The sequence below is a fragment of the Leguminivora glycinivorella genome, chromosome 19 (assembly GCF_023078275.1).
Source record: "Leguminivora glycinivorella isolate SPB_JAAS2020 chromosome 19, LegGlyc_1.1, whole genome shotgun sequence".
Lineage (NCBI taxonomy): Eukaryota > Metazoa > Arthropoda > Insecta > Lepidoptera > Tortricidae > Leguminivora > Leguminivora glycinivorella.
Genome location: NC_062989.1, coordinates 14,243,013 through 14,303,960, shown reverse-complemented (window position 1 = coordinate 14,303,960; position 60,948 = coordinate 14,243,013). Strand labels below are relative to the sequence as shown.

Genomic DNA, 60,948 nt, shown 5'->3' with positions numbered 1-60,948 from the left:
GCGAAGTGGGGGGTTAGAAAGAGATAAAAAGTAGCCTATGTCGCTTTCCATCTCTTCAACTATTGTTTCGCCGTGAAAGACGGACAAACAAACAGACACACACTTTCCATTTATAATATTAGTATGGATTTGTACAGATGTAGTGCGAAAAGGGTTTCCTTCGTATTTTTCCGGAAACGTTCGTATTTTTCATGCCTCACTCAATGTCAGTACATCTTGTACTGAGACTGACTGAAATATCATGACACGTTCGTACGTTTCCGAAACAATACGAAGGCAACTCTTTTCGCATTACATCTGTAATTTAAGATTTATTTACCAAAATCACACTTATTTCATCCTTCACTTTGGTACATACCTACTTATATAACCCGGCAACCTTCAAATCATGAGTGAACAGGCATCTTCTGGGCGAGCTCACTCCATCGTAGGCCACGTCTTTGCCTTTGGCTAGTCTGTGGCCAAGAGTAAGCCCATTTCATTTATATTTAAAAAAAAAATGTAAGTAGGTATTTTGTATGTATCAGGTGTATGTGCGTTTTTTGCATTACCTGATCCGATATCGGATGTCGGACCGATATCCCATACATTACAGGCGCCATCTTGGATTTTTGCCATTGAAATCCTTCCGACATCCGATATCGGATCGGATAATGTGAAAACGACTAATATCTGTAAGCATACATATATCTACTGTAAACCCACAATTAAAAAAAAACATCTTCTAATGTTGAATAATTAACCAAAACTTGTTTTCATATCACCGGAAACGGATGCATTCAATAAATAAAAAAAAGATATCAACTGCAACTCATTATTCTTTATTACACCAGGCAGGCAAGCACGGTTGCGTGATAAACATGTAACGTCAGGTCGTCCTTTTCGCACTATTTGTATGTGCGATAGGGACGGGCCGATGTGATAAAGTTTATCCAAATAGTGTACTGCGCCCGAAGGAATAAATTTCATACCGGTTTTTATCCGATTTTAACCAATTGTATTTTCAACGAGTATTGTATATAAACCGATAGAATAACAAAGGCTGATTAGAACTCAAAAAGATACTGAAATAAACTTTTTCCCTCAGAAGGTTTTGTATTTAAACTTAAGCGTGACATGTTAACATTTTAAAGTAAATTTAGTAAAAAAATTCACCTACAGAAAAAAAAAATGTTTCGGTTTTTAAGTTTGTTATTATTCTGTGGTGTTTATGTCATAGTGCTAGGGGATGATGCAGACGACAGGGCAAACGCAAAAGGTGTAAGTACTTTTATTTAACGTCTTCTTCTTCTTGTACATAATTATATTATTAAATTGTTTAGTTAAAGTTATATAAAAGTCATTGTTGTGTGTTTTTTTTGTTCATAATAATAATGTATCACCTCTGATATCCATGTTTATAGTACACTCTTTTTTTCTGTATATACACAGCAAAAGGGATCGTACAAGTTTCTAATGGGTTGGCGTTAATCGAATTAAAATGTACGTTATTATTATTGAAACACGTTACAACTCACAAAAAACCGTTATTGTCGAATTATTTGTTCATCTGAAAAAAAAACATATTTGAAAAAAAAACAATGGTGCTTGGTTTGTTTTAATGTTTTTAGGGTTCCGTAGTCAAATAGGAACCCTTATAGTTTCGCCATGTCTGTCTGTCTGTCTGTCCGTCCGTCCGTCCGTCCGTCCGTCCGTCCGTCCGTCCGTCCGCGGATAATCTCAGTAACCGTAAGCACTAGAAAGCTGAAATTTGGTACCAATATGTATATTAATCACGTCTACAAAGTGCAAAAAGAAAAAATGGAAAAAAATGTTTTATTAGAGTACCCCCCCTACATGTAAAGTGGGGGATGATATGTTTTTTCATTCCAACCCCAACGTGTGATATATTGTTGGATAGGTATTTAAAAATGAATAAGGGTTTACTAAGATGGTTTTTTGATAATATTAATATCTTTTAACTTCTGATTAGCAGAAACGTCTGCAATCGATGCCACTAGGCTTAGAATAAATTGGGTGAGACTTGAACTCACGGCCTCTGGCCTAAAGTCTCACCCAAGGCAGACATTTTCCACTTTTAAATTTATTCTAAGCCTAGTGGCATCGATTGCAGACGTTGCTGCTAATCAGAAGTTAAAATTTAGCATGGTTAGCGCATCGTAACTGGTGAATTTCCAATATGACTTGGAACTCCGGTTGCCGTTTAAGAAGTTTAACACTCTTACGGTAGATGTCGCTACGGGTCCCATTGACCTTGGTAGTGGAAAATGTCGCTGGCTTGGTTGAAGTCTTGGTGGCTCAGTTGGCAGAGCGCTGGAGTATCGATCCAGAGGCCGTGAGTTCAAGTCTCACCCAAGGCAGACAATATTAATATCTTCGGAAATAATCGCTCCTAAAGGAAAAAAAGTGCGTCCCCCCCCTCTAATTTTTGAACATTATGTTTAAAAAATATGAAAAAAATCACAAAAGTAGATCTTTATAAGGACTTTCTAGGAAAATTGTTTTGAACTTGATAGGTGTAGTAGTTTTTGAGAAAAATACGGAAAACTACGGAACCCTACACTGAGCGTGGCCCGACACGCTCTTGGCCGGTTTTTTTTCATAATTCTGAAAAAAAAAACATTTGTTTTTTTTTTATTTGCAACCCTAATCACACTGTTTATATTTCAAGGGTCCCTTCTCCACAATCATAACAAAAATGCAGAAATGCAAGAAGACGGATCTTCCTTACCAGGCCAAAGGTGAAAGGTCTGCCGAAATAACGTACGAGCTTGGTGACCCTGGCGACAGAGCCTCCGGACCTTCGATTATAGGGAACTACACGTCACTCAAAGAGGATCCTGATCTAAAGGTGAGATGGGTCCCCACAAATCTATCGACGCCCCCGGCCATCTCTGAGGTAGAACCGAAACTAGTTCGACCTCCTAACTGAATCAACACATGTGATTACGACCTAGCGAAGAGAGATGGCGCTGCCGTGCAGAGTCTTAGATCAAATCAAATTATTTTCATTTGAAAATATTTTAATTTGCGTTATCCCGGCATTTGCCACGGCTCATAGGAGCCTGGGGTCCGCTTTGACAGCTAATCCCAAGATTTGGCGTAGGCACTAGTTTTAAAGAAAGCTATTGCCATCTGACCTTCCAACCCGGAGGGTAAACTAGACCTTATTGGTATTAGTCCGGTTTCCTCACGATGTTTTCCTTCACCGAAAAGCGACTGGCAAATGTCAAATGACATTTCGCACATAAATTCCGAAAACCTCATTGGTGCGAGCCGAGGTTCGAACCCGCGACCTCCGGAGTAGTAAGTAGTAACACTACTATTAAACCTTAAATAAACCTCATTTAAGCCTTTATAGGGCACTGGTCTCAAAAAAGACCACCCTGTATGACTATCTTTTTGTATTTTTTTCCTGTACAGAATTTTTAGGACTATAGGATGGCGATGAGGTTTGAACTCACGATTTTTTTGAGTCTTGCCCGTTAAAGGGTTAAAAGTAGGTACATGCTTAAAATCTACACAAGCTGTGTGGTCTTCAAATTTTTTATGTGATATTAAGTATCTCCTCTCGTGAATCTCTGGTCCTATAGTAAAAGTTTTGTACCTGTAAGGGCCACTTGCACAAATGAAAATGGAGGGTTACTTAACCCAAGGGTTAACCCACCATTTTATATGGAATTTGACAGTTGACAGCCCACTAGCCCTGTAAGTGGTTGGTGCAAGTGAGCCTAAAGGTATTACGAATGAATGTCGAAGGAAGCAACGGGAGAGAAAAACCTGTGACTGTTAAAGATGGTATGAAACGGAAAGAATTGAATGATGAGATGACGGGCGATAGAGAGGTATGGAAGGTAAGAAAATGCTGTACCGACCCCAAATGACTAACGCCCAGTCACGACATTGGTCTAAGCGCGACAGCGGTAAGCGGCGGCCATACATTGGAGAGAGACACAGTGATGGGACCTTTCATTCGCACGTATGGCTGCCGCTCACCGCTGTCGCGCTTAGACGAATGTCGTGGCCGGGCCGTAAGGACAGGCGAATGATGGCAGTCTATGCACTGTGATTACACATTTTACTTTGAGTCTATAATACCAGGGGCGGCTCACTCCGTGATTCTATCGCCGCGCTACAAGTACATCCTGGCGGCCGCGAGTTCGCGGCCTACTCAGGGGTGGCGCGCGTTATCACGGAATGCACGTTCGCACTTTCTATTGTTATTTTACGTCGTCAGGTTTTTAAGCGATGTCCGCGTGTGGAATGGCTAATAATACTTACTTAAATAGACATATTAAATAAAATAGACCATACCAAACCATAAGACATTCTTACACAGATCTACTTCCCACGGAAAAGTTCAATAAGGCTTGTGATGTTGGAACTTGAACAAAAATATATAAATACAGTATAATTATATAACTAGAAAATACCCAAGACTTGAATATAATAGTATAACATTTTATGTGAGTATTAATTCGTTGGGATCCATTGGTAACCCTATCACCGGACGCCGCGCACGTGCGGCTCGTTTCTTTGTAAGAATTTTGTAGGTATTTAAAAAGGCGGCATTTCGTGAACATCAAAGCAGTGAGCCTTCTGTACTTGTACTATTATAGATTCTGTGATAATACGCGATCTTCTTTGCTTCTTAGCACACCTCGGACACCGGCGATCAAATATATGAAAGAGGCGCGTTCCTAGCACACAGTCTAAGCTCGTGTAGGTGAACGCGTACTATGCTTGTATGCGTGAAATATGGCAGGTCGGCTGTGCCTACTATGGGGGTGGGCGGCACTTTCAGCGGGGAGCGGGAGTGGCCATACTGTACGATAGTACTCTTTATTAGAATGTGATGATAGTAAATTTTTACAAGATTTTATTTAACTTTCCTTGTTAGTATGTTAGTGTGCGTCAAAACGTAGAAGCTAAGCTTGACCCACTTCTCGGTTTTTGATTGAGTTGAAATTTTTCACACATACGTAAATCATGTGACAATGCAATATTATGGTATCATGGAGCTGATCTGATGATGGAGCAGAAAGGTGGTCATAGGAGCTCTCTCATGAAACGTCGTATCCCATCGAGTAAGGGGTTTTTAGAAACGTCTCGAAGAGCAGTAGATGACTGTTGAAAGAAAGGTACAGTCGGCGATAAAAGCTTGTGCCAAAAATGAAATTTTTGCAAAAAAACTTATTGTACCTATAATATTGTCTTCGGTTACCGCGATAGTTACTCATGAAATAAAACTATGGAAACGGATTAAATCGCGTAAAATGAATTTAAAATTCATCCCGACGTTCGTTCGTTTTGCACATTGTAATTTTTCCTCAGTCACCCGTTGACCACAAACGCTGTAAAGAGTTCAAAACGTCGGGATGAATTTTAAATTCATTATACGCGATTTAATCCGTTTCCATAGTTTTATTTTATTGTACCTATACTTATGGGTTCTGAGGTTTTAAGTGGCTGATATGGTTGCTGTTTCCTCTCTCCACTTATCTCTAGTACCTAAGTTAGTTATTTAAGATTATTTTTAAGTTAACCATAGTTTTATGTTAAGTTATACTAACAAAATATGGACCTTGTTTGTCTGAAATGAATGCATTTTTTTTATTGATTATTATATTCAAATTTCAGATGAACATCACGGACTTCCAGCAGGTGAAGGGGAAATGGGAGCCGATATACGGCGTGTTCGGCATTAACTGCTACAATCGGCTCGTAGCCAGATTTGCCCGTATCTTCCACGTCCGATATAACAAGCAGACTTGCGTGGTTCCGAAGGTAATTATTTTGGAATTTCAGACACTCGAATAATACTGTATTACCACATCGATTCATCATCCTCCTTGCGTTATCCCGGCATTTGCAACGGCTCATGGAAGCCTGGGGTCCGCTTTGACAACTAATCCTAAGATTTGGCGTAGGCGCTAGTTTTACGAAAGCGACTGCGATCTGACCTTCCAACCCGAAGGGTAACTAGGCCTTATTGGGATTACTCGTAGTCCGGTTTCCTCACGATGTTTTCCTTCACCGAAAAGAGACTCGCAAATATCAAATGCCATTTCGCACATAAGTTCCGAAAACTCATTGATACGAGCCGGGGTTCGAACCCGCTACCTCCGTATTGAACGTCGCACGCTCATTACCGCTAGACCACCAGCCCTTTTCCCGCCCTACTATCCTTCCTCAATTAACTTCAGTAAGGGCCACTTGCTCCAACGAAAACGAAGGGGTTAACCCAAGGGTTGACCCACCATTTTATATGGAATATGACAGTTGACAGCCCACTAACCCTGAGTTAAGTGGTTCGTGCAAGCCTAAGAAATCGTAAATAAATAAATAAAATAAATATCATAGGACATTCTTACACAGATTGACTGAGTCCCACGGTGAAATCCTATCTATAGTACATTACGATACAAGTGCGTAAAAAAGAAAGTTCGAAACGAGTGGCGATAAATTAAAACACGACCGAAGGGAGTGTTTTAAATCGACACGAGTTACGAATTTCCTTTTCGCACGTGTATCGTACGACGTTTTTCAGTACAGATGAGCCTCCGAAGTTTCGACCTGGCATATAATGAACCACTTCTCGAACTAGTGCGTAAAAAAACGACCATCTGCACTGAAAAATAAATAAATAAGTAAAATAAATATTGTAGGACATTCTTACATAGATTGACTGAGTCCCACGGTAAGCTCAAGAAGGCTTGTGTTGCAGGTACTCAGACAACGACATATATAATATACAAATACTTATATACATAGAAAACATCCATGACTCAGGAACAAATATCTAAGCTCATCAAACAAATAAAATGCACTTACTGGGATTCGAACCCGGGAGACGTAGCAGGCCCATACACATTCTATCTATCACTATCTTGTTGCAGGGCACCCATAGATTCAACGTGGATTACGACGCGGTAGACCACGAGTTCCAAACGCGCAGGGTGTACGGAAAAGTGTTGAGGCGAGTGGTGGTCACTAGCAAGAAGAAGACAGTGATATGTCTGGAGATCGAGGCCGAAGTTGCTCCTGGCGAAGAAATGTAGTATTGGTTAAAATTGCAAAATGTTTCAATAAACGTACTCGTGTATTTTGTTTTTCTTTTTGGCTAATCTTTTTGGCAGCGCACGTAACCCTGTGTGATGTCTGCAAAAGAGACTTCTCTTCACGTAAATGATCAAGCAGTTAATTTGACTTTATTCAAGGTCAAATTACTTTACCCACTAGTGGATAAAATGCGTTTTTACCTGCTGGTATTAAATGACATAACTCGTGTTTCCGAGCTAGTGAGGGGAAAAAGCTTTTTCACCACACCAACTGTTAAAGGCTTACTTACTTTGCTATTCGAAAACAGATAGCAAAATTGCATTTTATCTACAAGAGTGCAAAGTAATTTCATACTTTTAACTTGATGTCTTAAGCTGGCTGGTAGAATTTACATAGGTAAATTATAGAAATGATGATTTAGAATCATAAATATTGAATAAATTGATGGATTTGATTTCATTTCATGTTTTATAGTTAGTACCTACTTTGTTCGTGTTGGTGTGGTGAAAAATGTTGTGTTTCACTTGGTGGCAAAGTTTGTTTAACCTTCGTGCCTTGAAACCCTTGCAACGCTCAAGATTCCACTTTTTGAACCACTCGCTACGCTCGCGGTTCAATATTGGAATCTTTCGCTTGCTCGGATATCAATATTGGCACGTGCGGTTAAACAACTACTTTGCCCCCTTGTAAAACAAATAACTATTTCCCCTCACTAGCTCGGAAACACGTGTTTTGTCCTTTAATACCCGCGGGTAAAAACGCATTTTATTCACTAGTGGGTAAAGTAATTCGACCTTGAATAAAGCCAAATTAACTGCTTTAAAATTGATAAAAGTAGGTGAATCTAGTAATAAAGATGATTTACCACCTGTGGAACTACTGGAAGCAGTGATAAACGCATTTTTTGCGTTGTAGTTTTCTCGCTGTAGTGAGGGGAAAAGTTTTGTGTTACACTCGGGGGCAAATGTATTTTACTTCTCGTGTGTTAAAAAACTCGCAAGTTCAGGATTCTATTCTCGAACCACTCGCTTCGCTCGTGGTTCAACTATAGAATCCTTTCACTTGCTCGTTTTTCAATTCCACACTCGGCGTTAAAATACAACTTTGCCCCCTTGTATAACAAATAACTATTCCTTCGTATTCTGACGGAAACGTACTAACGTGTCATGCTATTTCAGTCAGTCTCAGTACAAAACGTACTGACACTGTCTGAAATAGCATGCCAAATACGAACGTTTTCGTAAAAATACGAAGTAAAGGTTTTCGCACTATCTGTTCTAATGAAGTATGTAACAAATAAAATTATTTTACTAAATATTTAATGATTTGTTTTTTTAAGTAGCAGGACTACTATATATAAATTGCACGTGCACGTCAGCCGCGATAGCTGGAGACCCGGATTCCATTCCCGCCTTCGCCACCAGTGGGCTATGATCGCTTTTTATTTAGTGTATGGTATCTATTTCAGTTTATATCAGTACTGTGCGCCTACAATTCGACCTGTTTTTAATCGACTTCAAAGCTTCCTTGATATTGTCAGGTTCCTTTTGTCATTTTTTTTGAAGTTTACTAAGCTTTGAGTCCTTTGTCGGTTGGAAGGCATTTGATGAGGTCCCAGAACTTTTCAAATATTACAACATTATGATTCGGATGTTTGTGGCGCGATTTGGACTTCAAGATATTATTAAAGTACCTACTACCTTTATTTTGAAACTAGCTTTGCCTGCGGTTTCGCTCGCGTTAAATTCGAAAATTGCGGAATGCTCCATACAAACTTTCACCCCCTATTTTAAGGAAGTGGGGGGATAGAAGGAGACAAAAAGTAGCCTATATCACTCTCCATCCCTTCAACTATATCTACTTCCAAAATCACGACAATTCGTCGCTCCGTTTTGCCGTGAAAGACGGACAAACAAACAGACACAAGCTTAGCTTTTTCCCACGGCTTCGCTCTCGTTAGAAAGAGACAAATAGTAGCCTATGTCACTCTCCATCCCTTCAACTATCTCCACTTAAAAAATCACGTCAATTCGTCACTCCGTTTTGCCGTGAAAGACGGACAAACAAACAGACCCACACTTTCCCATTTATAATATTATCGTAGTATGGTTGTTTTTCATAAATGTTTTAATTTATACTCTTTTTTTCCAGACTGTAGTCTGAGGTTATGGACACTCATTTATTCCCATTTTTATTTGTAACTACTATCTGTGAGTCACTGATTAAAATCACAAACGAGGTGTATTAAAATGCCATTTCATCACGCTTAGTGATTGGAATGATAATATTATTATTAAGGCAGGTTGCAGACTGTCGCCGATGATGCTGACACACTTATACTTAATGGCAGCAAAGAGAATCGAGTACAGGGTGTTTCGATGAACGTAATACAACATAAGTGATTCCGGCTCTATTAACTACGAAGAATATAATGCACGTATCCAAGTCTTAAAATACTACGTAATTAAATTTTGCTAATTTTATAACAAAATAAATAAAGAGATGGGCCGAATATTCGGTAAATATTCGGTATTCGGCATATTTAGCAAGTTTTTCAATCTTCGTATTCGGCCGAATAATTCGGTTGCATTGCCGAATATTCACCGAATGAACAAAGTAACTAACTAATGAAGATTTTACGTATTCCGTTGGATAATAAGCTCCAATTTTAGTAGCTTTCTAAGGAACTACTAAAAAGAGATAATTAAAATGTAAATACAATTGTTTTGTAAAAAAGTTAAAAAACCGTAGTTTAAGAGTTGAGACGAGTTCAGAGTTGTTTTATTTATCCACTAAATCATAAGAACATAGTTGTAGTAACATATGTAACCATTATCAATTTTTTTTTTAAACTTTATTCACTATAAACCTAACAGTATAGGATTACAATATTAATATTATTCTAGGTACAGGCCCCGTAGCCGAATGGCATTTCTCCGACGCCAAACGAAAGAGATACGCCGCTGGCTCTGTCGCGCCAATACGCAAGCGCGATAGAGATAGATATCTACTAGCGCTTCGTTTCGTGAGCGATTGTGCCATTCGGCTAGCCACCCAGAAAAGCTTATTGTTAGGTTTGTATCAGTTCACCAGGGTCATGCCTCTGTCTCCCGAACTAGGTCGAAACCTGTGACTCGGGAGTCAGCGATTCCTCCGCTGATGGTTACATTATAGATTAATTATTTTTCCCGTCACTAGCTCGGAAACACGTGTTTTGTCCTCTAATACCAGCGGGTAAAAACGCATTTTATCCACTAGTGGGTAAAGTAATTTGACCTTGAATAAAGTCAAATCAACTGCTTTAAAATTTATAAAATTAGGTGAATCTAGTAATAAAGATGATTTACCACCTGCGGAACTACTGGAAGCAGTGATAAACGCATTTTTTGCGTTGTAGTTTCCTCGCTATAGTGAGGGGAAAAGTTTTGTGTTACACTCGGGTGCAAATGTATTTTACTTCTCGTGTGTTAAAAAACTCGCAAGTTCAGGATTCTATTCTCAAACCACTCGCTTCGCTCGTGGTTCAACTATAGAATCCTTTCACTTGCTCGTTTTTCAATTCCACACTCGGCGTTAAAATACAACTTTGCCCCCTTGTATAACAAATAACTATTGTTTATACCTCGAATATATGAACGAGTAGTATAATGATTACTAAAAACCGGCCAAGAGCGTGTCGGGCCACGCTCAGTGTAGGGTTCCGTAGTTTTCCGTATTTTTCTCAAAAACTACTGAACCTATCAAGTTCAAAATAATTTTCCTGGAATGTCTTTGTAAAGTTCTACTTTTGTGATTTTTTTCATAATTTTTAAACATATGGTTCAAAAGTTAGAGGGGGGGGACGCACTTTTTTTTCCTTTAGGAGCGATTATTTCCGAAAATATTAATATTATCAAAAAACAATTTTAGTAAACCCTTATTCATTTTTAAATACCTATCCAACAATATATCACACGTTGGGGTTGGAATGAAAAAAAATATCAGCCCCCACTTTACATGTAAGGGGGGTACCCTAATAAAACATTTTTTTCCATTTTTTATTTTTGCACTTTGTTGGCGTGATTGATATACATATTGGTACCAAATTTCAGCTTTCTAGTGCTAACGGTTACTGAGATTATCCGCGGACGGACGGACGGACGGACGGACAGACAGACATGGCGAAACTATAAGGGTTCCTAGTTGACTACGGAACCCTAAAAAGTTGTAGCCTTCACTATTGCTGTACGAATCAACTGCTATTTGCCCATTTTCGCTTTAATTTGACGAGGTTAATAACTTTTTAATATATTTACCTAGTGGTCATCAAATTGTGTTTAAGCCGGTGGACTCGTTAGATTACACATATTGCGCGATTTATTTCATGTTTCGAAATGATTCTTTGCGGTTCGTGTATTTTATTTTTATTTTGTGCCATTAATTTCATCGGAGCAAGAAGCATTATCGTTTCGAAATCGGTAAGTAGCTTTTTCACCCCCGACGCAAAAACGACGGGGTGTTATAAGTTTGACGTGTCTGTCATTAAATCATTTGACAGAAAAGTGAAAGAATATTTTATAAATAGACCATATTACTCAATTGACGAATATTTTGCTAATTTATTGAATTAATTTGACTTTTTTTTTTCATTTCAATCTTTGAAATTGTATCTGTGATGTCTCTTGAAATCTGAATTTTGTTATATTAGTATTAAGGATTTTAAACTGTATTTGCATGCATGTACCTGTGCTTTCATTTTAGCAAATAAATCAAATCAAGTGTCTGTGTGTGTGTGTGTGTGTCTGTCTGTCTGTTTGTTTGTCTGTCTGTCTGTCTGTCTGTTTGTCTGTCTGTCTGTTTGTGTGTGTGTGTGTGTGTGTCTGTCTGTGGCATCGTAGCTTCCGAACGGATGAACCGATTTCGATTTAGTTTTTTTTGTTCAAAAGCTGAGTTAGTCGGGAGTGTTCTTAGCCATGTTTCATAAAAATAGGTCCACTATGTCGCGGTCGGGGGTTTTTCAAAATTTTAATTTTGTGGTTAGGTTATTTAATGATAGACCCTGCTACTTTGATTTTATTTTTATTTCACCTTTATTGCATAAAGAAATTAAATAAATAATTAATATTGGGGACACCTTACACAGATCAACCTAGCCTCCAAACTAAGCAAAGCTTGTACTATGGATGCTAGGCGACGAGATACTTATATAGATAAATCCATATTTATATACATAGAAAACATCCATGACTCAGAAACAAATATCTTCATCACACAAATAAATGCCCTTACCGGGATTCGAACCAATTTTATTGTACAAAAGGCGAGGTTAATGCTACTTAAGGCATTCTCTAGCAGTCAACCTTCTTACACACTGTTTTTACATTTTTTTATGGTTCCGTGCCTCAAAATAGAAAAACGGAACCGCTGTGGGATCACTCTTGCGTCTGTCTGTTCGTCTGTCACAGCTAAATTTTTCCGAAACTTTCTCACGTTCTGTATCAGCTTTAATAGCTATAAGTATAATCACATCTTAATCATCATGCCTGCGTTATCCCGGAATTTGCCACGGCTCATGGGAGCCTGGGGTTCGCCTTTGACAACTAATCCCAAGATTTGGCGTAGGCACTAGTTTTTACGAAAGCGACTGCCATCTGACCTTCCAACCCGAAGGGTGAAAGTAAACTAGACCTTTTTGGAATTAGCTCGGTTTCCTCACGATGGTTTCCTTCACCGAAAAGCGACTTGGCAAATATCAAATGACATTTCGCACATAAATTACAAAAAACTCATTGGTGCGAGCTGGGGTTCGAACCCGCGACATCTACCTAGGATACCAGCGCTTTTATAATCACCTCTTAATATTGTCTGTTATATAATTACGTTATAAACCAATTCGGGTTTATGCCGGGAAGAGGTACAGCAGACGCCATTTTTGCACTTCGCCAATTGTGCGAAAAATACAGGCGCGCAAAAAGGAACCTGCATATGGTGTTTGTTGACCTCGAAAAGGCATACGACCGCGTACCCCGAGAGGTTTTGTGGTGGGCTCTGAAAGAGAAATGCGTGCCTGGGAAGTATGTAGAGCTAATACGGTCAATGTACAGTCGATGTTATACACGCGTCCGGTCAGCTGCCGGCACCACCGACAGGTTCAGTGTCGCGGTGGGCTTGCACCAGGGATCGGCTCTAAGTCCTTACCTCTTCCTGCTTATTATGGACGCTTTGTCGTCGGACATACAGGAGGAGGTACCCTGGTGTATGCTTTTTGCTGATGACATTGTGCTTGTTGGTGAAAACGGGCTCGAGGTACAGAGCAGACTCGAGAAGTGGCGGCAAAAACTAGAGAATGTTGGCCTGAAGATCAGTAGATCAAAAACAGAACATATGTTTTGTGATTTCGGCGATCTCTCTGGTTTTGCTGCCATAGAACTCGATGGTATTTTATTGCCGGTCTGCTCCGACTTTAAGTACCTTGGTTCGCTCGTACAGTGTGATGGCGATATCGACCGCGACGTGAAAAACCGTATTAGCACGGGGTGGATGAAATGGCGACAGGTCACGGGAACCATTTGTGACGCCCGGATGCCTCTTCGACTGAAGGGCAAAATTTCCATCGTAGGCCACGTCTTTGCCTTTGGCTAGTCTGTGGTCAAGAGTAAGCCCATTTATAATAAAAAAAAAAAAAAAAAAAAATTATAAATCAGTCATCAGACCTGTCGTCATGTATGGATCAGAGTGTTGGGCCCTAAAGGTGACGGATGAAAAGAGATTGCACGTAGCAGAGATGAGAATGTTAAGATGGATGTGTGGCGTGACAAGAATGGATAAGATAAAGAATGAGTATATCAGAGGAAGCCTGAAAGTAGCACCGATTGTTGAAAAAGTAAGAGCGAATCGACTAGCATGGTATGGACATGTAATGCGGAGGGATGAAAGGCATGTGACGAGAAAGGTATTACGAATGAATGTGGAAGGTGGTGGAAGTAACGGGAGGGGAAAACCGAAGAAGAGGTGGATGGACTGTGTGAGACATGATATGGAACTAAAACAAGTTAATGATGAGATGACGAGTGACAGAGATGTATGGAAGAGAAAGACATGCTGCGCCGACCCCAAGTGACTGGGATAAGGGCAAGAGAATGATGATGATGATGATATAATTACGTGTAGTTCAGACCGCCCCACGAGGATGGGGTGCGCCCCGAGGGGCCACCCACACCCCAGCAGGGGTGTCGAACGAAAACTCACCAATTACATGTATGATTTCAGGGTCCTTTCGTCTCCACAATAGTGCGAGCGGAGAAATGCAAGAGCCCATCGCCGCCGTACCAAAAAGAGTTGTCCGGCGACGTCGTCGTTCAGTTATATAACACGAGTATGAAGCCGTTTCTACGGGGAAACTATACGGCGTACAAGTCAGATCCGGGTCTGAAGGTAAACCCTTGAATTACTTACTTACGCCGTGGCTTGCGTGGGCGACGGTCGCGCGACGGCGATGCGACGCATACGAAATCAAACCTTATCGATATGGAAGTATGAGACGCGACGGCGACGGTTGCGCGACCGTCGCCCACGCAAGACACGGCGTTACTGCACTTACTGCGATGGCTCAGCGACCCGAAGTGGATCTTGATCCACTTGGTGCTCCAACACTAGACTCCATTCGCTCCTACCCTGGTGCTATCTGGGTGCGTAGCCGAATGGCACAAACGCTCACGAAACGCTCACGAAACGAAACGCTCGGAAATCTGTTTTGCTCGTGCGTATTGGCGCGACTACCTTTCGCGGCGTTTTGTTTTCGTTTCGCGTCGCAGAAATGCCAGAAATGCTGATGGTGATGACAGGATAATAATACCTACTTACCTCTCTCACAATGTACCGGTACATGTGTTCTACATGTCTATCAGAGTACTTTAAGCTACAGAATTGCCCCTAAATTAAATAAGTACTGCAACATGGATCCATTAATGTTCTAATTCTGTCTACGTCGTAGTTATTGTGCGTTCAGCGTTCATCAGCATAATTAGTTACTAGTAGAAGAGTTGTACGAGCATTTGTATGGGAGGGGTCATAATAATTCCCACAGAACCGAAGTTTGGTTTTTTTAGTTCTTTGTGTGTGTCTTTTTGACATACTAAAAATGTAGTAATATATATTTGTGAAAAATGCGTTTTTTCGACCGCCAAAAGTTGTATGAGAAAATACTATGAAAAAAAAAATCCTAAAATTTAAAAGTCGTCTTTGGTATCAACTTATGGGGAATTAGGCGGCAAAATTTTTTATATCGTTGGTGTTTACCAAAAATATAACAATTTTCCACTATTTTCATAAAATAAAAACTGATAAAAATCATAAAGTTGATGAAGGGAAGTGATTGAAACATAAATTTCAGCAATGTAATTTTTTCATAGGTATCACACCATGGTAAATACGGGCTCGATCCGCCTGGTGATAAGCAGTCACGGTAGCCTATGACGCCTGCCACTCTAGAGCCTCCACATGCGCGTTGCTGGCCCTTTAGGGTACCTTTCTACCAGAGATGCGATACGTGGATGTGTTTGATATCTACTAATCATGTTCATTGCTTTCTTTCGACCCCTTGATTTCCAAGAGTGACTCTGAAACTTGAGTAGTTGAGCAGGCCCCGTAGCCGAATGGCATTTCTCCGACGCCAAACGAAAGCGATACGCCGCTGGCTCTGTCGCGCCAATACGCAAGCGCGATAGAGATAGATATCTACTAGCGCTTCGTTTCGTGAGCGATTGTGCCATTCGGCTAGCCACCCAGTTCCCACAAACTTTGTACATAGCCACGTCAGAAAATTTTAATAGATCCTACTTTGGTACCAACATTTAGTAATTATAAGTCGACTTTCATAAGATATATACAGGATAATTGCTATAATTAAGAAAATATAGATACTAGAGAAGCTTTATGACGAAATAAAACTTACAAAAAAATTCAATTCATCAAATAAATCTTGGTAACAAAATAGGAATAAAACAAAGTTTTCCCTTAATCTTTGTAGAAACTTTTCGAGAACTGCTGAGGTACATGTGCTCCACCTACGCCTTTATGGGATACAGGTGTGATTGTATGTATGAATGTACATATTCTAATGAACACAAGTTAAATTATAATCTATTGAAAATATTTCAACTTGTGCTGTCTTAAAGTAGTCACACTACTATGTATATAAATTAAAACCGAAATAAATTACACATATGAAAGAAAAACTGAAACTGAAAAGAGGGCGCTACGAGTCCTTGTATAGATAACTCATATGAGAGATAATTTCGACCTCGACAGCTGTGACCTGGGTGGCCGAGCGGATAAAGAGGCATTTCCCGCGATTGGAAAGTACGCTGGTTCGATTCCAGCCTCAGGCACCAGAGGACTTGGTCACTTTTTCTTTCATATGTGTAATTTATTTCGGTTTTAATGTACATATTTCTTTTTTTTTCGTTTCATTTAGCTTTCCCTCCAAGATTATTTGCTGGTGAACGGTGAATGGCAGCAAACCTTCCGTATCAATGGCATGAGCTGCAGAGGCCGTTTCGTGGCGATGATGGGGCGGATATTCGACATCAAGTTTGATAAGAAGACCTGCTCAGTCCCGAAAGTAAGATTGTCAATAATAATTAGATGTTATTACTTACACTTTGCCTTACCCTCAGCTTTCAAGATTCTACTCTGTGGCCAAACAGGCAAAGGCATAGAATCCTATCCCACCCAACTTAATTTCAGCAAAAACATATATAATTCCGTATATAAAGATAAAGTCTAAGAAAAAAACTTACCTCAGTACCGTACAGAAAAAGGTACGGTGGCCTAGATGGCATTACACCTTTGGGGTACGCTCAGCTAGATGGCGCTAATATTAATATTTGACATTTTAACACATATCGAGCTAAGAATATGGGCCAAATTGTCAAAACTGAGGTTCAATAGTTCTAAGCCTGTGTCAAGAGATGGCAGTCTATACACTGTGAGTACACATATTACTTCGATAGTAACTCTCTTTAATACTCTATCCTCTTTGATGAATGTGCGTTCTGGTCTTATCCAGTGGTTCTTAAATGGAGCACCTGGTTTTGTACCCTTGTGTACCCTTTAACGGCCAAGTCACACAACCTTAAGTATAATAATAAAGAAATCGCAGTAAGGAATATTTTGGCGGGTTACTCACGTATTAGGTCGGTATAACGCCCGATATGTTAATAGTTCTGTGGTATATGTATTATCTTTAAATATGTCTGAGTCACACGGGAGTTTTATAGTTAAAAATCGCAGTAAGGAACCTTGGACTTGGCACAACTTGGTCTAGATTTCATTACTTTTTAGAGATGAACAAGCAGCTCCATCGAGACTTGGCTAGTTTTTTACAGAATGTTTTTGGTGGGATCGAATTTAACGGAAAACAATAAAAACACGGTGTATTATCTTTTTCAGGGTGTGTACGTTTTCAACAACGTGGACTACGATTTCGTGGACCACGTGTTCATGCTGACCAGAGACTACGGCAGGGTGCTGAGGAAAGTGACAGTTTTCAGCAACACAGGAACGTCCGTCTGTCTAGAATTTGAGGCAGTGGTCACCGCTAAGACTTAGTGCGTTTTCACATTATCCGATCCGATATCGGATGTCGGACCGATATCCCACACATTACAGGCGCCATCTTGGATTTTTTCTATTGAAATTCTCCCGACTTCCGATATCGGATCGGATAATGTGAAAACGGACAGGGTCGGTTGAACCAAACTGTCTGTCACCGTTAAAGCGTTCGTTAAATTTTATTTTATGGGAGTTACACAGACGTCTGCTGCGTGACGATGACGTGTCTGTTAAATGTGGTTGGTGCAACTGGCCCTTAATCTTCGTCTTCTTCAACCGGTCTAGCGTTTTCCCGACCTAGCGCCAGCGCTTTCCTGCAGCTGTCTTCTCCACGGCTAAGTGCGTTTTCACATTATCCGATCCGATATCGGATGCCGGACAGATATCCCATACATTACAGGCGCCATCTTGGATTTTTTCTATGGAAATCCTTCCGACATCCGATATCGGATCGGATAATGTGAAAACGGCGTAAGACTTAATAACCCGATTTTTTTTCTGTTTGATACCTGGAAAGTTAATGTAATAAACTGTTTTCCCGTTCCAGCTCCTTGGAAGAGAAAAGCGGGATATTTACCATAGATTTTATATACACCGTGTTTTATTGAATTCCGTTAACTTTAAGGGAAGGTTCTTTAGATCAAATACAATATTTGTTTGTGTGCGTATATAATGTATGTATACGTGTGTAGTAGTGTGCGTGACAAAAATGGCGTCTATTAAACAGCTTCTAATGATCGAAATTCAAATTAGTTGACAATTTCCATTGAAAAAAAAAGGTTTTAATGCATCGGTCCGAATTGCGGATACTAGTTTTTTCAGCTTTTAGTAGATATAGTTGAATGTAAAATTATTTATTTTGCCTGACACTCTTGAGTATTTTTTATGCTCATTATTTTAATTTTACAATATAATATTTAGGATATAGTGTTTATAATTATTAAATATAAAACATTTTTTAAATATTTTTGATACAAAATCATACTTCATTGATTTGGAACAATGCGTTTTATCGGACCGACATCCGACACTATCGGAAGCGTTTATCGGATGTAGGATGTCGGTCCGACATCCGATATCGGATCGGATCATGTGAAAACGGCCTTAGTCGGGAGTAGAGATGGGTAGGGGTGAGTAAATACTGAGTATTTACCCGTAATTTACTCAAAGCACCGAGTAAATACTCGTATTTACTCATTTGGGTGAGTAGAAACTGTTACCTAAAAATAATTTAAAAAATGAGTTTTAAGTACTTAGTCGTATTTATTTTAACTGTGTGGACATGTTTAAATGAGATTTATATTATTAGAAGCTTATGGGAGTCTTAGTTTGTCGAAAAAGAGGTAATCATTGTGAGAAAAAAATAGTGATAATGTTTAGTTAGCAGTTTTGTTTTAAAAAAGCAGGTATTTTCAGTAAAAGTATGAGACCTAAATTAAATTGATGTTCTAGATAACGGCATGACGTTCGGAAGTGATTGTTAATGTGGCACTTACGACCTTTTATTAAGGGTTTTCTAAAGAAAACTCAAAAATGGCTCAGCTGATGACGTTTAAAGTACTAGTTTTGTGTTTTGTATTATATGGGCAATAATTTGACGGTTTCTGGATATTTTTCCAACAACGAATTTGAAAGTTATAAAGGTATAAACATTATTTCGGCCTTAATTATCGTTTTATTCCAAAACTGTTCATATTATTAAAAAACTTTTTTAGAAACATTCAATTATTTTTTAAAGACCTATCAGATGATGTATAACACACTGGTAATTTCTGAATTTTATTTTTGTGAAAAATTGTTACATGTATGGAGAGCACATCTTTAAATAAAATTCATATAAATTTGATTACTTAACTTAGTAGCCGATAACAAAATACACCAATATTTCTAATTTGTATTTCCATTTCAGCACGCTAAATAGTTTATACCCACCAATTTGAGTAAAAACGAGTAAATACGGGTATTTTGAGTAAATACTGAGTATTTACTCGATATTTACTCTTTAGTATTTACTCACTACCCATCTCTAGTCGGGAGTGTTCTTAGCCAGGTGAATCCACGTAAAAGTAACGTGAGTCACAACTTCATTGATCGCTTATTTGAACTACAGCTACAAATGAAAGGATCTATGCATGTAATGGGAAAGTAACGCTTATTTAGAGATAGATTATCACTTGAAATTGCTTCGTGAATAAATGGAACATGCCATAAAATCGTGACTCATGTTACTCTTGCCACGGATTATGAAAATCGGTGCACTATGTCGGGTCTACACTAGGCTATTGGAGTTTATGGTGACCAGTGTGGTAACGGGTTAAAACGCCACTCCTTAGCTGTCGTGGGTGCTGTAGAAGTCTACTGTAAGAGTGTGGGATATGGGTTCAATAGGCAACTTGACCCTTTTTTAAAGTCCGTCTTATATGATAAAGTACTGTCCAATTAACCGGAATAAAATATTACCATATTTTATTATGACTTAAAACCAGCAAAAAATATTTTTTCCCCCACTAGCTCGGAAACACGCGTTTTGTCCTTTAATACCAGCGGGTAAAAACGCATTTTATCCACTAGTGGATAAAGTAATTTGACCTTGAATATAGCCAAATGTTCTGCCTTAAAATTGATAAAAGTGGATTACTCAAGTGATAAAGATGTTTTACCACCTATAGAACTACTGGCAGTGATAAACGCGTTTTTTCAACTATAGAATCCTTTCACTTGATCGTTTTTCAATTCCACACTCGGTGTTAAAATACAACTTTGCACCCTTGTATAACATATATGATATAACTATTAAAGTTTACTTTTACGTAATCAGGCGAAAACAATACAGTCATGTTAATTATCTGGGCATCAGGTCATTCTATTCGAAAACAACATTTTCTGACTTTTTATGTTTGAAGGAATCATATGTCAGTCAGTTATTGTTTTGACATGCAGTAAGGTTCGAATTCGATGACGTCACTACATCGCTGACAGCGTTTTCGGTGGCCAAAATGAATAAAAAATTACACACATTTTGTAATCGAAAATACGTAGTCATCATACACTTTTAATACCCAAAATCTATAAATATTGTGTTTTTATGTCAAATACTACAGAAGACAATCATTTATTGTGACAAATTCGATATGAGTCTAGTAGCCTATTGTGACGTAGGCGATTTCTACTAAGAGTGGCACTGAAAATTGAGCAGTTTCATGTGCACTGTCACCTCTTTTAGGAATACAGGAGTTTGTACTGTTGGCACCTATCATAATTCCGTGATATCTGAGATAGATTTATCACAAGAAGTAACAAGAGTACACGAGACATGTCTAAACACGTTTGAATTGTATTTTGACTGGGTACGTTTCAATAAATATTCACGTTTCAATATTGTACAGCAACATATGGAATTGTGTTGAATTATTAATTTACTTTATCAACAATTTATTAATACACACGTTCATTGAACTGCTTGTTTCAATGTAAAAACATGTTTAAGGTCAGTGTTGGGAAGACCGTCTACCCGTCATGAATAGTCGTCGCGATCCATGCAAAATCGACAAAAAACATACTTTTATTCTCATTCCCCTGGTTCTCATTCCTTTGGATTTTATATAGGGTAATGATAATTTTGACAGATGGGCCAAAATAGCGACCGAATGGGCACCACAAATTACCCGAGGCCGAGGTAGGCCAAAAATGAGATGGCGGAAAGACCTGGACTCATTTTGTGGCGATTGGCGGAAGCATGCAAAGAGCCGTGACGAGTGGCGGAAAACAGGGAGGCCTTTGCCCAGCAGTGGGAAACAATATAGGCTATATAAAAAAAAAAGATAATTTTCCTAAGCTTTTTGAAGTAAATTAATTGAAATTGTTGCCTGTTCGATAAATATGCTTATGATTAAATATAATTTCATATTTTATTACAACTATTTTTTTTTTAAATAGGCCAAAGTGGTGAAGCATTGACTATAATTTACAAGTTGTCAGTAATAGTAGTCGAGATCCATTCCAGATAGCTATTGACCCTAACGTAGACGGCACCGTGGAGAAGGCAACACTCTAGGTTCAGGACACTGGGTCTTAAACACTGGTCCCCACAAAATGGGATAAGCTATTGAGCTCTCACTGACAGAAACGAACAAAAGATAGTCAGTCGAGTACCTATAAATAAAAGAGACACGATGATAGCGCGAGCGATGAACTATAAAACGCTCGATCTCTTTTTAGGGTTCCGTAGTCAACTAGGAACCCTTATAGTTTCGCCATGTCTGTCTGTCCGTCCGTCCGTCCGCGGATAATCTCAGTGACCGTTAGCACTAGAAAGCTGAAATTTGGTACCAATATGTATATTAATCACGCCGACAAAGTGGTAAAATAAAAAGTAAAAAAAAATGTTTTGTTAGGGTACCCCCCCCCCTACATGTAAAGTGGGGACTGATTTTTTTTTCATTCTAACCCCAACGTGTGATATATTGTTGGATAGGTATTTAAAATGAATAAGGGTTTACTAAAATCGTTTTTTAATAATATTAATATTTTCGGAAATAATCGCTCCGCTAAGGAAAAAAAGTGTGTCCCCCCTCTAACTTTTGAAACATATTTTTAAAAAATATGAACAAAATCACAAAAGTAGAACTTTATAAAGACTTTCTAGGAAAATTGTTTTCAACTTGATAGGTTTAGTAGTTTTTGAGAAAAATACGGAAAACTACGGAACCCTACACTGAGCGTGGCCCGACACGCTCTTGGCCGGTTTTTTTTATTTACAAGGGAGCGACTATCTTTTGTTTTCTATCACCGATAGCTCATCGCTTAGCGAGTACCTTTTGGGTGGGACCAGTGCCTTACGATGTGACAATTTCAAAAAATAAAACACCAGAAAGCTGTCAAAGTGGTGAAGCATTGACTATAATTTACAAGTTGTCATGAATAGTAGTCGCGATCCATTCCAGGTAGCTATTGACCCTGACGTAGACGGCACCGTTGGGCTGGCCGCACCCTCGTCCGTAGGATACGATTCCAACTTGAATGTTGTACCATGTCAGGGGTCCTCCGCTGTCACCCTGTGTTAGAAACAAAGAAATTGAAGCAAGTACAGTGCGCTGTTTCTTTATAATGGTACTGTCACATTTTTTTACATATATCGCTTAAACAGAATAACGCGCGGTTACGTATATTATTAAATTAAAACGTCCGTGGTCACGGATAGACTGGCTGGGAGTTGTATCAACATCTTCTAGCTGTACGAGTTTTTTTTCGAACTACCCGCACTTGATTGTCATTAGTCACTTTTAAGCTAGGGATGCCACTCTGCCTACATACAAAAATAATGTCATGTAATGTCATGTTCGAAACGTCGGGTTAAATATAAACATTAAGTTTTGCGCGATTAAGTCCCATTTTAATTTAATAATATGAGTGAAGATCGTGTTAGTTTAAATAAATATAACGGTTACGTATCAAACATTTTTATTTCTATCTAATTTAATATCAACAACTTTATGTTTCGCAAATAATAAGGTTTTAACCAAAGACTGCATAACCGAAAAAAAAAAACTTTATTTTTTTTGTTAACGTTTCTCGCGATGGTGCCGTTAGCTTTCTGATAGCTTTCTCACAACAGTCGTCATGGGAGTCGTTATTTAGGTTTTCTCCAGTGCAGATTTCAAAATTGATGACCATTTTGGAATACAAGGTAATGCTATTTTGAATTTGTAAATGGCAGATACCAGGCAATAAATCTGACAAACTTACCACACAGGAATCGTGTCCCTTATTTCCAGCACATATCTGCTTCTCAGTAGTAGACGGGTAGTTTTTACGACAGGTCGTATCCGACCTTATGGGCACCAGAACTTGACGCATGTCCTCTACTGCACCTTTCTTTAAAACATAATCAATAATTACGTAAATGAATCTACCGGGAGTCCCTAAAACCAAAACGAAAAGGGGTTATAACCCCTGTCTTATAGAACATCTCATTAGCTATATAGTTACATTCAACGAATTTGACCTTAATGATAATGTCATGGATTTCGAGATATTTGTACTTTTTTACTTTCTTTAATTTTTATAAATCAACGGCCAATATCTCAAAAACCATGATGACATTTTCATTTAGGTCAAATTCGCTTAAGGGTCAATGACCTTCGATTTGAATCCATTAATATTATGATAGTTTCTAACGCCGTGGCTTGCGTGGGCGACGATCGCGCGATGGTCGCGCGACGGCGATGCGACGCATACGAAATCAAACCTTATTGATATGGAAGTATGAGACGGCGTAAAGCCCATGATATTAACAGCATCGTCTTTGGGTGCATTTTGTCGTTAACAAAAATTAAGTCGCTGTCAGTTTTGTGACGACAATTAAGCATAAAATCTGTATAAAAATTTACTTTTTTCACATTCTGAATAAAGACTATTGCTTAAAGTTTATGTAATAAACACAAAACCAACCAACCAACAATATTATTATAGAAATTTCATGCTTAAATATCGTTCCAAAACTGATAGTGAGTTAAGTTTTGTTAACAACTTACGCTAATTGGGGGGTCCCAAATTCTGAAAATGCTCTTAAACAAAATAGTATCTCGTAATTATTTCACAGCTCATTGTTTCTGTGATATAAAGCATCAAAGTTGAACAATTTTAGGGTCAAAACTGGTTTTTTGGTCATAACTTTTGTTTTAATTAGTTAATGAAATGTTCTATCACCCCTTTTCGTTTTGGTGTTGGTTTTTGGGACACCCGGTATACCGGACGGAAGTCAAACTTTTCTGAAACATAGGTATTTTAAATAATGAAAATCCATGTGCATAGAATATGTCCGCCGCGGGCACTAATCGGCTGTCCAAAATCAAAGCCTAGCAAGTGCATTTACCGAAATTTTACAGGAGAGGCAAACAAAGATTTTGTTAAAAAAAATTAGTACCAAAGACCTTTTTCTCACAAGACTTGGTTTTATATAAAGAAGTATAACTTGCTTTACAAGACAAACTGTTGAAACTAAATGTATGTGTCTATTTAGAACTTTTATGTGCCTTACTAACAATTAATTACAAAAAAATAAGAGTATTGTTTCGTCAATTACAAAACAAAAAGCTAGCAAGTGGTCTTACTAAGTATTTTAAATGGTTAATTTTCGCATCATCCCGGCATTTTACCACGGCTCATGAGAGCTTGGGGTTCACATTGACAACTAATCGCAAGATTTGGCGTAGGAACTAGTTTTTACAAATTCGGCTGCCATCTTACCTTCCAACCCGAAGGGTAAGTAGGCCTTATTGGACTTAGTCCGGTTTCCTCACGTTTTTTCCTTCACCGAAAAGGGACTAGCAAATATCAAAATGTCGTTTCGTATCTGATCACATTATAATATTTGTTTGATGGGATCATAATAACAAAAGGCAACATTATTAGACAATTAATTAAATTTTATGTATAAAACAAAAATCAGTCATCGGGTAAACAATAGGCTACTTGACCCTTTTTATAGTTTGTCTTATAGCATTACTTACTATCCAATTAACGGAAAAAAATATCACTATATTTTATTATGGCTTATATACCGCAAAAAAATATTTTTAAAATATACGTTTACGTAATATTTCAGGCAAAAACAACATCAGCCATGTCATCTATGAATTTTCTGTGAATGAAGTCATTCAGTGCGAAAACAACACTTTCTGACAATTTAAGTACGAGGCATAAAGGTATTATCAGGTATTATGTAATGTCAGCGATTGATTTGACATGAATTCTATGAGGTCACTACACGGCCGACAGAGTTTTCGGTGGCCAAAAAAAATTTATTCACATTTTTAAATTAAAAATACGTAGACATCGTACACATTTAATAGGTACCCAAAATATTACATAAGACACTTATTTATTGCGCCAAATTAGATATGAGTCTAGTAGCCTATTCGCCTCCAGTTTAAAGACCATCCGAAAGGTCATTAATTGGCAATCGACTCCAAAAATCACGCCTTGTTTCTGGCAAAAGGCACTAATTTTGCAACTAGAGTGTCCTTTTTTTAACACGATAGTTTCATGTAACACACGCCATATACTGCACATCAACAACCTGTTACAAGAACTAGGTACTACTGGCAGTTATTCCTTTAGGTAGATTGGAAAGGCATAATTGTTAGAACTATTTTAAGTTGCTCCCATCGTCAAATATATATAAGTAGGTTAAGTAGGTACCTACGTAAAATAGATCGCAAAAATAATGTTAAAAAGCGTTCCGAATGTTAATACCTCGATCCAAGCCCCATTAAAACATCACAAATAAAAAACCACAATTCAGCACCACAAACACTTTTGCGATCGCCACACACAATATTAAATAAGTATAATATCACGGGCTAAAACAACGAACATAATGAGAATGACTATCTAAAAGCAGCTGCTAAAATTCGTCTCCATCGATCACTTTTATTCATCATGCGTCCGCGCAGCAGCACAAAGTACGACAAACTAGAAACTTCAGGTTGAAACTCGTTCCCTAAATTCGGATCCCGAACGGAACAAAACGCGGGCGGGGGCGCGGGAACGGCGACCGTTTGAATTCAAACTTCACTCATTACTGACTTGCTATGTTTTATTTATTGTTATATTTGAATTCCTTGTTCAACCCTTCGGCAATTTTTAAAATTTAAAACCTAGTATGGGACAATTCCATATTCAAAAACCTAGTATGTTCTGTTTACAAACTCAGAAACCTAGTATAGCATGCACTTACTAGGTTTTTGGACTTGAAAATGTTACTTACTAGGATTTTGATTTTGATATTTGCATGTAAGATATGCACTTGCTAGGTTTAGAGGGTTCCGTAACTTTGATTCTAATTGAGATAGAAATACAGGTGTTTTTGCATTAGACGCAGCTCAAAATTGGAGGCTGATTGATTAAAAAAACGTATTTTGACAAAAAATGTCCCTTGCTAGGTTTTGATTTTGGACAGCCGTAATGTGATGCTTAAAAACGAAAAATCAAGTGATTCAGAATAATTCACCCATAACAATATAACCCTGTTTTTAAATATTGATTGTAGGGATCATTTACATACAGCTATTTGACGGCCGGAAAGTAGCACCGATAGTAGACAAAGTCCGAATCGTTTAGCGGGGTATAGACATGTGATGCGGAGATATGAAAATCTTGTGACAAGGTATTGCGAATGAACGAGGAAGGAATGAACGGGAGAGGGAAGCCAAGGAGAAGATGGATGGACTGTGTGAGAGATGTTATCAAACGAAAGCAAGTGGATGATGAGACGACGGACGTATGAAAGAGAAAGACATGCTGCGCTGACTCCAAATAAATGGGATAAGGGCAAGCGAATGATGATGGGGACAGAGACAAATACTTACACTATTTTCAGTCTTTCCCCACCCCGTAACGTTGACCATAGTCCCCGGTTCCAACGACACGGTATCGTCAAACGTGATCAACGCTATCTTGTCATTAAACTTAGTTATCGGATCCTTCAGTTTCAGCAGACAGATGTCGTTGGCGTGGCTCGGGAATTGAAAGTCGTCATGGCAGAACTTTTGCTCGGGTTTTATGAAAATGCCTTCGTCGAATAAGTTGGATCGACAGATGTAGCCCCAGGTGTTGAAAGGTTCGTCAGCATTTCTATAACATATTTGAATTTGTACCAAGATTTGAATTAGGATTATTGTGTCTTTGGCAGGAAGCTGCGCAGGATCGGGATAAGTGGTGTGCTCTCGGTTTGGAGGCCAAGATCCTCTTTTGATCGCAGAGCCAAATTAGTTTGTCTCCGTATGATAACATTCCATTAGAGCAGGTGGTTCGGACCCACAAAGTAATGAAATCCATGAAATTTTCTCTTGTGATTGTGAGGTTAATCCTAATAGTTGGCAATTTGTTTATTACGTCCACCTTAACAAAAAGAAGATGTGCTAAGTCACCCATTTGGTGAATACCTGAAGCTAATTCGTATGCCATAGATCATACTGACGACTAACAATAAGAATTTACTAACCGGAAACAATGGGCTGCAGTCAAGATAAACTGTTCGTAGACTATAGAACCTACACAAAATGACGTGTTTCCATCTTTATTAGCAGTCCAGAGTGCAGCCATCGAAACATCTACGTCGGTCATAAATTATGACCGCCGAAGGTATGCTAGGTCACCTATCAGGTGAAGCATCTGAAGCTACTTGGTATGCCCTGGACTAATGACTAATGCCGTGTCTTGCATGGGCGACGGTCGCGCGATGGTCGCGCGACGGCGATGCGACGCATGCGAAATCAAACCTTATCGATATGGAAGTATGAGACGCGACGGCGACGGTCGCGCGACCGTCGCCCACGCAAGACACGGCGTAACAGCACACCTCGGACACTGGCGATCAAATATATGAAAAAGGCGCGTTCCTAGAACACAGTCGCGTACTATGCTTGTATGAGTGAAATATGACAGGTCGACTGTTCGCGTTTTTGACAGGCTGTAACTGTGAGGTAGCCGAGAGGGGGTGGGCGGCACTTTCAGCGGGGAGCCGGAGTGGCCATACTGTATGATAGCACTCTTTACTATGCTAACAGAATACTAACCGGAAGCAATGTGCTGCAGTCAAGATAAACTGTTCGTGGACTATAGAACCTCCACAAAATGACGTGTTTCCATCTTTATTAGCCGTCCAGAGTGCAGCCATCCAGGGGGCGTCCTCTATGTCGGTCATGTGACCGCCTATGATGCGCTGGGTGAGATCATCTGAAGCTGCCACTTGTAAGACTGAAAGTATACAGATTATAAGAGACATCATCTTCCTCCTTGCGTTATCCCGGCATTTGCAACGGCTCATGGGAGCCTGGGGTCCGCTTTGAGATTATCCATACTAATATTATAAATGGGAGAGTGTGTGTGTCTGTTTGTTTGTCCGTCCTTCACGGCAAAACGGAGCGAAGAATTGACGTGATTTTTTAAGTGGAGTGTCATAGGCTACTTGTAACACTATATTTCATTAATGCCAATTTGCGTGTACTTTTTTATGAAAACACGAAAAACCGTATACGGCGGGGCAAATCTCGACTGGGGGCCAATTTAACTAGTCCATTTATTCCATGTTTTACAATGTTTGCATTATGAAATAGATTGTCCACCGGTTATATGTGTTCAGTGGATACATGTAGAACTCAACATCATAGTGCAATAATGGAAAAAATGGATCTGTTACAATTGGCACCCAGTCGAGATTTGCCCCGCTGTAGGTACCTTAGAGTTTTTTAACGCTTTCATTCATTTTTTATTTGAATTAAAAAATATAGTGGTAATTTGATTATGGTTCGTAATTCCCTGATTTGAACAGAAAATAAATAATTCTTGTTCTTAAACACGTTTGAATAAAATTGTTTATAAATATTACATTATAAGAATAGAATGTTATATCGTCATCATTGCCCATATCACAAATTTAATTGATGTCTCCAAACGTAACATTTTTGTTTGTTTTTTTTTTTTTTTTTTTTTTTATTTATGTACTTACCAGAACCTACCAGTAACACACTTAAAATAGCCAGCACCATTGCCACCGAACTCATGGCAACAACCTTTCCAAAATGTGAAAGGTATCCAAATTTTGTTTAATTAAAAGTGCTTATTACAAATGCAACTTGCAATTTCAATTTCCTTAATTTATACCCAGCAAGGAGTTTATTTTAATGAGTTACTATCTGTGTTGATAAGTCAACTTTATGTACCCGTCGAGCTTGTTTTTACTGGTTATCGAAAATAATCATTATATATTTTAGGCGGGCAGGATAATGCAGACGTATTATTTAGGTATATTACCAATATATTATTATATAAATAGGTACCTAATATTGAGACAAAAGTACCTATGTACAGTCAAGTGCAAAAATATGTATCTAAATTTTTTTTCTCATAAATCTGGTCGAAAGGAATCGAAAGTCACATAAAAATCACCATTATTTCCATCATATCAAGATTTCCCTTTCGGAATTACCTGAGCATTTCTGCCACTCGGAATGCACCTTACTACGCTCATATTACACTGGACTGACCGGAATAAGATTCTATGGGACAATTTTTTTAGTAAGATGTGTACACCCATATTTTTACACTTGACTGATGATAGAATTTTTGACGTGATAGGTACATTCAAAAACGAAAATCTTCAGAATAAAACAAATTGACGTTTATTATTTGTATTTATTACCTTTAAAATACATTCATTAAAGCTTAATCTAATCGCCATTTTCTTATTTTTATTACAAATTTGATAAGAATTTGCCTCAATATTGATTATAAATATCAGTTTGTATATTTAATTGGATATCTGCAAATGTATATAATATAATAAATTGATTAGAGGGAGCTAAGGAGAGTTGAAACAAATTTTCGTTATAAAAATGGATTCGTGTTATAAAAAAAATATATATATCCGTGAAATAGTAAATACTAGATTTCTAAAAATCGAAATAAGATGTCGTATATTAAAGAAAAAATGACGAGCACCACCAGTGGTGAAGGCCGTATATATGACATCTTATTTCGATTTTTAATTTATATATAGTAGTATGACTACTTAAAAACACAAATCAAAATATTTGTTAAAAATAATTTGATTTATTCCGATAGTTGCGTACTAGATTTTTTAAATATTTTTTACTCAAAATTTAATAATTATTCGTCATGAAAACATGAAGAGAACTGCTCCCCTGGGGCCTAAGACATGTAACTACTTATTACGGAGTTGCTTACATATAACAGGGGCACCACTGTCTATGTAAGCCGTTTTGCATGTGGCAACTATTGAATCACTTTTGTATAAGAAAAGGAAAAGTATTGCTAAAAAAAAACAATTTAGTTCCATTTCTGCTAATGCAGTTGCTGCAATTTAGTTTATTTTTCTAAAGCTGTATATTTACTACTCGTTCCATATTATTTACTAAAATTAATATTTTTTGCAGTGCTCTTAATATGAACATTGTGTCCTATTTGTGTCCCCCCCCCCCCCCCCCCCTATTTTTTATTTAACATCCAGCGTCTCCAGTAGGCGACATATAGACTCAGGGTCGACCTTACCCGGGTCTCCTCTAATCTAAAGTTGTTACTAAATGTTCAGGGATTTATATTAGGTACTTACGTCAATATTTTACTGTATACTTTAATGAACGCTGGTGTGAAAATGAAGGTCGGTTGTGTGTTACTTGTGGGTTTTCATCTGTTACTGAAAACTGCCTGGGGGTTTAGTAAGTATTTTGTTAATTTAAAAATATAAACTTAGGATAATTTTATAGAGCTAGCTTATGTCGAAAGTAGCCCCTTAAGGAAAACCTCTCTTACACACGTAAGTACCGAGAATTCTGGCGACACGACATTTCCTCACTGTTTGAAGTCGCAAACTTTTATTCATTCGAATAATTTAGGAAATAGTACATTACGTGCGAAAAGGAAATTCGTTACTCGTGTCGATTTAAAACACTCCCTTCGGCCATGTTTCATTTTTATCGCCACTCGTTTCGAAATTCCTTTTTTTCGCACTTGTATCGTACGACGTTTTTCAATACAGATGGCCCTCCGAAGTTTTGACCTGACATAATTATAATGGACCACTTATTGCACTAGTGCGTAAAAAAAACACCACCTGTATTGAAATAGTACATTACGATACAATACAAGTGCTTAAAAAAGGAAGCTCGAGACGAGTGGCGATAAATTAGAACACGACCGAAGGGAGTGTTTTAAATCGACACGAGGTACGAATTTCCTTTTCGCACGTGTACGATACACGAGGAGACGTTTTTCAGTACAGATGGCAATCCGAAGTTTCGACAATTTCGTTTTCTTTCAATCCCTTTTTGCCAAGAGTGGCACCGAAACTTTGAGTAGTTCGTGTGTGCTCTGCCTATTCCTTTATGGGCGTGATTATAAATGTTATATGTTTATTCTTTATTTATCATAAAATTCATAAAATGTATTAACTCAGCTAAGATCTACATAGATAACGTTTTTTACAGCCGATATTAATAAGTTGGGTATTTATGGAGGCAAAAATGTCTCAATCGAGACTGTTCCGTACATGGTGTCTATATTTATACGCAAAACTGACGGAAAAAAATACATGTGCGGAGGCTCTATCATCCATAAGAAGTTTGTACTAACTGCTGCGCATTGTCTAAGGTATGTAAATGGAAAGAATTAGTAGATTACGATACAAGTGTGGAAAGAGGAAATTCGGAACGAGTGACAAAAACTCAAAACACGACCAAAGGAGTACCTTAACGACATGAGTTACGAATGTCCTTTTCACACGTGTATCGTACGACGTTTCTTAGTACAGATGTCTCTCTGATTTCGACCTGACATTTCGAAATTTTGTTGATTTTTCCAGAAACAGTATCGACCTATCACTATCATTAGTCGGTCGACCCTGAGTCTATATGTCGCCTACTGGAGACGCTGGATGTTAAATAAAAAATAGGGGGGGGGGACACAAATAGGACACAATGTTCATATAAGAGCACTGCAAAAATTATTAATTTTAGTAAATAATATGGAACGAGTAGTAAATATACAACTGTAGAAAAATAAACTAAATTGCAGCAACTGCATTAGCAGAAATGGAACTATTTTTTTTTCATAGCAATACTTTTCCTTTTCTTATACAAAAGTGATTCAATAGTTGCCACATGCAAAACGGCTTACATAGACAGTGGTGCCCCTGTTATATGTAAGCAACTCCGTAATAAGTAGTTACATGTCTTAGGCCCCAGGGGAGCAGTTCTCTTCATGTTTTCATGACGAATAATTATTAAATTTTGAGTAAAAAATATTTAAAAATCTAGTACGCAACTATCGGAACAAATCAAATTATTTTCAACAAATATTTTGATTTGTGTTTTTAAGTAGTCATACTACTATATATAAATTAAAAATCGAAATAAGATGTCATATACGGCCTTCACCACTGGTGGTGCTCGTCATTTTTTCTTTAATATATGACATCTTATTTAGATTTTTAGAAATCTAGTATTTACTATTTCACGGATATATATATATATTTTTTTTATAACACGTATCCATTTTTATAACGAAAATTTGTTTCAACTCTCCTTAGCTCCCTCTAATCAATTTATTATATTATATACATTTGCAGACATCCAATTAAATATACAAACTGATATTTATAATCAATATTGAGGCAAATTCTTATCAAATTTGTAATAAAAATAAGAAAATGGCGATTAGATTAAGCTTTAATGAATGTATTTTAAAGGTAATAAATACAAATAATAAACGTCAATTTATTTTATTCTGAAGATTTTAGTTTTTGAATGTACCTAAGTATCACGTCAAAAATTCTATGATAGTTACAGTCAAGTGTAAAAACCCATATTTTTCTAAACATATACACATCTTTCTAAAAAAATTGTCCCATAGCATCTTATTCCGGTCAGTTCGGTGTAATAAGAGCGTAGTAAGGTGCATTAGGGTAATTCCGAATGACAGAAATGCTCAGGTAATTCCGAAAGGGGAATCGTGATATGATGGAAATAATGGTGATTTTTATGTGACTTTTGATTCCTTTAGATTAGATTAGATTTCTTTATTTCATGATAAAAATTACACTATAAATTTGCTACATATCAAAATTATGTTTATCTTCTCATCATGATCGTCAAAAATTACATAATAAATTCCAAATAAAAATAATTGTGTCTCCCAAATGAGACCAGACCAGATTTATGAGAAAAAAATTTTAGATACATATTTTTGCACTTGATTGTACATAGGTACTTTTGTCCCAATATTAGGTACCTATTTATATAATAATATATTGGTAATATACCTAAATAATACGTCTCCATTATCCTGCCCGCCTAAAATATATAATGATTATTTTCGATAACCAGTAAAAAACGAGCTCGACAGGTACATAAAGTTGACTTATCAACACAGATAGTAACTCATTAAAATAAACTCCTTGCTGGGTATAAATTAAGGAAATTGAAATTGCAAGTTGCATTTGTAATAAGCACTTTTAATTAAACAAAATTTGGATACCTTTCACATTTTGGAAAGGTTGTTGCCATGAGTTCGGTGGCAATGGTGCTGGCAATTTTAAGTGTGTTACTGGTAGGTTCTGGTGAGTACATAAATAAATAAATGAATGAATGAATGAATGAATATTTTTATTTCGTGTAACCATGGACACATATGTTATTAGTAGGACTTACAAACTAAGGGGTTAGTGCATACAATCTTAAATTTAAATAAAAAAACAAAAATGTTATCTTTGGAGAAATCAATTAAATTTGTGATATGGGCAATGATGACGGTATTATATTCTGTTCTTATAATGTAATATTTATAAACAATTAAACAGTTTTAATAAACGTGTTGAAGAACAAGAATTATTTATTTTCTATTAAAATCAGGAAATTACGAACCATAATCAAATTACCACTAAGGTAACGGACCCAATCATGGACAGTTTAAGAAAAATTTTCGCCTCTTTTTGACATTTCACTCATAAATGTAAATATTCTACCGCTAAGCGTGTTAAATCTTGAATGTCCATTTGTCCAATCCTTCTTTTACATTTCAAGCGTATTGCAGTATGGATACTCCTATTGGTTTCTTCATAGTTAACAAATTAAAAATAGGTGTTTTTTCTCCAATTATGGACGGCAGTTCTCCAGTAATGGATCCCCCATTATGGACAGTGAAATAAGTTTAAAATTTTACTTTAAAAAGCCAACTGATACTCAATGAGTCAATATTATATACCATAAATGCAATTAGTTTGAGTTATTTTAACATAGGATTGCTTCTTGTAAATTTTGGTTTTGTAAATTGTTCCTTGTCCATCATAGGAGGTAGGCAGTTTTTCGGTTCCAGTAATGGACACTCGCAAAATAACGCCATTTCTTTATATCTTTGGAGCAACAAACTAGTATGTTTTATACCTTATCTCATGCCTAATGCAGTAAGTAAAACGCATTCAAGTTTACAACGAGTATTATTTTTTTATTATTTTTTACATGAACTCAACTCTCTTAGCAACATTACTAAGAATTCGTCTTGATATTTTTTTCAGTATACTGATGAATTTTATCTTGTCGCCAAATCCTTCAGAAATAACCGAATTAATTGAAACTTCAAAATGAAACAGCTCTACAACTCTAGTTTATGGTACATAGCCGGCAGTTTTTAGAAACTAATTTTAGATACTTATTTTTAAGGATTTGTGTTTTTTTGTCCATAATGGCATCACCGTCCATTATGGGGTATTTCACCTTATATTTTTTAATTCAAATAAAAAATGAATGAAAGCGTTAAAAAACTCTAAGGTACCTACAGCGGGGCAAATCTCGACTGGGAGCCAATTGTAACAGGTCCATTTTTTCCATTATTGCACTATGATGTTGAGTTCTACATGTATCCACTGAACACGCCAATCATATACAACCGGTGGACACTCTTTTTCATAATGCAAACATTGTAAAACATGGAAAAAATGGACCAGTTACATTGGCCCCCCAGTCGAGATTTGCCCCGCCGTATACGGTTTTTCGTGTTTTCATAAAAAAGTACACGCAAATTGGCATTAATGAAATATAGTCTCATAATCTCAAAGCGGACCCCAGGCTCCCATGAGCCGTGGCAAATGCCGGGATAACGCAAGGAGGATGATGATGAGTCTCTTATAATCTGTATACTTTCAGTCTTACAAGTGGCAGCTTCAGATGATCTCACCCAGCGCATCATAGGCGGTCACATGACCGACATAGAGGACGCCCCCTGGATGGCTGCACTCTGGACTGCTAATAAAGATGGAAACACATCCTTTTGTGGAGGCTCTATAGTCCACGAACAGTTTATCTTGACTGCAGCACATTGCTTCCGGTTAGTATTCTTACTGTTAGCATAGTAAAGAGTACTATCGTACAGTATGGCCACTCCCGGTCCCCGCTGAAAGTGCCGCCCATCCCCTCTCGGTTACCTCACAGTTACAGCCTGGCAAAAACGCGAACAGTCGACCTGTCATATTTCACTCATACATGCATAGTACGCGACTGTGTGCTAGGAACGCGCCTCTTTCATATATTTGATCGCCAGTGTCCGAGGTGTGCTGTTACGCCGTGTCTTGCGTGGGCGACGGTCGCGCGACCGTCGCCGTCGCGTCTCATACTTCCATATCGATAAAGTTTGATTTCGTATGCGTCGCATCGCCGTCGCGCGACCATCGCGCGACCGTCGCCCATGCAAGACACGGCGTTAGTCATTAGTCCAGGGCATACCAAGTAGCTTCAGATGCTTCACCTGATAGGTGACCTAGCATACCTTCGGCGGTCATAATTTATGACCGACGTAGATGTTTCGATGGCTGCACTCTGGACTGCTAATAAAGATGGAAACACGTCATTTTGTGTAGGTTCTATAGTCTACGAACAGTTTATCTTGACTGCAGCCCATTGTTTCCGGTAAGTAAATTCTTATTGTTAGTCGTCAGTATGATCTATGGCATACGAATTAGCTTCAGGTATTCACCAAATGGGTGACTTAGCACATCTTCTTTTTGTTAAGGTGGACGTAATAAACAAATTGCCAACTATTAGGATTAACCTCACAATCACAAGAGAAAATTTCATGGATTTCATTACTTTGTGGGTCCGAACCACCTGCTCTAATGGAATGTTATCATACGGAGACAAACTAATTTGGCTCTGCGATCAAAAGAGGATCTTGGCCTCCAAACCGAGAGCACACCACTTATCCCGATCCTGCGCAGCTTCCTGCCAAAGACACAATAATCCTAATTCAAATCTTGGTACAAATTCAAATATGTTATAGAAATGCTGACGAACCTTTCAACACCTGGGGCTACATCGGTCTATCCAACTTATTCGACGAAGAAGGCGTTTTCATAAAACCCGAGCAAAAGTTCTGCCATGACGACTTTCAATTCCCGAGCCACGCCAACGACATCTGTCTGCTGAAACTGAAGGATCCGATAACTGAGTTTAATGACAAGATAGCGTTGATCACGTTTGACGATACCGTGTCGGTGGAACCGGGGACTATGGTCAACGTTACGGGGTGGGGAAAGACTGAAAATAGTGTAAGTATTTGTCTCTGTCCCCATCATCATTCGCTTGCCCTTATCCCATTTATTTGGAGTCAGCGCAGCATGTCTTTCTCTTTCATACGTCCGTCGTCTCATCATCCACTTGCTTTCGTTTGATAACATCTCTCACACAGTCCATCCATCTTCTCCTTGGCTTCCCTCTCCCGTTCATTCCTTCCTCGTTCATTCGCAATACCTTGTCACAAGATTTTCATATCTCCGCATCACATGTCTATACCCCGCTAAACGATTCGGACTTTGTCTACTATCGGTGCTACTTTCTGGCCGTCAAATAGCTGTATGTAAATGATCCCTACAATCAATATTTAAAAACAGGGTTATATTGTTATGGGTGAATTATTCTGAATCACTTGATTTTTCGTTTTTAAGCATCACAATATCTGGGCGACCGAGCTTCGCTCGGTTCTGTTTCGTATCCTTGACATGTGTCGCCATCTAGTTCAAAAATGAATAGTACCTACATCGAGCGAAAGAATTCTCAGCCTTAACAACACAACTACTCCACACGAGATGGCGCGCATTTCGCCACAAAAACTCAAATAGTGTATTTTTCTATTCGTTTCAGCCTTGACCTGTGTCGCCATCTAGTGTTTGCAATAAATAGTACTTACATCGACCGAAAGAATTCTGTCTTAACAGTACAACTACTGCACACGAGATGGCGCGCGAAGAAAAACGCATGAAAACTCGAAAATTCGCGTTTTCCGGGATTTAAGGATAAGTTAGACCGATTTTTCACCCCCAAAAACCCCCACATAACAAATTTCAGCGAAATCGTTAGAGCGGTTTCCGAGATCGTCAGTGTAAATAAATATACAAGAATTGCTCGTTTAAAAGTATAAGATTAGTGCCCGCGGCGGACATATTCTATGCACATGGATTTTCATTATTTAAAATACCTATGTTTCAGAAAAGTTTGACTTCCGTCCGGTATACCGGGTGTCCCAAAAACCAACACCAAAACGAAAAGGGGTGATAGAACATTTCATTAACTAATTAAAACAAAAGGTATGACCAAAAAACCAGTTTTGACCCTAAAATTGTTCAACTTTGATGCTTTATATCACAGAAACAATGAGCTGTGAAATAATTATGAGATACTATTTTGTTTAAGAGCATTTTCAGAATTTGGGACCCCCCAATTAGCGTAAGTTGTTAACAAAACTTAACTCACTATCAGTTTTGGAACGATATTTAAGCATGAAATTTCTATAAAAATATTGTTGGTTGGTTGGTTTTGTGTTTATTACATAAACTTTAAGCAATAGTCTTTATTCAGAATGTGAAAAAAGTAAATTTCTATACAGATTTTATGCTTAATTGTCGTCACAAAACTGACAGCGACTTAATTTTTGTTAACGACAAAATGCACCCAAAGACGATGCTGTTAATATCATGGGCTTTACGCCGTCTCATACTTCCATATCGATAAGGTTTGATTTCGTATGCGTCGCATCGCCGTCGCGCGACCATCGCGCGATCGTCGCCCACGCAAGCCACGGCGTTAGAAACTATCATAATATTAATGGATTCAAATCGAAGGTCATTGGCCCTTAAGCGAATTTGACCTAAATGAAAATGTCATCATGGTTTTTGAGATATTGGCCGTTGATTTATAAAACTTAAAGAAAGTAAAAAAGTACAAATATCTCGAAATCCATGACATTATCATTAAGGTCAAATTCGTTGAATGTAACTATATAGCTAATGAGATGTTCTATAAGACAGGGGTTATAACCCCTTTTCGTGTTGGTTTTAGGGACTCCCGGTAGATTCATTTACGTAATTATTGATTATGTTTTAAAGAAAGGTGCAGTAGAGGACATGCGTCAAGTTCTGGTGCCCATAAGGTCGGATACGACCTGTCGTAAAAACTACCCGTCTACTACTGAGAAGCAGATATGTGCTGGAAATAAGGGACACGATTCCTGTGTGGTAAGTTTGTCAGATTTATTGCCTGGTATCTTCCATTTACAAATTCAAAATGGTCATCAATTTTGAAATCCGCACTGGAGAAAACCTATACAACGACACCCATGACGACTGTTTTGAGAAAGCTATCAGAAAGCTAAAAAGGCACCATCACGATAAACGTTAACAAAAAAAATAATGGTAATATTTTGCTTCTGCAATAATATTTTTCGCTACCGAGGTACCGTTTCAACATTTTTTTCGGTTATGCAGTCTTTGGTTAAAACCTTATTATTTGCGAAACATAAAATTGTTGATATTAAATTAGATAGAACTAAAAATGTTTGATACGTAACCGTAATATTGATTTAAACTAACACGATCTTCACTCATATTATTAAATTAAAACGGGACTTAATCGCGCAAAACTTAATGTTTATATTTAACCCGACGTTTCGAACATGACATTACATGACATTATTTTTGTATGTAGGCAGAGTGGCATCCCTAGCTTAAAAGTGACTAATGACAATCAAGTGCGGGTAGTTCGAAAAAAAACTCGTACAGCTAGAAGATGTTGATACAACTCCCAGCCAGTCTACCCGTGACCACGGACGTAATGTCACGTCCGAAACGTCGGGTTAAATATAAACATAAGTTTTACGCGATTAAGTCCCGTTTTAATTTAATAATATACGTAACCGTTATTCTGTTTAAGCGATATATGTAAAAAAAAATGTGACAGTACTATTACAAAGAAACGGCGCAATGTACTTGCTTCAATTTCTTTGTTTCATACACAGGGTGACAGCGGAGGACCCCTGACATGGTACAACATTCAAGTTGGAATCGTATCCTACGGACGAGGGTGCGGCCAGCCCAACGGTGCCGTCTACGTCAGGGTCAATAGCTACCTGGAATGGATCGCGACTACTATTCATGACAACTTGTAAATTATAGTCAATGCTTCACCACTTTGACAGCTTTCTGGTGTTTTATTTTTTGAAATTGTCACATCGTAAGGCACTGGTCCCACCCAAAAGCGAGTACCTAAGCGATGAGCTATCGGTGATAGAAAACAAAAGATAGTCGCTCCCTTGTAAATAAAAAAAACCGGCCAAGAGCGTGTCGGGCCACGCTCAGTGTAGGGTTCCGTAGTTTTCCGTATTTTTCTCAAAAACTACTAAACCTATCAAGTTGAAAACAATTTTCCTAGAAAGTCTTTATAAAGTTCTACTTTTGTGATTTTGTTCATATTTTTTAAACATGTTTCAAAAGTTAGAGGGGGGGACACTTTTTTTTCCTTTAGGTGCGATTATTTCCGAAAATATTAATATTATTAAAAAACGATCTTAGTAAACCCTTATTCATTTTTAAATACCTATCCAACAATATATCACACGTTGGGGTTAGAATGAAAAAAAAAATCAGTCCCCACTTTACATGTAGGGGGGGTACCCTAACAAAACATTTTTTTTTTTCACTTTTTATTTTACCACTTTGTTGGCGTGATTAATATACATATTGGTACCAAATTTCAGCTTTCTAGTGCTAACGGTCACTGAGATTATCCGCGGACGGACGGACGGACGGACAGACAGACATGGCGAAACTATAAGGGTTCCTAGTTGACTACGGAACCCTAAAAAGAGATCGAGCGTTTTATAGTTCATCGCTCGCGCTATCATCGTGTCTCTTTTATTTATACTCGACTGACTATCTTTTGTTCGTTTCTGTCACTGAGAGCTCATAGCTTATCCCATTTTGTGGGGACCAGTGTTTAAGACCCCAGTGGGCCCAGTGTCCTGAACCTAGATAGAGTGTTGCCTTCTCAACGGTGTAGTCTACGTTAGGGTCAACAGCTATCTGGAATGGATCTCGAATCAGAATCAGAATCAGAATCAGAATAGTTTATTTGCTAGAATACTTAATATTAACATATGGTACATGATGTTGAGGTACATTAGGTGACAGTATTCAGTCGGTGAACGACATGCAAAAATTATAAAAACATGAAAACATAATCAACACGATAGCATTTCCATAGCATACATTAATACAATTACAATCAATACAAATTCACAATAAAATTACAATGCAAATTAAAATAAAATAAATGTAGTCAAGATAATTATAAAATTAGTACATGTCCAGTCATTATAATCACAGTAACAGTTTAAAGTCCATAAATTCCTTAATACTATAAAAACAATTGTCATTTAGCCATTTGGTCAGCACTATCGAAAATTTATTATAATCCATTTGCCTCATATCATCAGGAAGGTTATTATATAAAGCAATGCACATATTATACGCATTTTTGCGATAGATCGCAGTATGACAAGGAGGTTGATACAAAAGGCCCTTGTATTGAGCTCTTTGGTTACCTGCGAATACCTCGGATCTGTATCTAAAGAGCTCGGGATGTTTTTTGACAAACAGACATGCTTTTTTTATGTACATGCATGGTAGTGGTAAAATATTTAAATTTTTAAAGAATGGAATGCAGCTATCAGGAATCGATATATTGGCTATGGCACGAATGCACTTTTTTTGTCTTATAAAAGCTCTAATTGTGTCAACGGAATTGCCCCAAAGTAAAAGCCCATAGTTCAACACTGAAGACACATACCCATGATATGCCGTGATAGCAGCTTCAGCTGAAACAGTCATCCTAAGCTTTTTTATGGCAAACACAAAACTGTCCAACTTTTTACACACATAATCTACATGAATTTTCCAGTTACGGTTTTTGTCTATATGTAAACCTAAAAATTTTATGTCATCACAACTATCTAATTCTATATTATCAAAATTAATATTCAATTCTCGTGTTCGGGCATTGTATGATTCAAATTGTATAAAATGTGTCTTATTTAAGTTAATATTTAGATTATTATTATTAGTCCATTCGCATATTTCGGCTAAAAACTTATTTATGTTATCTTCATATGACGCAATGTCGTCGCCTTTTACCATCACAGTTGTATCGTCTGCAAATAAGATGCACTCGGGGGTGGTTGCTCGAGGGAGATCGTTGATGTATATAATAAAGAGCAACGGACCTAAATTACTTCCCTGAGGTACTCCCCACAGATTTTCACGATAATCGGAAACAAAATTCTGTTTTACAAATTTGTTACCACTTTTGACTATTTTTGAGATCTCAGTACGCTGGTTTTCTACCTTCTAAATAAGTTTTGAGCCACGCATGCGCAGGACCTCTAATGCCGTAGGTTTCAAGTTTCCTTAGGAGTATGGAATGATTTACACTGTCAAAAGCCTTGCTTAGGTCTAGGAATATTGACATAATAGGTACTTTATTATTGTTAGCTTCGGTTATATACTTGATAAAGTTAAAACATGCTAATTCCGTTGAGCAACCCTTTCTGAACCCAAACTGATTAGGATGAAATATTTTATGTTTGTCAAAAAAATCTGTCAACCTCACGCACATGGCCTTTTCGATTATCTTAGACAGAACAGGGACTAAGGTAATTGGCCTGTAGTTATTGATATTGCTGCGATCACCTTTTTTATACAAGGGTTTCACTTTTGACAATTTAAGTTGATCTGGAAATAAACCTTCTTGAAATGAGAGGTTTATTATATGACACAATGGATAACATAAATAAACAGCATTAAATTTTAATAAGTCCGTTGTGATGTTATCATAGCCACATGATTTACTATTATTCAATGACATTATTATTTTGTAGATCTCACTTTCATCTACAGGTCTTAAAAAAATAGAATTTGGATTATTATTGCTGAAAGTTACATTATGTTTGCTATTGCTATTTCCATTGTTATTGTTATGTATAATATCTATAAAATAATTATTAAATACGTTACAAATGTCCTGTGGCTTATTATAAATTATATCATTCGATTTTATACTGTCAAACTCATTAAATCTATTATCATTACCTGTCATTGAACCAATAATATTCCAAGTAGCTTTACATTTATTCTTATTAGTTAAAATATACTTATTGTTAATTATTTTTTGTGACGCATTGATGCAGTTCTTTAGAATCATAGTATACACCTTAAATAAGTGCCTAGTTTCAGTCCTGTTCAACTTATTCACTCTTGTCTTCATGTATAATTTCCGTTTAGTTCTACATGACTGTCTTATTCCCTTAGTAAGCCACTTGATTTTTGATTGGCGACTACTTACTTTGACCTTTACTAAAGGAAAGCACAACTCATAAAAAAGGCACAGTAATTCATAAAATGAAGTAAAAGCGTCATTGAAAACTTCAGAAGTCAGTATATCAGAAAAGGATAGAGCTGAAATGCATTCACAAAACTTAGCAATGTTTTCTTTACAATAATCTCTTTTAAATTCGAACCAATGAAAACGTGGTCTAGTTTTTCTTATTTTTATGTTAATAGACTGACCCTTGTCGTGGTCTGATAGACAAAGATTGTGCGTATTTGCTTTAACTCTCTTTATATTACTAGCTATTTGATCCAGACATGCATGTCCTCTAGTTGGCGTATCAATATGCGTCTTGAAATCGTAATTCATGAGAATACCTTTAAGATCTTTTGAGAATAAATTATCTTTTAAAGTGTCAATGTTCCAATCTCCGCAGATAACTATTTTCTTTTTTTTATATTGTGAAGTTAAATTCAAAAGTAATGTATCTAGTTTATTTAAAAATATATTAACGTGAGATTTTGTTTGTACCGGAACTCTATATATGACGACAACTATAATATCTAATCCTAAAATTTCAGTTCCGCAACATTCAAAGTAATAGTCACTCGCTAACTTAGATTCAAATTTCAGTGGCTTTAGATCATAAGTTTTCCTAACTAGAATGGCAGTACCACCTCTACTATAATCCCTAGAGTAGGAAGCTGCTACTTTATAGTTACAAAGTTTTATGTTACTAATATTTTCACTTTTAACAAATGTTTCACTTAAACACACTATGTCTATTCCACTATCAAACTCTTCTAAAGCTGCTTGTAAGAGATCTAGTTTCCCTAGTAAACCACAAATATTTTGATGTAGGATAGTTATATTACTTGTAATCTTATGTGAAAATTATTATCGATATCTAAATTATTCACGAAAAAACTGACTAATATTAGATTTTTCACTGAAAACATCACTAGTCTCAGTTTCACAGGAGGATTCCTCATTTTTATTATCTGAGTGAGATTCTTGAGTATACTTCAAGATCTTGTTTGTGATACAGTCAGCTAAGCCTTGTAGAATCGTTTGAATCCCTGAAGTAATGATTTTTCCGCTCGCTAGGGAAAACTGGTCTAAGGTTAGGTCCAGGTTCGAGTCATATAAATAGCCATAATTATGTATATACATGTCCTGTCCAAGTTTGTTATTAAAGGACTCTATTCTCGAATTATAGACAGGCGCACCACATACGTAAGTTGGCAAGGCTATAATTATGTTAGTGTGCTTAATATGTTGCAACCTTTCCTTTATTGAGTTTACTAAGACATCGTAATCTTGTGTTGAATGAAAGTCTGACTCGCCGATCATAATAATGCAGAAGTCTCTATTTGTATAACCAGCTAATTTTAAATCTAGATCTTGTAGTAAAATTTCAATTCCAACATTAGGTGTTAGATAATGACAACACGCAAAGTCCTCAAAAAGACTTACTGATTTCATATTTCGTAACAAGTTGCACCTTCTGCTACTAGATATAATACATAATTTATTTTGTTTAGTTATAGATTTCAATGATACATCAGTATTTTGATACCTTTCATTTACACTTAAGCCATTAACTGTTGATTTAGTACCTGAAGACTGGAGCAGCTCTTTTTCCAGATTAGTAATCATTTGATTCAGTCGAATAATTTCCTGTTTACAGTCATAAAGCTCCGTTTTTAATTTTGTAATTGTGTGTTCCAATTCAAAAGTTTTAATTGAACATTCTGGACGTTGATTAATATTACATTTACCAACAGGACTAGCCATGTTCGATAAACGACTCGCACGCATACTTTTCCTAGGAGATGGTGATGTGTTGCACAATTTTCTCAGTGTTGTCAATTCCAACGTCAGCCTGGTGACCTGGCGCAGAAGCTCGCTTTTTTCAATAATCGTGTTTTGTAATTCATTATCCGTGCTGGCTAGATCCATTTTTAGTTTTTCAATTTTACATTTAAGCTCAGCAATCGTACTGCAGTCATTACTTATCTCTAAACTTCTCGATAGGTCGTCATCTACAAATTTACTATCGTCTTGTGAATTCTTATCGGCTAGCCATATAAGCTCCATAGATTTGGATCTCGTTATTGAGAGCTCCTCGCTCCCTGCAGCGCTTATGTTGTTTTCTTCTTCTTTTCCCTCATCCAAAAGGGTAGACGATAAGCATGAAGAATTTGATGTTGCTGCTTCTGGTGACATGTCAATTCTGTTCTCAGTTGACTCTTGCGCATGGGATGGAGAACCAGACGATGACCTCGCCGGTGACTGGTTGACCTTTTCTTTGTTTTCTGTAATTCCATCAGTTAGCTCTTGAACGACGGATAAAGAGCTTGACGCCGATGCTGTCAATGATGCCAACTCTTTAGTATTTATCTCTACTGTTTCCACAGTCGACTCTTGGACATCAAGTGTAGAGCTCAACGGGTTCGCCGCCGGTGACTTGTTGAATTCCCTTTCTTTATCGCTCTCTTTAATTTCGTCAGTTAGCTCTTGCGCGATGGATAAAGAGCTTGACGCCGATGCTGTCAATGCTGCCAACTCCTTGGTATTTTTCTCTACTGTTTCCACAGTCGACTTTTTCACTTCTAGTGTAGAGCTTAATGCCAAAGCTGTTGATGATTTGTCAATTCCCTGCTCTATTTCCTTACTTGGCTTTTGCAGCGCAGGTCCAACAGTGGGTGAGGAACTCGATGCCGATGTAATTGCCGTTGACTTAGGCGGTTTTCTCCTAAAGGTGATGTTTTGTTCATCGGTGTTTCTTGTCTGAATAGAGTTTTTTATCACTGTTTGACTTGGCGAATTATATTTGTGTAGACAAACCTTGCATTTCCAATTATTTTTACTTTCTACGGACATTAATCTAATTAACTTTTCTGATCTTCCTGTACATTTTGCATCAAACACCTGCTTGCAGCTGGAACATTTGAGCGCATCCATATTATGCGCACTGTCACTGCATTTAGAACATTTGATATACAGTGGTGCCATCTTCAAACTTCAAATGGTTACTAGTTTATATAAACAGTTCCAATATTTATCGATCAAAAATTTATTACTCAACTCGCTCTAAAATGAAGATCTTGAAACGATATTTAGTTGCAGCACTCAAAATTCTCAGAAACACTATTTTATAAGTCTAGTTTATAAGTATATAACTGATAAATATCGATTTAAAATGTCACTTTGTTTTAGAGTCAGCAAAAAGACACAAGACACAGAAAAAATAAAAAAATATAAATTAAATGGTTTATAAAGCGTCTCTTGCGCGGGGTTCGAACTCACGACACTCGGCGCTCCTGCGATCTTAGTCAGTGCAGTACACGCTGCGCCGGGCGAGCTTGTGACGTAGTAGGCGAAATTTGTGATCTATAGTTAATTCTGTGTAGTGGGAGTGGCTTCCTCAGTGTCCTTCGCGCTAATTGGACATTGCACTTATAACACACTATTCGATGTTTCAATGTGTGCGTGATATTTGAACGTCAAAAAGCCGTTTACCTTTTTGTTTCACTGTTTTTTGTTATTTTGCGCGTATAAGTATTTTGATAGTTTTTGCACTCAATATAGTCACTCACAGAACAATTCACATAAATCCGCATTCGCTTTATGATTTTAAGCACTTTAGACACAGTTTTTACATTTATTTCATCGATCTAAATTTATTTATACGGAGCAACCAACAACATGACTACTCGGAAGTGGCGCTCTCCCCTCTCTCGACTACTATTACTGAAAACTTGTAAGTTATAGTCAATGCTTCACCACTTTGACAGCCTTCTGACGTTTTAGGGTCATTCCTGAGAATTTCATTCTTAATGTCATTCCCTCCCACTGAGCATGAAACTTACAATAACTTGCAGTAAGTTTACATACCTCACATTTGTAAGTTTAGAATGTAAGGTCGGAGAAATATGACAACAACATTCAACTTATTGGTAATTTGAAACTTTCAGAAAATTAGTAGTGCTATATTATTGTAACATGACAAATGAAAACTAATATTATAATATTGCAAGGATGTTTTGATCACAAGTTATTTAAATGTTCATTTATTACATTGCTGCAACAAGGTATTAGCTATATTACATATGCAACGTTACAGCAACATTAACTTTTAAACATCAAGTTTTCAATGTTACTTAAATGTCTAAACTTAAAGTTTCCCAAATGTTCAAAATCAATATTACTGCAATTGACCACTTGAAATATTGGTTTTATGCAGTTGCTGCAATATCACAAATTAAGATTTACTTCAATAAAACCTTTTGATATAACCGGTATATTTATTTTGTAACATTACAGGTAATTATAAATACAATGTCACAGCAATTGTTTTTTTTTAAGAATTAATTTCTCAATGTTGCACCAATTTTAAATAATAACGTTTATTAAACATTTAACATCAATATTACAGTCATTGACCGTTTTAAATATATTTTTTATAATTTTGCTGCGTTATCACAAATTGATATTTCCTTTAATGAATCTATTTTAGAATCTATAAATATTACCCGTATCAAAATAGCATAACATCAGGGCAAATTATAAACACAATAGATGTTTTAAGCTAAGTATATTAGATTTTTCAGATTGTTTTTTTACTGCTCGGTGGGTAGGTATTAAGGGTAAGTTACATCAAGGACGAATTTCATTTCGAAACCCCTATACGTTTTGAAAGACCTATGTTGGATATCCAACGACTCCATCACGAACCACTCAATAGATTCATCCCACAGAATTTAGTTCTGTGATTCATCCCCAGCATGCAGTTTACTAGTCTCACGCGGCCCGTCCGCGCGGATCGCGACCAATTTATATGATGATGTTGTCGTCCGCGCGGACCCGGTCCATGCCACTCTAAGTCTAAACCGCTCCCTGAAGTTAACAGTGTTAACTTAACACATAAATCCAGTGCGGATCGCTCCGCGCGGTCGGCCCGCGTGACGTAAAACCAGCCTAATCCGAGGGTGAAGCTAGGAACATACTACGCGGACGTACGTCCGTCGTAAATCGACCGCGGACGGGAATCTGGACAATGAAATTACACATAACCGTGCAAACTATCGGTCGACGGACGTGGACGTGGCCTTGAGCGCATGGACGTCCGATCGAAATCTGGCTCGCTGGATGTTTTGTTCCGTGCACACTGATCGGTCGCGGTCGCGGTCGATTTACGACGGACGTCCGCGTAGTATGTTCCTAGCTTAACGCTGTAGGTACGAGTATAACGACGTTAGTGCGTTTTCACATTATCCATTCCGATATCGGATGTATTGAACCGCTATTCCATTCATTACTGGCGACATCTTGGATTTTTTCCATTAAAATCCTTCCGACATCCGATATTCGGATCGGATAATGTGAAAACGGCCTTACGTGTGCTCCCTGGCAGGCATTAAGTATAGTCGAGCGATAAACGATGATGTTTTTTATCATTTATCGCGCGACCATACTTGCCTCCCCACCATAGCGGCGTGTACATCAGTGGGGTTCGGGCCAAGCCACGTACAGACCACATAATATTATATATTATATTGTGGAACTGGTAAAGCTAGGAACATATTATGGGTCTCTACCGCGGACGCGATCTGGATAAAGCTAGGAACATACTACGCGGACGTCCGTCGTAAATCGACCGCGACCGCGACCGATCAGTGTGCACGGAACAAAACATCCAGATTTCGATCGGACGTCCATGCGCTCAAGGCCACGTCCACGTCCGTCGACCGATAGTTTGCTGGGTGAGGTGTATATTCATTGTCCAGATCCTCGTCCGCGGTCGATTTACGACGGACGTCCGCGTAGTGTGTTCCTAGCTTCATGAATATACACTGAAGCTAGGAGCATACTACGCGGACGTCCGTCGTAAATCGACCGCGACCGCGACCGATCAGTGTGCACGGTCACCAAAACATCCAGCGAGCCAGATTTCGATCGGACGTCCATGCGCTCAATGCCATGTCCACGTCCGTCGACCGATAGTTTGCACGGTTAAGTGTATATTCATTGTGCAGTCCAGATCCCCGTCCGCGGTCGATTTACGACGGACGTCCGCGTAGTATGTTCCTAGATTGAATTGTGCAAACTATCGGTTGTCGGTCGTGCACGTGCGATCGCGGACGTCAGCGCAATATATTCCTAGCTTCATTGTGTGATGGCGTTCCCTTAGGGCCACTTGTACCACCTGCTTAAGTCAAGGTTAGTGGACTGTCAAATTCCATATAAAATGGTGGGTTAAGGTTAACCTCGGATTTTCGGTGGTGCAAGTGACCCTTACTGTCATTTAGGTTCAGGTTCCCAATAGTCGGCACTCTTATAAGATGGTGAAGTGTAATGTTCAGGCCTGGCTAATCAGAACAACAACAGTGTTTCCAATAGGATTTATTAAGACAACACAGAGCTATACACAAGTTTAGACGTTTAGAATATGAATTTATATTTTCGTTAGTCAGACACACAAACACTGCTTATTCAAGAACAACTACGAACAATATATCTAATCTTATAATTAAATCTTAAAACCCTAAAGACTAAAACTAACACAAGCAGGTTATAACTAAATATAAAAAACCCCCCTCAGATCCCCTGCCTCTGGCATAGACCCAAGAATGCTTGCGGCGTTTCCCCTTTGCACCGCCAGACTCAACCTCTGAGCAAAGAAGGAACCGGCTCTTTGGTCCCCCGAGACACCAATAAGGCGTTCCGACACCTTTTTAATAAAATTTTTGGACAACTTTAGAAAAATAGTCTTTATGTGTTAATGTAGTCTAGTAACACTAATGCCATAGGTGAGTGGTATATCTTGTACACTGTCTTTGCTTACACTGAACTGCACTTTCACTATTGGACGTGATGGTAGCGGGTGTACCAAAGACAGTATTATAGTTGAGATTTTATTTGTTGAATTTATTTAGTCTTCACATTAACAACTCTTTCTCTAAGGCCCACATGCCCTTATAAATTTATATAGATCCTGTGGTTGAACAATGATGGTACTGAATTTGAAGTCTTCTATTTGTGATGGTTCTACCTGATTATTACAAATATACTCTTGCCAGGGGAGGCTCACTCAACTTTTCTTTCATACATTCCGGCAGCCGCAAGTCCTGGCTTAGAGTTTGATGACCGTCTCCCTGCACAATAGAACTCAAAGTTGCATGCAGTCCGTTGACAGGTTGATGACAGTGCAGAGCCTTCTGTACTTGTACTTTTATAATTATGTGCTCTTGCTTCTGTCTCAGAACTTGCTTCCTTCAAATGATGGGAGGATCCACTGCAAAATAGAAGAGGTAGATTAAGTAACAATAAATAATTATTATATTATTAGACCTGTGGCCCGTCTTTCGAGAAACGGGCCCCTGTGCCCTGTTTATCAAAACTTACAAGTCTACAAGTTCACAAGTTACACATTACAAGCAAATTTTCACAAGTACGTGTAAATTGCGTTTATCAAAAAAAATTACAAGATTTGTAAAATTACACACTTGTAAATTTTTAATTGTAAATTCTAAAATCAAATTCATGTACTCGTACCGCTACCATATTCTTTCCCCGTCATGTCACTTTTTTTTGTTTTTAAGTGGTTGTAGTCTAGTTAAATACATGGCTGAATAGTATATATAACGTCTGTGCCTGACATATCAAAAAAAATACGAATTCCCTTGTGTGAAGAGAACGAAACAAAACGAAAGAACGTGTATCGTACGAAATTTTCCTGCACATGGCCATTTACATTTTTGACATAGTCACGTATGAGCTTAATTGATATAATTCGACAAATTCTATTCGTTACAAGCGGATTTTTTTAATGAGGTTTTCACATCACTCTAGGGAAAGTTGAACTTTTCCTTCAAGGACTTCATGTTGTCAGTATAAAATATTAACAAAACGAAAAAAGTTTGTACATAATATAAAGTATAAAAAAGTGTCGGTTAGGTGCGTATTTATTACATTTATTATACATTTATTTATTTATTTAAACTTTCTTGCACAAACAAAACAAAAATGTACAAATGGCGGACTTAATGCCTAACGGCTCTACCAGTCAACCATCACTCATAAGTGATGTGGAAATCTGCACATGGTAGCAAAATTATTTCCACCTTGTGTTAACTCTTGAATCCCTCGCTATGCTCAGGATTCAATTTACGCTCTCGCTGTGAATATGTAATTTTGCTCCCTTCTAACATTATCCACTATATTTATTAGTATGAACATGACTCTTATAAATCTAAGTTCCGTGGCCACTCGAATGATTTAGCCACAATTTGAAAGAAAATCTAATTAAAAACACCAACCAACCGACACTTGTGAACTTGTAATATAGAATAGAGAGTCTCCGGACACTCTAAGGTTTTTGAGTCATTTTTTACAAGTTGTAACTTACAAGTAATATTTTGATAAACAAAATCACGAATACACGTGTAAAAATATACTTGTAAAATTAAAAACGTCACTTGTAACTTGTAGTCTACAAGTGAAGTTTTGATAAACACATTCTTGTAATAATGAATATTTTTATAGGCAAAATGCTTGTAATACAAGGCTTGTAAGTTTTGATAAACAGGGCACTGGTATTTAGCAATATAAACAATTCATACTAAAAGAAAGAATATGGTTTATACTTACGTACGGTTTTCTTTGGTGGACAAACAACAGGTGTTTCTTTAGCTTTCCAGAATGGTGAATTTACCAATACTGAAACAAGTCTTCTTCTTGTTCTTTGATTCTTTCCACTTCATGTAGGGCTAGGGTCGGCTATCCTAATTCTACGGCGCCAGGACGCTCTGTTCTGGGTTGTCGGGTCGGACAGGTTTTCCTCTCAGGACATCAAAGAGAATTTATAGGCCGGCAACAGACAGTCATAAAAATGCATAATCTTAGAAAAGATTTGTATGCAAACTGACAATTCAAACTGACACTGACAGCTCTGTATAATCACTACATTTTGAGTTACGTTTTGATCCACATAAAATTTCATAATATAAGTGTAAAATCTGAAAATGAGTTACATGGTTTCACATATTCCGTCAATCGAAACGAAACGTCAAGGAGTTTTTGTTATGCTGACAGCACTGTAACGTAATTATAGCACGACCAGTGTTGTCAGTTCAGAGATTTTTCTCCGATTTGCTGAGAATTTGAGCCTCTAGCGGAGATCAGATACAATCGGAAAATTTCGGAGATTATGAAAAGGTCTCTAATTTTTTGAAGTTAAACCGCTCGGTAAACCTGAATGCATGAATTAAAGATATCAAAATATTCTCAATGTTCTGTGCATTTCTGATATAAAAGCGTTAAGTAATTAAAAGTATTAATTCACTATAAACATTTTTTTTTGTTTAAAGACGGTCAACCAAATCTCGGCAGTAAAAAAGCCGGCAAATTAGAAAAATGTATCCTAAACATTGAAGTTGGATGAACGGAATCATCGAGGAGCCATAACACTTAAATTGACCGTCTCGAAAGCCTGCTGGCGTCCACCGTCTGAAAAATTCATAATCTGAATTTGGATTTGTATGACAGATCTAGTGCAAGGATTTCCATACAATTCGCAACTGTCCGTGTTATTTTTTAATATTATGTTTTTTTTTTCAGATCGATCTGACAGATTGCGAATAATATGAATTTTCATTGCACTCGATCTGATTTCATTTTTTTATACTACGTCGGTGGCAAACAAGCATGCGGTCCGCCTGATGGAAAGTGGTTACCGTAACCTATGGACGCCTGCAACTCAAAGAGTGTCACATGCGCGTTGCCACCCCATTAGAAACTTTTGTACACTCCCCTTTGCTGTGTTAAGTATAAGTGTCGCGACGTTTCGCGAGTTACCTGGCAACACTACCAACTGAACGAAACAACTTCCGTTTAAAGGGTTCTGGTATTTAATCTATGGTTAGAACTTGAAAAGTTCTGCTAGCTATTGTTTTGGCGTGTTGAATTGTAACAACTTAAATTAATATTCGAATCAGTGCTCATCAAGGGGAGCTGAGTCACCAAAGAAAGCTAAGTGGTGTTTTATATCTCTATGATAAAAGAGGAGTTATTTTCCCAAAACGTTCTCGTACATTTAACCTAAAACTAACTTTTCATGATTGAATATTATTGCTATGCATTATTACAAAGTTTACGATGATGGTGTTTCCGTTATGGATGATATATTGAAATGAGTGTGGCAGGGAGTTGTTACACGTTTATGCATATAAAGATCATGTAGTTAACATGATTGCATCACAAAATGGCGCATGTTGAATGCGGGAAAGAGCCAACGTGGCTGTAAGTCAGCGCGGCCCCAACGAGTTTGGGACCAGGCATCGGGTAGCCCTGATGCTGGTATGACCGCCACCGGGGGCTGGGGTGCGGTCCAGCCTTAGTAATTGTGCTATCTATTTAATATGAGGAAAGTTATGAGTTTGGCTGGGGTTGGAGTCGCGCCCCAGGCCTTGGTAAACGCCAGTGAGTTTGTGAGACCTGGCCGCTGACACCTGAAGGCCATGGGTTCACGCATCCTCTGGGAGGACCCCCAAGATGGTGATCACTGTAAGGGCCCTCGGGCATGTGTACAGACTAGCGCTACTCTGAGAGGGTTGACGAACCTTCATACACATTTTGGGTCTAATAATGATATTTGTCAGGCGTTGGCCACTAGTGTGGAGCGTTGTGACACCATGTAAATGTATAGCTTTAAGTTTGTATATTGTGTCTAAGAAAATGTATGATTTGATAAAGATGGATTTGGTAATGTGCCAGATGAAAGAACTACCTGATTTCCCTATGGGTTTTTCATGTGTTGGTTAAATTCATGTTTATGAAAGTAATTACTGATATGATAATGTGGTTTATGAAACACCTATGATTTACCTAAAAGTGGCTTTGATAATGTGGTTACCACAGAGAGGTTCTGTGGCTTATGAAACATCTATGATGTAACTATAAGTGGCTTTGATAATATGTGTACGACAGAGGTGTTCTGTTGTTTATGAAATATCTCTAATAATCTGTAATGTGTTGATCTATGTGTGGTGTTAATGTACTTGCCTTAGTTGTGTTTATGAGAGACATGTTTGAGAAGTGTACTTTGTAAGAGAATGGTTACAAAGCTTTCATATTGAGTTTGGCTATTATATATGGAATTTTGTATCCTGAATATGCTGAATTAAGTTGATATATCTCAATACATTAGTTGAGATAATAGCAACTATAATGAAAGACAAATGTTGTTAGAAATTGACTTTGTTTACTGATTTACTGCATTATTTGTGTAGTACTTTGGTATGAATATTGATGCACCATAATGGTGACTGGAAAGTATCTTTGAGATACTTTACATATGTATTTAAGTACTACATTTATGTAGTTCAAAGGGAACTAACATGATAATGGTCATGATAATGATAATGGTCATGATAATGATAATGGTCATGATAATGATAATGGTCATGATAATGATAATGGTCATGATAATGATAATGATGATGATGATGAAATAGTTGGAACTGTGATAACTTTAATAAGCAACTTGGAATTAATGATTTCAGTGAGATTTGAGAACCTATAATGGAAAGAATATAACATGAAATTAACCTTGTAATAATACTTGCATAGAACTAAATGTGTGATATTATATAGAGATAATTTAGTGACTTTGTAAGTCATAGTTACCCCTTTTTAATACAGATCTTGAGATGCCAGTCATGCTGACCAGTGTGGAAGCAACGAGGACAGCGGTTAGAGAAAGGCTCTAACAGTCATTCCATACATGCAGTGTAGCCACTGCTAACCAAAGGTATGAATCATTCCTTTGCTTGACTGACGTTTGTACAGATTGAGTTATAATGATAGCAGTTATAGTGATAAACCTTTGGAGATGAATTCAGGCAATTGTTCTAATTCTTTTTGTTCCAAACTTATTCCCCAGAGTTTGGAACAAAATTGGTTGAGTTAGTCTGGGATATTTGGTAGTGGCTGGGAGACGCTGCCAAAATCACAGAAAGAATAAAGTTAAAAGTACATTTCATTTGTTAAAATTCTATTATGGTATCTGAGAAATTGCATAAAGACGTCAGTTCATGGGATGTGTGATTCATATCATTTAAAATTATTTATTTGTGTTCTACATTCATCAATTTAACGAAAAATAGGTTTAACAGGTACTAGAAGAAGCTGATTTGAAATTATTAATGTCATCCAGCGTCGAGTAGAAGTGATAGCCACGAGATGGACACAGAAATTGGCAGCATAGCATTTACGTTATGTGTGTTATAATAAAGATATATTGCTCTTTTATTTAAGCATGAATGTACGAATTGTATACTTATTTTATTGTGATTTCCCTTCATACCAATTATGTGTAGAAATATTGATAAAGAATGTTTGTTTGTTGTTCGACAAAGTGAGGTTGACAATTGGTGCAAGTTTACGAAGTTTGATAAGTACAAGTTTACGAAGTTTGTTGAGCTCAAGTTTACGAGGTTTGTTAGTACTTACAACATTTTATTTTCAAATGCTTATTATAAATTAATAAATATGTTAAACATTAACAAAATTAATACACCACAAATAAAAGGACAAATAATTGCTTTCTGTAATTATTGGTTCTTAAAACATAAATGATAAATCGATGTGATCGATAAACACGCATAAAAAACAGTCGATTTCGGAACGTCTATGCTTTGACATATGACATTAAAGGATTGTAAATATTGTGACCGGCAAAATATGTGTTTTTATAAACAAAGGTAGTGAAATTACTTCTTGATTACCTGAAAATATGACGAATGAGTTCGTTCTACACAGGGAGGTAGTACCAGGATAAATCTACGCTAATTCTAGCCACTGTGGTCCCAATGGAGACATTCGGTTTTATGGCTCATTGGGAAGCAGGCACAGCAAAGAGGTTTGGGGTTTAATCCCTAGCAAGGACGCCCTTGTGGCGATATGAACGCCCTTGGGGCAAAATGTTGAAAGACTCGGTGAGTGTTGTAAAAGCTTTTAACTACTTTAAAGTCAGGGGATATGAATGATAAAGGCGTTTTGTACATGTTCAGTTTTGCATCTTTGGCAAATGATAAATAATGAAATTCCACGCAAATTTGTATTGTACGAATGTGTTCATCTCAAAATATCTTTACGCATTGAGTATAGGTACTCATCATTACAGTGTTATTATGAATCGCTCTGTTTGACATCACATAAAATTGAAATATTGATATGATTCATCATTTGCAATTTCATCACATAAAAATTCTCTTTATCGTTTCTTAGTAGAAACCCATACTTTGAAGATTAACTACGAAATAACCACATAATTGACGTCGTTAAAATACTTCTTATTGGAATCAACCATTTTATGCCAATATTAACAAAGCCTGCTTGCCCAAGTATCCACATTTGTTAGTAATATAGAGAAGTTAAGGGTGAATTGCATAAAATGTGTACCTTTTAGCTAATTTAGTGTCCCGTGAAAACAAGGAGGGTTTAAAAATATATTTTGAGAAATAAGGCACACTGGAGTTACGTTAATTTAATAAAAGCGAATCTTTTGATTCATTTCAAAATTAATCTTAAGACAATTGTAGCTTTTCTTTTTTTTATTTTATTTTTTCGGTGATGCATGCAGTAACTTCACAGCAGTATAATCATGTCCCAATGTTGACCGTACTTCTATCGAGGAAGGTTGTTACGACTCATATTAGTTTCTTAAAAGTTTAATTGTAAATTATTCAGTCTTTACATGTTCTTCTTTATGTTCAGTACGAAAATATTTGCTTAAATTAGGAAAAATATATTATTTTGGTAATATCACATATTGTCCCAACTTATAGAACTTTCGTTACTCAGGGTTAGTTACGGAGGAATATCCCAAAGATTAGTTTAAAAATATTAGTAGAATTACTTCTCATTATTATTATTACACAGAGGGAACAACTGTCAAATTGTTGAACACAGCGGCATCCATTTTGTTTTCAACGTAGTGGCTCATGGATGGACGCGTGGTGTTTATTGCTATAAAATCTCAGGGTGATTAACGGTGAGTTTCCAAGGTAAATAGTTTGATTATCGTACACAGTTTTATTCATAAATGATTGTTTTTACAATGTTTTCTACAAATTCACAAGATTTTAAAGCAACATGTGACATGTTTGACGATAAATATTTTTTGAGGTTATGATTTCTCATATATCTTTCTCAGTTTCGTTATTTTTCGTTACGTAACGAAACTATTTTCACTGCGATTATGTATGTCAAAAATTTATAATAAATATTGTTGATTAGAATTATAATGTTTCATTGATAATTCTGTTTTATATAGAACCGGGCAACATTTTTATTCCCATGTGTTCCACGCTTATGTTATCAGTTTCGTTACAGCAATTATCAGTTTCGTTTTTTCTCAGTTTAGTTACTAAATCCAAAAGGTACATATTTTCTGCAATTCACCCTTAACCACTGACACCAAGTTACTATGTGCACAAATACCATGAGTTAAAAACAAATCAGAACAAAGCGTCATCACTTCATCAAAAATTATACACCATACACCAGTTAAATACTGAACTTTATCAGTATTTTAAAATTATAAACAAACAAGTACCAATGAAATTTCTAAAGTGACTACCTCACAGCTCGAAGGTGAAGAAGTACTAGCTGAATTTGAAAATGCCTTAATTCTACAATTTAATATAAAGGTGTCTAACATACAATTAAGTAAACTACGGGTTAATAAGCGAAGCAAATTATCTGAGTTTATACTCCACAAGTTTAAGTGAAATGTATTGGACTGGTACCCCTTGATGGGACCAGTTTCATTCTGGTATAAGTCAGTGGGACTGATGTGATGTTGATAAATTAATATACCTAAGGGAGGTATGGAGGACCTCAGTACTAAATTGAACTTCTTCAGTTTTGTTAATTTTCATGTGACCTCGAAAGGAGAGAGAGAGGATTCTCTTGCCATTATAACAATATCAAGTTGTTTTCTAAGTTCTTGAGTAGATTTAAACTTACTTAGTTTCACTTCATATATTATATATTCTGGAAACTTTTCTATGAGTATGAACCTCAAGTGATGATGATCAATATTTCCCTAATGACTGTTAAGAATATGAGATGTTATTGGATCTCATTTATGGTCTTGCGCCAATCTTCAAACCTTTCACTCTGTATAGAGTGGCATAATGGATATTAACCACTTGCTTGGGTTTTCAGACCTATTTTTGAGTATATCGACAGCAATCTGATAACTAAGGTTGGTTATCTATACTTCATCACCTATTAAAATTTAGGCTCTCCTTTTTTAAAGAGGCCTTATGACACCAAAAGTGAAAATATAAAATATCAACTTAAATGGAAAGCTAGAAAATTGTGAAAACAATTATTACAGCCTGCCTGTGTGGTGACGGGTTAAGAATTTCACCACCCCCTTTCTTCCCGTGGGTGTCGTAGAAGGCGACTATGGGATGTGGGTTGAATTGTGGTGTAGGCGAGAGGTTGGCGGCCTGTCACTGCAATGCCACAGTTTTATTTTCTTTTAACCCCTTATTTGCCAAGAGTGGCCCTGAAGCTTTAGTAGTTTCATGTGCTCTGCCTACCCCTTTATGGGATACAGGCGTGATTGTATGTATGTATGTATTATTACAGCGATTTTGCCTTATCTATGAGGTCATGGAAAACCGTATAAGAAATTAACAAACAGCTGCTATATTTGTGTTAAAGGAAGACATAGAGAAAAGAATATAATCAAAATGTCAAATGCGTTCATTACAATACTACAAGGAAAATTAACAAGGCCTTGTGTCCGAAGCTATGATTTTCAAATAGTAAATAAAACCTGTCAACACCTTACACATACACAGAGAAGGAACCACTGTTTTACAAACAGCTGCATTGTCTGCTATAAAAAGGAATGGAATTGTCAAGAAATAAATGTCACTTATTGAGGGACAGTAGTTCTCAAAGAAGTTATATGACACAAAGAATTGAAAATAAATTATATTTAAGCACAGAACAGAAAATTGGCCTATTTATTTTCATATTTGAAACTGAGCAACAAAAGGAAATTAAAAGTAAACTGATTAGAATTTGCTTGAAAATATAGGTATTAAGATTATTGTTTACCAATATGGTACCAGCAATTACACCAAGTGTATCATGTCCCAGAGAAGATCTGCTTACATATGTGAGCAATTACAATAAAAGGATAAATTTAGTAGATGATAACCCTTTGTCAGATCATATTGACATACTTATAGGAAGAGATTATTATTATTATTTGCATCTCCGTTTAAAATTCTCGGGTCTTTCGAGCCCGCTCATTTATTATTATTATTATTCTTTATGAATACTGAGAAACAGAATTTTCAGAAAATCTATATTAGGCTAGATCTTATCAGGAAAACCTGATCATAAAGACAAAATGACCTGATGGTTTTAACTTACTTTCAGACTCTGTATGAGAATAAATTGACAAAACCTGACCCTACTTTAGATGTAGGAAATGTAAAAGTTGTGTGAGAACTAGAATCCATTATTATCACAGATACTTCTAGCACGGATAGAGACGAAGAAACTATTAATAATTAACGAGACTACTACTATTATTAACAACCGTTATACGGTTGGCTAGCTGTGTAATGAGTACCCTACGGGTCTACCTGCAATAGAGAGTCGCATTGCTCATTTATGAAAAAATCCCATAAGACCGATTGAATAAAGAGATTATAGAGTTTGTCCCTAATCACAACCAGGTAAATTTACCATTCGATATATTTTGGCCCATCATGGAATTTCATTGAGTGGAAAGGCCATGAGAACTGTATAACGTTTCAGCAGAGGGTAGAGAAGGTAAAAGCTTGATTGAGTCTATATCATGGCCCTCTGATGCTAAAAGATCTCATCCAACTCGTGGTCAAGTTCAGATGTCATAGAATAACAAATAGCTGATATAGAGAAAGCTTTCTTATAAATCGGACTAAATGAAAAGGATAAGAGATGTGACTAGATTTTATGGCTAGAGAACATTAACAAAACGTATTCTATGGATACAAATCCTATGGATCTGGAAAATCATTCCAGAAATAGACAATAAAGGCACAGTAAAAACTTTAGGATTGGTTTGTGATATGTGCAAAGATACTTAAATCAAGAACAAATCCAACAAAAAATACTTTTACCAAAAGAGAAATACTAAATACCATAGCTTACATCTATTATCCGTGTGGGCTTGCAGCGCCTATCTTTTAACCAGCTAAATTGCTCTTACAATCTTTATGGGTAAATAAAAAATATTAGATGAAACTCTACCTTATTAAAAGAAATTGTAACATACTGGAAAACTATATAACTGTGTAGAGGTAGTAAAAGAAATATGTAGGTATACTTACCTAGAAATATATCCAGGGAAGAAACTTGTCAAATATATGGTTTCACAGACGCATTAGTCAATGCATATTCTGCTATAGTGCATAGAGATACTAACTATAATGTATACAGCAAAGGCATTAACTGAAATAGACTGACTCTCATAAGAAATCAAGGATGATTTAAAAATAGTCCGTTTAGAACTATGAGGCACCTCAATAGAAAATAGATTAATATAATATGTAAAAAGATATCTCCCAATAAAAGGTGACTAAGCAAACATTAGAGTGTGACAGTCAGATTGTTATAGGTGGCAGTCAAACAAGTTACTTGTACTATTTGTAACAAAAGGGATAGAAGAAATGTAAAAGAACAAAAACTTGGATCTACGTTATGTACCCTCCAAATTGAATCCGGCTGATGTGGCAAAAGGACCGTTAAATGACATAGAAAAGTTACATTTTGGCTACTTAAATGGTTCTGAAGTTTTGTTATATAGCCCATCTAAATGTCTGAGCAATCAGATGATTGACAATTCTTTTTCTGGCGCGGGAGGGTCTCTCGAATTGTGAGAGGTTAAGAATAAACAAGTGAGAGTTCAAGTTAAGGTGGCACCACGTGTTGTGTTGGTGACATAGTATGTACAAATTAAGAAAAAATCAAGAGAACAGAGAGACTCAGA

General features: G+C 37.2%; 4 protein-coding genes across 5 annotated transcripts; 3 read left to right on the top strand and 1 right to left on the bottom strand.

Annotated features, from left to right (window-relative positions):
- Positions 1-1,056: 1,056 nt before the first annotated feature.
- LOC125236553 lies at positions 1,057-7,105 on the top strand. The gene is made up of 4 exons (XM_048143394.1): positions 1,057-1,260; positions 2,672-2,851; positions 5,641-5,787; positions 6,900-7,105. Exons 1-4 carry the CDS (start codon positions 1,171-1,173, stop codon positions 7,059-7,061), a joined length of 579 nt encoding a protein of 192 aa, XP_047999351.1. The 5' UTR covers positions 1,057-1,170; the 3' UTR covers positions 7,062-7,105.
- A 4,405-nt stretch (positions 7,106-11,510) lies between these two features.
- LOC125236555 lies at positions 11,511-17,716 on the top strand. The gene is made up of 4 exons (XM_048143395.1): positions 11,511-11,519; positions 14,311-14,475; positions 16,517-16,663; positions 17,494-17,716. Exons 2-4 carry the CDS (start codon positions 14,419-14,421, stop codon positions 17,650-17,652), a joined length of 363 nt encoding a protein of 120 aa, XP_047999352.1. The 5' UTR covers positions 11,511-11,519; positions 14,311-14,418; the 3' UTR covers positions 17,653-17,716.
- Positions 17,717-22,528: 4,812 nt separating this feature from the next.
- On the bottom strand, positions 22,529-30,854 carry LOC125236835 (tryptase-like). 2 transcript variants are annotated; one of them, XM_048143772.1, is made up of 5 exons: positions 30,791-30,854; positions 28,236-28,416; positions 27,027-27,291; positions 23,401-23,529; positions 22,529-22,709 (listed from the first exon to the last, which is right to left on the bottom strand). In XM_048143772.1, the coding sequence occupies exons 2-5, from the start codon at positions 28,361-28,363 to the stop codon at positions 22,560-22,562; spliced, it is 672 nt and encodes a 223-aa protein (XP_047999729.1). In that variant the 5' UTR covers positions 28,364-28,416; positions 30,791-30,854; the 3' UTR covers positions 22,529-22,559. The 2 variants fall into 2 exon arrangements, with proteins under 2 accessions (XP_047999729.1, XP_047999728.1); XM_048143771.1 differs by lacking the exon at positions 30,791-30,854 and adding an exon at positions 29,168-29,304.
- On the top strand, positions 30,833-39,694 carry LOC125236833 (trypsin-like). The gene is made up of 5 exons (XM_048143769.1): positions 30,833-30,896; positions 35,376-35,556; positions 36,505-36,772; positions 38,606-38,734; positions 39,514-39,694. Exons 1-5 carry the CDS (start codon positions 30,833-30,835, stop codon positions 39,661-39,663), a joined length of 792 nt encoding a protein of 263 aa, XP_047999726.1. The 3' UTR covers positions 39,664-39,694.
- Positions 39,695-60,948: the final 21,254 nt, after the last annotated feature.

Bases quoted from the DNA above. Each gene is read 5' to 3' on its own strand.
- LOC125236553 (XM_048143394.1), top strand. From the start codon at position 1,171: ATGTTTCGGTTTTTAAGTTTGTTATTATTCTGTGGTGTTTATGTCATA. The intron at 2,852-5,640 runs GTGAGATGGGTC...TTCAAATTTCAG, and splicing joins AAGAGGATCCTGATCTAAAG to ATGAACATCACGGACTTCCA. The intron at 5,788-6,899 runs GTAATTATTTTG...ATCTTGTTGCAG, and splicing joins AGACTTGCGTGGTTCCGAAG to GGCACCCATAGATTCAACGT.
- LOC125236555 (XM_048143395.1), top strand. From the start codon at position 14,419: ATGAAGCCGTTTCTACGGGGAAACTATACGGCGTACAAGTCAGATCCG. The intron at 14,476-16,516 runs GTAAACCCTTGA...CGTTTCATTTAG, and splicing joins AGTCAGATCCGGGTCTGAAG to CTTTCCCTCCAAGATTATTT. The intron at 16,664-17,493 runs GTAAGATTGTCA...TATCTTTTTCAG, and splicing joins AGACCTGCTCAGTCCCGAAA to GGTGTGTACGTTTTCAACAA.
- LOC125236835 (XM_048143771.1), bottom strand. From the start codon at position 29,222: ATGAGTTCGGTGGCAATGGTGCTGGCTATTTTAAGTGTGTTACTGGTA. The intron at 28,417-29,167 runs GTAAGTACATAA...GTATACTTTCAG, and splicing joins TGTGTTACTGGTAGGTTCTG to TCTTACAAGTGGCAGCTTCA. The intron at 27,292-28,235 runs GTTAGTATTCTG...AATATGTTATAG, and splicing joins ACTGCAGCACATTGCTTCCG to AAATGCTGACGAACCTTTCA.
- LOC125236833 (XM_048143769.1), top strand. From the start codon at position 30,833: ATGAAGGTCGGTTGTGTGTTACTTGTGGGTTTTCATCTGTTACTGAAA. The intron at 30,897-35,375 runs GTAAGTATTTTG...GTATACTTTCAG, and splicing joins GAAAACTGCCTGGGGGTTTA to TCTTACAAGTGGCAGCTTCA. The intron at 38,735-39,513 runs GTAAGTTTGTCA...TTTCATACACAG, and splicing joins AGGGACACGATTCCTGTGTG to GGTGACAGCGGAGGACCCCT.